Below are 63,425 nucleotides of genomic sequence, written 5' to 3'. Positions count from 1 at the left end.
AAAATAAGACTGCCCGTATCAAGGCAATGCACTGAGTGTTCGCACTGCACTTCAATTGGTCTCGAACAGTTTCTGATTCGTGAAACTTGTGGTCTATGAAAACTTTTGGATCTCAAAGTGTTGAAATTTAAGTCGTGTATGCAATTATTAAGATCAATTAGTGTGCCTCAATTCATTTCGGAACGACTATGAGTGCAGATAATGTACCAAGCGTAAATATTTTGCTTATTGAATTTATCAAAATACTTTTTGACTAGCAATTTTATCAGCATTTTAGTCTAGTGCAAGCATACTCGCTTGGCATTTCATTTTTTGCCGAAACGCTGTGAAATTTTGTAAAATCGGTCAAAAAAACCGCCCAGGTACAAAAATTCTACACTTTCATCGAAAGTCAGAACAAAAATCTGGCAATAACACGCAATTAGGCACTTCGAAGCTATAAAAAAAATCGAGCAAAGAGCTGTGCTTTGTAGCAGATCTGCATTTCACATGAAATGCTTCTCGGTAGTTTGATCTTCTAGCTGATTTCAAACATATAGCAAACTAGAATGCTAACGTCATACGCGGCATTGGCGTTTAGCAAACCCTAACTTCGCGTCATTCAGCAGCTTTTGATCTCGGCACGACCGTTGCTGCGCACAAGAACATGATTATTTTCCCTCGCGTACAAAGCCTTGTTAAAGAAAAAATGACTGCTTATTTTTGAGGTCGAAGTTTGGAATGTTTTAACTGCACTTGAAGTAAAAAAAAATTTTTAAATAGAAAACTGATAAAAAATTTTTGTTTCTCCAATTTATACCCCACACTCAATGTGAGGTAGAAAAGAGCCGGTTTACTGTGTGCTATACTATTATTAAGACCAAACCACATGCTTCAAAAAATTTGGAACAATTTAATACGCCGTTTAGAAATGCTATAAGAACGCAATATGTTGCGCGTTAATTATCCCAAGTTGGTCAAGTTAGCAAAATTGAAAGCCCTATAGTTTTACCCGGACTGTTCCAACTGTCCCGTAAATCATATCGAATATTTTTTGGGAAAAGCAATTTTTGAAAATTTATACATTATGGACAGAATCAAAGAGCACAAAATTAATACGACCAATTAGTTAGCCTCAAATCAATTTGGAACAATTTTGATGTGCGGGATAATTCGACACGCATAAGTAATTCGCGTTACGCTCTCAGCATTATGAATAAACTCGTCAAAGCGCTCATAAACCAGTGCAGAACATGGCCAATTTGGCAATTTTCAAACCCCCCAGAACTTAACAAAAAATTATCGGAGGTAAAATATCTTATTGATTTTTTGAACTAAGGAAACGATATTTTCAAAGGGTATAAAATTATTTGTTGATAGCTATTTTTTTTGATCGGTAAAAACTGACAGAATAAAAAAGTCGGAAAAAAAGGATCACAGCTTAGTTTTTTCTTTTAAGCTTCAGAAAACAATAACTTTCAAAGGGTGTCTACTTTTTTCTTTGGTAAAAACGCCGATCTCAAAAGTAAAAAAAAACGCTTAAATAAAAAAAACCCGAAACATATGTTTTTTGTTTTGTTCGAAAGATAAAACAAAATGGAACCAAATCAAAACAAGTATTTAATATATTCAACTATATTCTTGATAACTATCAACGTAAAACACTTAGAATTAACCAATCATGATTCATGACTAAAGCTTACAAAAAATTGTACGGCTCAAACGTTCTATAGTTGCAGCCAGAGAAGAATAAATTTAACTTAGCAAACAGTATCTATTGAGACTAGGAAATATAAGAGTAAGATTAGGATCGATATTAGACTAAGAAGTTACACGAATCTATCCGGCCGAAAATAAGATAGCGTGAGGAACAGATGGTATACCTTATACAAAATTACTCTATGAGAAATCCACCCAAACTTAAACTCAAAAAAAGTTTTGCTGTTTTTTTTTTCAATTATCCAAATTGGGTAACTCAGCCCTAAGTTAGGCGTTTTCTTCAAAATATTTTCACCAGATATACGTCAGTCACGTCATATTACTTTGGTCTGCTGAAAAGTTAATCGGCTAAATTGTCTTTTCCTATAAATGGCCAACTTTTCGTCTAAAAAAGCGTCGCACCGGAAAAAACTTTACTAACAAATTCTTCATGTACAGCCAAATCAAAGGACGTCAACAAATGCGTTCTGGTAAGAAAATTAACCATTAAGTTTAAAATTGCAATTAGTTGGATTCGAAGAAAATTTGTTTTGATTTTTCAAGAAAATGATAGTAGACTTATATTCGGGGAGTTTTTCTTGATTTTGTAAGCAGCCATTTTTGATGGAGTTTCTAATACATTCTGAAAGATATTGATACCCAAATCAAAAAATTTCGCAAAGTTATAGGGATTTGATCTTAGGACTACTTTGATGACTATAATTCAAATCGAGACAAGTAGCGTCCTAGTAAAGCCTAAGAAGCAATAAGATCACTTAGTTTTATTTTGTTTCTACACAGCCTGGTATGTGAGTAAACACAGGAAATAAGTATTCAAAAAAAAAAACCAAGTTGTCTATTTTTTTTCGAAAAGCTTTTGATTGAGTTTAGAATACAGTAGACCATTCAAGGTTTCATCCTTTTATGAGCTGTCTTGTTGATATCGTTGTCTTGTTGAGATCTTTGATATCGTTTGTTGATTATTTTATTATGTTGCAATAACATATCTCAACTAATTTATAGGAAACAACAGAAATGATGAATGGAAAGGGTAAGAAAGTGGGCTGCATAGCAGAGCAAAATAGTGGCAACAGTCCATACAGCAGCAGTGCCATGACAGAGCCAGTCAGTAACTGGGAACTGAGTCGGAACCATTTCCAAACCCACTTTCAAAACCAACAGCATAAACAACAACAACAACAACAACAATCCCTCTCGCGACCCCCACCCCTGGACCAGATGGCACTGCGCAACAAACTAGCATTAGTTGAAGCCACTCAAAACAAAAGCGGTAAACTTCTCTGATTGGATCAGGCCCTTGTTGCGGTTACTCGACTATCGTTTGAGCGACTCGAACAAAAATGGCTAAACGTAAATCGAACACCTCGACGACCAATTAGTTAAAGTAGTTAACTTGTCTTATATAAAAAATTTTCCAGTTTTTTCCAGTTTTTTCTTCATTTGTCAAGAGTTTTTTCTTCATTTGTGAAGAGTTTTCCAGTTTTTTTCTTCATTTGTCAAATATATTTTTTTGGGCCAAATGTCATAGATGCTTAGGTAATGTAGTTTTTAACAGATTTTTCACTATTTTTTTCTGAACAATTATACGATTTTTTGATTTTCAAAATCTGACAAAGACAACAAGATAGCTGGAATAAAAAGTTAAATTTCGGCAAAAATTAATCAAAAAAGGAGAAATCAAAACGAAAAAACATAGCCGATTACTGTGCAAGTAAAGCAGCAGAGAATGTTTCAGCAATAGTCGTAGAAAAACTCAAATTAGTGTCGTTTTTTCTGCATGGTGTGATAAAAAATCTGAACGAAAAAATAGAAATTAGGCATATTTGACTTTTATAGTAATATAGCAAAACAATTTTTGTAGAAAACTGACTAGAAAGTCGAAAAAAAAGTTTGGAAAACCGTGCAAAAGATTTTTGAATTTTGAAGTTTTTGATTCCCAAATTAGCGCTAAAAAACTCCAAACACTAAATTTATTTGAATAAAGTTAATTTTCACAGCTTACATTAAGCATAAATAAGCTTTTGTAAGCCTGCTCAGCCTAAAGGTTTTCTCGATAGTTTTTGGTGGCACCAATTTTTTCCTGGAAAACAAAAATAAAAAAATAAAAAAATTAAAACACACCCGAATATAAAGTGCCTCTACGTTTTTCAAATGGTCAGAACATTTAGTTCATTGAAAGCACCACATCTGCATTTCCGTTCATTATTTTATCTATACCCAGTGTAAAAACACTTACAATTATCATAAGTTTTCAGTCCCTTGATGAATAAGTTCTTGAATGTAAGCTTGAGGGAGGCATCAATGTACTTTAATCTAACGTATTTTTTTGATTTATATAGTTTTAATTTATGTTTTTTGTTCAGTTATGTTTCATTCTTTTAAAAGTCGATGAGCATAATTCACACTCCTATATCGCGTTTTTCGTTTTTTTTTTCAGAAAAAATCCTAAGGTTTTTTTAAGCTCAAATTTACTTTTTCGCGGTTTGGCCTTTGATTTTTCTTAAGCTCACTTCATTTTTTTTTAAAAGGAAAAAAAGCTCCACTATAAAAGTGCGAAAATGTAAAGGTCACAAAAAACGTGGTTGACTTCTAATTTTCAAAATGGAATTTAGGTTTCAGACTTTCCAGTAAAAGAAAACACTTACCTTTTGAACTAGTTTCCTCAAATTGGTTCAATTTTGTCAAAAAATTGCCAGTCATAAATTGTTCTAGTTATTCAAAGAGCTTTGAGGTCATTCATTTTTCTTTGAAATTGAAAAACTGGGATTTTGTCGAAAAAGAAGTCGGCATTTATTTTAAACTTAATTGCGTTCTTTGACTATTTTCCATTGGTCTGTTTGCTATGTTTATGAGTGTGAGTGGGGAGGACGGTCTGAAAACTAGATAGTACAAGCAATACAAACCAAATCAAAGTAAATCAGCATCAAGAATGATGACTCTGAACTCTAAGCCAGAGTTTCAATCCGTTTTTTTTCCAGGAGTGAAAAAAAAAATTTTAGACCTAAAAAATGAATTTTTGTTTATAAACGTTTCGAACTCTTTCGGAAAAAATTTTTCCATGAAAAAATTTCTATCAGGGAAAAATCACGCTCACGTTTAATTGTTACTGTTTTATTCTGAACTTTTAATCAAGTTGACTTCGAATGTATCAGCCAAAAGGAAGACAAGTAGCGGTATCCATGAAAACAAAAGTGCAAATGGTGCAAAAAATAGAACAAATATGTAAATTCTAGTGTCAATCAAAAAAACTAACAGTTGTTTTAAAAAACTTGAAAAAGATCGCGCGAAAATTTAGTTTTTCGATTTTGATTTCATTTAAGTTTTAATTTATTCGAAATTTTTTTAAGAGTCGGGTAATTTTTTTCTAAAAGTTGTTTATGCCTATTTTTTTCTTAATTTTGATTTAAGTTTAGGTTCATATTCCGTTCAAGTACTAATGGAATTGCAAGCTGCGCAAGAAGTTTGAACGATTTTTAGTTTTGAAAGCTAATTTCAATTTTCATAGTTTTCAGTAAAAAAGTTTGTCTTTTCGTCCATTTTCCTAAAAGTGGGTTCAAAACCTTTCAATGTTTTGATTATGTTTTAAGAATAATTGTTAAAATTAGTGGTCTTTTTTGCGTTTGCTCGAATTCCTTTAAGCTTATCAGTTGAATCCATGTGACATCTAATAGTCGTACTTGATTATGCGCGGAAAAAATCTTTAAAAAACTATTCTCAAAATAACGGTTCTTTCTACTTCATGGTCGGAACACAAAAAAGAGCCTGCACATTGAAGAAACTGATCACAATCTGAAAAAAAATTCCAGAAACAAAATTCATGATAAAAACTCAACAAAGATTAGGTGTACAACAATTTCGAGTTTGTGCTCTTCTTTGTCAATAATCAATCCAAAAGGCCAAGATTTTTTGTATTAGGTATTAGAAGTTTCGATAGTATGAGGAAGTATTCGATTTTTTACTAAAAAATTAAATTTTTCATTTTGTCAAATTGCTGCGTTTTTAAGTTTTTGTCTAACTGTTTTTGTCTAACTGTTTTTCGTTTTTGTAGTTCCAACCACGAAACGGAAAGGACTTTTTATATTTGTGTTTGATTTTTTTTCTTGTTTTTACACAATATCAGTTACTATAAACCAACATCAAATGCGGATGCGTGAACTATCTTTCTAAAAAATTTTCAGTCGCAATTTGTGTGAAAAAATATTTTTAAAAATCCAAAAAGTTGCCTGTTACACAATTTTAGTACGAATTTAGGACTACGGTGTCTAAAGAAACTGGCAGAACAATTCTGCTCGAGCTGGTTTTTTTCCTCAAAGCAGTTTTCAAGTAGCAATTTAAGAAAAAAAGTTTTATCGCAGTCTGAACGAAACGAATGCCTGAGCTCACAAATAAGAAATTGTTTCACCTGTGATCACTTTTCGGTAAAGTTATGTGGGCAATTATGTATGCATTATTATAACTCACAAGCAGCGAATAAACCCCGCGAAGAAAATTTTCAACCCGAGTTGACGAATAGTATTGATCCAATTAATGTCCTATTTGATGAGAAATTATCCTTTTGTAATGAACTTTGCGTGTTGTTGAAGGTATTTTTTTCTTTTTGCAGAATTTTTTAAATTTCAACTAAAAATTATTTCAGATTCCTAAAAATTCTTTAATAAAACCATTGAGTATTTCTAGATTCTGCCCTCACGCGCATAAAAAAGACTTAAATTTCACAAAATTAACTGGGGTCGAAACTATATGTACTGCTTGGGCATCAACCAATTATTCTTGTTTTCGTTCAATTTAGCATTTTTCAATTTTACGCGCGGTCCTATTTATGACGAATGAAAGGTTATACTCCTAACATTGGCGTTGTCGGAAACGCAGTGTTGAAACGCACCAATTAGGAGTGTTGTCTAAAATTCAAAACTAGTTTCAGTTATTTTTTCAGCTGTGGAGGCAAAAACGTTGAAAAAGAAGCTTCCTCCGAGAGGTAGGCGGTCTGGTATGGATCAGAGCAGCGGAACTGACGACGAGCTATTTTCCCTTTCGGTCAATGTAGTCAAAAGTGGGATTTCGGCTATTTGCGACACTATCCACAAAACTTCAAACCATAATGGCGATATGCGTGAACAAAACGAGCACTATGAGGTGATCACGCGTGAACAGAGGGCGAATTCAGAACAACTTGAAAATGAGGAGAAGGAGAGTGTGACCAAGTTAGAAGGAGGGCAGGGGGGTCCAAATATGCGAGAGGGTACGAGGAGTATTCAATGTCAGACTTCAGAAGCACTGGAGGGGAAAGTGGTGGCTGAGATAAAACAAGTACAAGTGCAACAAGAGATAGACGGTATGTCGTCGGATTACATTCAATTTTGGTCATCGAATCTTTTTTTGGTCAACAAATCTAAACCAAGTGAGTCAAATTGCTCATTTTGGCGTCAGAAACCACTTTTTTCAAATTAAATTTTCATATAAAAATCTAATCAAATCGAGAGATTCATTGAAATTTTGAAAAAAAAGGTATTTTCTTTTAACTCACTTGGTTTAGATTTGGCATTTCAAAACACGTTGAGTATCGTACTTAAGCTAGGGGAAAGAAAAGCTAGATTCTGTTGGCGAATCTGGGTGTCTGATATCTGGGAGACTTATTTAACCGCCGAGGAATTTTTTTCTCAAATTTACCTTCATCAACTTTGATGAGTATTGCTAAGCCTTTTTTTCAATCTGTTGCAGGGCTTTTGGCGTTAAAAAATGTATTTTGCCAAGGGGGATTGAATTTTGCGGAAGAAATTCTTTCATAATGACCACAAAAAGTAAATTCTAACCGGTCGAGCTGTTGTTAATTTGAAAAATTGATCTGCTGTTTATGTTGATATTGATCACAAAAAACTAGTAATGATTTTATTAACTCATTACAAACTTTTTTCTTAAATAGAGTATTTGACATATAGAAAGTTTAAGGTCGAATAGCAGTCGTAATTGCAATTTTAAAAATTAATTTAAAAATTTGAAGATTTTTTTCAGGCGTTGGAGACAAAAAAGTGACTGCAGCAGATGTTATGAAGAAAGAGCCAACGAGATCTCAACTGAAGAGAAAGTAAGTGATAATGCATTCAAAAACCAAAGGATCAATTGAGCAATCTCCCCAAATGCCCAGCCCCCCAAACCCCGTAATGACCGATTGAGATATCTCGTCACATGCAAAAAGGCGTTAAAACGCTACAAAAGATCTTAATACCAAAGTGGTTCTAAAATGCAAAAAGGCGTTAAAACGCTACAAAAGATCTTAATACCAAAAATGAAAACTTTTTTTCATTAATGACAGGTAAAAGTTGGCTTTGTAAGCATCTGTACAAAAATTCGGCTCTACACTAATTTCAAGTGATAATAAACAAACAAGCATTAAGTACCTCTTGAGCTAACTCTACCCACGCGAGAATGGGATGCGGGATTGCTCAAATGATCCAAAGTAAAACACACCCCAATACAAAAAGTCGATTGCTGTCATGGTATATCAAAATAATCCGCCCACAGTCATTTTTGATACACAGAGGCGAAGTTGTACTTCGCATAATAAAGCAAAAATATTACTGATAACGCTACTGGGAAAAATTGAATAAGTAAAACTTTGAGCCTAAATAATTTCTTGAGTGACGCACGCCAATTATGAGTCTACATAATTAATTGCTAAGTGATGCAAGCTAATTATGACGCATTGGCAGTACCAGTCGATTTGAAAAAAAATCTAACATGCCTCAATTTATAAAGCGGACGCATTTTAACTAGTTCACGAAAAAATTCATTAAAAACATCCGACCCTGCCCGAATAGGTTCCACTTTTTTTAGTTGCGGGTCTCCTTCCCTACCTCTACGCTACAGATTCATGATACCTTGAAGCTAAAGTGTTATTTGTAATATAATAGTCTGTGTTAATATCTTTAACATTGGTTGTACTTAATAGCTGGTTATTGATCTTACACACATACTGCGATAAAATTTCAAAATGAACACTAATGTTTGGAACTTAGGTTGGAAAGAAAAAAGAGTTCATACTCTCAAACAAGCTTTGCTTTGGTAATCTTTCTCTGAACGTTTCTGTGTTTTTTTTTAGAAAAACAACATTAGAAAAAAATATCAGCAAAATTAAACAATCAAGCACTTCCAAACATACGCTTGATGAAAAAAAGTTTTTCGATTCCAAATTGATTGCGCGGATTATTCAGGATTAACCCGGATGTGTTGAACATTCTCTCAAGTCCTTCTTTTAACCTCCCGATGAGCTTCAGTGTTGCGCTGATCACTTCTGGATTCCGTTGTTCTATCCGGTTGATTGCTCTTTTCATTTCATCGAATCCAAAAAAAGCCGTACACCTTAAATACGTAGCAAATCAAGAATCCGAAATAAAATATATATTCAACTTTTTGACACTTTCGAAAATTAAGGCGAGAATTTTCGGGTCCATTCTCGTTAAGCCGAAAACGAAACTGCAGACATAATTATTCTACCTATTGAACTTTTTTCAAGTTTTACGATTATAACTCCTGAAACAGATAAAGCTTCATAAATTTTTGTCCTGAAAAATTCGCAACATAAGTTGAATAGCAATTTAATCAAAACATCGTCTTACAAGAGACTGAATAAAAATAAAAAATCATATTCTTGGAGTAAAATTAGGTAAGTACGTCTTTAGTCCCTATTGCAACTTTGCTCGCTTGCTTTCCTTTTAAGACCAAACTGAGTGTTTAGTGAATTGTGAGCGGATTCCGCAACACGGACGCTCTTTTTTGTTCTTTAATTCTCTTTGATCGTACTGACAAATTTTTTCATTTTTAAAGACTTGTCTCGGAAAATCTTCCGACCAATGATCTACAAAATTGAAAACTCAAAACGCTCGGAAAATCTGATATCCATTTTTTGTGACGGAACCTAAAAATTTTCTAAAAACGCCTTCTATAGGCACCAATCTATACTAAATGCGAAGGGGGAGCGCGCGCCGAAAAAAAAACGATTTTTTGGTGAGTATTTTTCAAAAATGCCCTAAAAAGCCGTTTTTGGCCTGTTTTTTTAAAACTTAATGAACGTAGTGAAGACTCTTATTTAGGTCTTGCTGTTTTTTTTTGTCAAGCAAAAGTCTCTATTAAATTCAATTGATATTCACCTGCTGAAAATGACGTAAATAGCACTCTGCAAATACGAACGTGGAAATGGCGCAAAAAACGTGAACGATTTCTAGCTTCGAAAGTGGAAATTTATTTTTAAATTTCCAGCGGAAAAAACTCTACATGTTGATCCAGTTTTCTCAAGTTGGGTTAATGTTATTAAATAAGCGCCAATCACAAATCGTTCTAGAAATTCAAGCTTAAAGTGCATCTATTTTTTTTTTCGAAATTCGAAAGTTTTCCAACTAAGTCAGTGTTTTTTTAATGTTTACTGGCGTTCATTACTCTTTTCCAATCTTCGATTGACTATGTTAATTTTCCTACGGCGAACAAATTTTGGCCAAAACAGGGTCTTTTAAAGGCTTTGGAAGAGCTCGGAAAATCAATTTGGTCGACCTAAAAAAAGGTCGACAAAATTTTCGAATTTTTTTTTGAAAATCCGCCCAATCGAGAAAATGCTAGATCCGCCCCTGGATCTACTTAACAATCCACCTTCCCCGCCTTTCAACAGAGGGGGAGTAAATTGTTAAGTAGATTAATTTGCCGAACTTTCGACCAATCAGAATGCAGCAAAATTTGAATTTTAAAAAAACAAACTCTTGTACTATTCACTGCTTTTATTTATAGTGGTGGCAATTCTTTAGTAGGTACCAAAGCGAGGGCGATTGTTAAGTAGATCCAAAAAGACTATGAGCAAATTTTAAATTTATGTCTTATTAGGAAAACGACATCGGCTAGTTGCAACTGCTTCTCGATGAGACAACATGACGCATCGGACATAAGTGTGGCGGAGGAGGGAGATAATGGGAAGAAATTAGTGCTCATTGACCAAGTCATGTGCTGCAAGTAGACTGTGCATCGAGCAGAAAACACTATTCATCAGGCAACCAAGACCTAGCAAAGTTTGATCCATAAGCAAATGTTTTGATCGAAAGAAAGCCAAAAGGCAAACAGGAGTGTTTACCAAAGTACCTCATAGAAGTTCAGAATGGTCAAAAAGCTGCCACGGCGACAGCAAAACACCGTACTAAATTAAATTGAATAGTGATTTTCTGTTTTCGCATCTAAAGAACAATAGCTGCGTTCAGAACGTCAATGTTCTCTAAATACATAATTTCGCTAACTTCTAAATTGATAATTTTTCCTTTCCTAGTCGAATCATTCAGCCAACATTTACAAAAAATTAAAACGAAATCCTAAAACTGGTATCTTTAAATATTCCATTGCTTTCAGTTTATTTAAATAAGTAAGCTGACCATACTTTAGCGTTCTTATCCTTCAAGAAGGTTTATGTTGAATTTACGCACTAACCAGGTGAAACAATTACTAACCAGGAGAAAGTAATTTTTTAGTGACCTAACTGAACACCAATTACTGTTTGTGAGTTTCATTTGTTCAACATTTTTTTTTTCAAAAATTCTATCAATAAATTCAAACAAAATAGCTTGAGACGCCTTAAGAACAGACATTACATTCAGGAATTTGCTTTGCGAAATGAAATCTTTCTCATTTAGTGACACATTATTTATATTCATTAGCGTGCTTGCGGTTTAAAAATTTCCAGTTGCAGCAAACAAAAAAATACTAAAATTACGCGCGCAATAAGTATCGTAAGTTGGCTAAATAAACTTCATAAAAAATAATCACCTTTTTATATTAGCAGTTATTGATTTCTTTCAGGCAAATGAAAGTTCGAAACTAAACAAGTTCATTCAACTGATTTACAGAAGAAAATCATGGTAACTTTAGTATATTTTTTTGATAACTTCACTCTTAAATGATAGTTAGTTTCAGTTTTCTTACGCATTTTGAATTCATTAGACTGCAAATAGACGTTTCACCAAAAAAATTCTCCACAAATGCAAAACGGAGCTTCGCAGAATCGAAATTTAAAATCCGCTAACTAAAAAAAAGAACTAACTAAAAAGCCGCTAACGAAAAAAAAAATAAAAATAATTTGAAAAATAAAATATTGAGAACTCAAAATGAAAAAGTAGTTTTGAAACAAAACCATGCCAAGACAAAAGAATGTGAAATTAGCTTCGGAAGAAAACTAAAATAGCGGCAAAAGAGCCAAAAATATCGTCTCAGAAACCTGTTACGCCGAAAAATAATTCAAAAATACTTAATAAAAAAGTATTAAGTTTCCCTCACCCTCAAAACATACAGAATAAGAAAGTCAAACGAATTTTCGAAAAGTCAAGTTGGTAAAATTACATTCATCTTAAAAAGCAAATTCCGAACAAGACAGTTATCTAAAAAACTAACATGAACAAAGTAAGTCAGTTGCAGTAAATTTGCTTAAGAGAGGCTTTCAGGAAATGAGCCCAGTGAGTACTCTGAACAACTTTAATTACGGGAAAAAAGTAGCTAGTTGCAATACTCTTGCTTATCGAAAGGATAATAAGAAATGTTTTGGAGGCTGCTGGATTCAAAGAACCTCAAAGCATTGCTATTACCCAAAACTAGGTCGCAAGCTGTACTAGAATTTCTCCCAAATTTTGTTAGAATTAGAATTGGTTACTGGAAAAAGTCTAGTTATTGAATTTAAAAATCTGCTCTCGCAGGTGTCAAGTTAATCAAAATATAACTTAGAACGTGTATATAAAAAAAATGCGTGTGAACAAATAAAACTAACCAATAAAAATTCAAAACACCGTACGACTTAAAGCAATAGAACTTCGTCCATACTTAAAATTCAAATAGCCCTCAGAAGACACTTTCTCTTGCTCGTGAACTTAAACAAAACAATTGAGAATAAACTTGATAATTAACCCATTATATATGTATTTATAATGACATTTTAATCGAATAACAACTCCCATAGCATCATATTTACCACTGAAATTCATCGTAAGAATAGTATAACAATTACAAATTCCACAAACCCGTCTTCTGCTTCTACTAGTGACAAGTGGAGATCAAAAGGTCAGTAGGGTTCACGTTACGTGAGATCAGTCACACTAGATTTGATTGCAATTCCTTCAATATAATTCCTTACAGGAAAATAAGAAAAAAAGTTGTCAAAATTATGTTACATCCAAAAACCTCAAAAAGGAAATTATTCGAAGCATCGTTCAAATGAGACATCAAATTGCGCCAATGGAACGACCGACAAAACATACCCAATAAAAGCAAAGACTTATACTATGTTTTTACACATTAATTTTTATGTAATAGCCAGGAATGGAAATACGACACGGCACTGCAAAATGTTTTGGGTGATATGAAGATAAAACAGGCCCGAAAATGGAGGGGAGAATTTTAATCGGGACTTTAAAGGGGATTACTTTCCAATCCAATTAATTCAAAACTTCATCAACAACAAGTTTAATCATTATTTGCATCGAAATACTCATTATAAACAATAAATGATCATATCCAAATTGTGAAGTCGAAAATTTATTTATATTTTACACAGAAAAAAAACTTTTGATAAATGCGTTGCTCTGCCGTCACAATTCAATTTCACAATTTTACCATACTAAATATTCCGCATTGAATTTTGCTGTGGTAACAGGATATCAATTACAAGGTTTTTTCGTGCGCAGTTTCATTTTGTGATGTACTTTTTTCCGTTTAAACATTCCCATCCCTTTCCAACGATTGATGATTGATCGAACTTTTTACTGTAGTCTTTCTTCTCGCGAGTCGTCACTAAATTATGTCGTACTTTTCCACGACTAAAGATGACTCGGTGGAATATCTGAGAGAAACATTGTCGTCGTCTTGGCTTTGGGTCACACGATCAATCTGAACAGAAATAATTTCTATTACAAATCACAGAAAGATTCAGAAATAAGCCTCGAATTAGTAAAAATTCGGCTACATGTGGTATTCGATCCTGCGACTTAGATATTATGAGTCTCACAAACTAACAACTCAGCCATGGACACTTAACAATACTAGCCACAAAAATCTAGTGATAAATAACAACACTAACCACAAAAAAGTAGAGCACAGAATGCTATGAAGCTTCCAATGCTACAGATTGTGATTATAGCATCAAAGAAATAAGTCAATACTTTTGTTTGCGATTTGGTTAGAAAAAAAGAAGGTTCATACAAATACACTAACGCTCGCTTACTCGTTAGTGAAATGAAACTCACATACTATCCACTCAGCCACGGACGCTTAATTAATCACAAATAATTAAAGCAGAGAGTGGATGCTATAAAATTCCCAATGCTGCAGATCGTGATTATAGCAAGTGCCACCAATTAAGTGGACACTTTTAAGTAACACTTTTACTTGCGAGTCAGGTTAGAAAAAAAGAAGGTTCGTACTGATACACTATCGCAAAAAAGAAAAAAATGTATAGGTTTGCTTATTCAATTGTCGCCTACCGGATTTGAGCTCATTACCTCCAAAATAGAACCTAATGTCTTTAAAACTGCGTAGTATCAACTTCTATCTTCCAATCACAATCCAATGAATCACTCATAAATGCTGAACTACTAATAGGTTCCGAAGAAGTTATTGCGTAGTAAGGTTCTACCCATCCAATTTTGGCTACTTCAAGAAAATCTTCAAGTTAAATGTGGTATCACATTAAATCGCTTTCAATAGTCATTCTGATTACAAAAAAATGAACTTTCGAATTTCAAAGAAAAAATATACCCTGCTGGATATTCGAATTTCAAAACAATTTTTGATTGACACTTTTTTGATAAAATTAACTCAATTAGAAAAAAAATGGTTCAATAGGTCGAAAAAAATTTCTGCTAGGAAATCTGAAAATGAAAACCTATTTTTTGATACAAGAAGTCGATTACGTTTTCCTGACCTTTAAAGTATTGCTATTGAATAATTGAGTTTGCGTTCTTTTTAGACGAAGGCGGAGCTCTGTTTCGCAAACAAAGCCAAAAAAAGCGCAAAGTAACTTTAAAAATACAACAAATTGAACTGAGGAAAGAAAAAATAAACAAAACAAAATTTTATCTCGTGCCGGAACGAAATTCCCTGACATGAGTCTCAAGTCCTCTTATCTGCGCCATATTAGTTTGAAATAAATTACCACAAACCAGCAATAAAGCAGCTACAGATGCTATTCATTTTTCCATGCTATGCATTGAAGCAAGAAAGCCAGCAAAAGAGCACTTTATTTGCAAATTAGAATGGAAAAACAGATTTCGCAATATGACACTATGCTCGCATTTGTAAACACGGCAAAGATACGGGAGCTTCAAAATACATTAAAACTCAATTTTGCATATAAAAATTTGGAATATAATTAACTAAAGGCAACCAAAATTAACTCTGCATGTAATAAATTAGAATGTATAACCAAAATGCATATAAATTATGCATTTCAAAACCCTCGCGAAGTATGTCGAGCTGAAAAATTTCTCAAATTGAACTTGGACTATTAAACTGTGGTATAAATCGAAAAACCTTTTTCCATTCAAATAACGAATTTAGAAAAAAAACATCAACTGTGTTGACGTATTACTAATCAAATGTCAAAGCACATGTAAATATATTGCTAATGCAGCACACTAATTCAACAGTGCCACCAAATGTAGCACCTTTAGGTGCGACTTAGGTTGGAAAACTATCACACTACGCTACGCTCGAGTAAGAAGGAAATTAATTGAATTCAGAAAAAAATGAAAAGTCAAACCGCTAAAAACTTGAGCCTGAACAAATTTTACACAGAGGCGAAGCTGCACTTTACAAACACTTTACACAGAGGCTATGGCTGAGATTCGATTCTGCGACGTTGAGATTAAAGAGCCACACACGCTAACCACTCGGCCGTTGAAGCTTAACAGTAGATAGAAAATTAAACACTAGCACCAAAAAAAGCCGAGGACAGATGCTATGCAATTACCAGTGAAATTTCCAAATATGTGAACACTTTAAATGAGCACTTTTATTTGCGAGTTAGCTCAGAAAAAAAGAAAGATCTTAATAAAACACTACGCTGACGCTAGTATAAAGACTTGTTGCTGAAAAAAGAAACAGGAAAAAATTATCACGATTTATATACTACGGACTGCGGTCGGTGTTTAGACAACCGCGTCTTCATACTCGTCAGTAAGCAGACAAATACTATATTAACCAATCAGAATCGAGATGGGAAAGCAAACTTATGAAATAAATAATTAATAATTGATTCCTTGTCTCGATTTTGAGTGGTTAAAATGGTATTTGTCTGCTTACTGACGAGCATGAATACGCGGTTGTCCAAATACTGCCACATAACCATATACTACGATCATTGACACTTAAAACAGTCGCCTCGATATACAACTCAAAACTCCGATTATATAAAAATCACTTGTAAGGTTTGCAGTGAATGAGATGAGCATGACGAACATACCTGGACGTCTGAGATAAGTTTTGGGGAGTAGAATGAGACATGGATGGGGAAGAAAGTGTCTGGGTTGGCGGATCCACACGTGAACACCAGGGTGCCGGTGGAGTTGTGCTGGTCCACCACTTCCAGGCGCCAGAACAGAGCACCTCTTCTGGACTCAAACTGGTAGTTACCGTCTATCTCCGACACCACCGGCGCACCCGCATTCGAACTACAAGCAACAAAACACGCAATGATCAGCATCTACTCATTTTCAGCACATTTATAATACACCACCTAAATTAGATACTACCGCTCTTTTCAAGACTTGGATCACAGCGATTGAACCTAATGAGAAACGTATTCAACATTTCAGTCAATTAATTTGTACCAAATTTACGAGATACAGGACAGACACATATTTTCATGATATATAGTGCAGATAGACAAAATCGATTAGCACAACGCCAACATAACTCACCAAAATACGGAGCTTAATTCAGTAAGCCGATGAGTCTTCATTAGTCAGATTGCAGATCAAATTCGGTAACGATAAAAAAAAATGGAAATAAAACACAAAAACTGAGAAGAGCTTAAGCTAGTGACAGATGAACGAAGAAGGATTTATTTATCAAAAATCAAGTTGAAACAATCTATAATCAATTTATTTTCAAGTGGGTAGAATTTAAAGTAAGCAATATGTTCAGTACAGGAAATCGGAAGGAATGGACGAACCACGCATTGCTCCCATACAAAAAGGCTACCCGCAAGTCAAATAATTTTAAATTAAAATAATCATAAAAAAAATAAAATCAATTAAAATAATTTTGAGCGGTTACTTAATTTTTTTTTGGGAAAATTAGCACAAGTCATCAGCACGCGGCCACACTGCCATCAATAAAATTACACAATGTTTCAAATACCCATGGATAAAGACAGGAAAATTAACACAAAAAAGATAAACTTTTTAATTTTTTAAATGTTTTTGATCTAAATTTGAAAAGAAATAGATGGATCAACCTCTACGGTTAGAGGAGCAAACTTACATTAAAAATCAGCTATCAAGAAAATATGGGCTTAGAAAGAAATGTTTGTTTGGTATTTTTTGAATAACTTGACGATAATTAATCAAGTTGCGATATCTTGAAAACAAGATTTGGAGTTTCAATTTTTTCAGGCGACTATCGTAACTTGAAACTGATTATCTGATAACAAAAATTAAATATCTCATGAAATAAGTGTTGTACCAGTCCATTATTACCAAGTAACGAATTGTTTTTTGAAAACTTATGGACAGAAACCATTTCTTCATATACGGTCAATTTCTCGAAATTGTCAGGCAACAGATTATTTTCGCTCATCGTTCTCAGTACTTTCACTCCTCTGTTTGTAAAAAAAAAAATGAAAACTTAATTTATGTTTACAGAATGGGGGAACGAAAATTGTACATTTTGAACTTCTTGTTTAATACGCAACTTTTAATTGAGCACAAAGAATTCAGAAAAACTGGAAAATGTCTTTTATTTGCCGGTCGGAAACTTAACTCAAACAAATTGCACAACGAAAAAAAAAGAAAAAACTAAACTTGTGCCACCTTAGGCGAGGAAATCACATTTTATTGGCTTTTTGTTCGACTGATATTATTTGAGCAAGATCGAAGATGGTACATAGTATCTCAGATTTGAAACTATACCACAATGCCACCCTATGATAGATTTTGATTGACCTTGATAACAATTCTCAAGAACATTGACACAAAGATTAGAAGCACTTCTATTTCTTCAAAACTCATTGGTAATTTTATCTGAGTTGAAAAACAATGAACACGAACAAAACACGGAATATTTGGATTTTACATCTAATTGAAAATCCGTCTTGAAATATGATAAATCACATGATATAATTATATCGTCTGCACAAAGAAAAACAATTAAATTGGAAACTGCATGATGCACATCAATTAAACGAAACAAAAAGAAACGAGCCTACAACAGATCCTTGAAGTACACCTGCAGTGATTGGTAGCCCATAAGATGAACAATTAATCACATTTACACAAGGACCTTTCATTGACAAACAGCATTCAAACCATCTGTAACAATTGATACGTTTTCCGTAGCATTCGACCTTAAAACTCTAAATCAACAAAGAAGTTACATTTAATAATTTTATTGACTGATCGTCTTATTCCCGGCATTAACTCGGCTAATGCATCAACCGTGACAAAGTCTCCCGGAAATCACACTTTCGATGAAACCATAGTTCAAACTTTTGCAGATAGTTCTTAATGCGAGAGTGCATAATTTTTTCAATTATTTTGCTGCAGCTACTCAAGAGTGAAATTGGGCGAAAATTGCTCTTTCATCCTGTTTTCAGCAATGAGAAGTGAAACAACTTTTGCAAATTTGGGTTCTGGAAAAAAATCAGAAAAACAAAAATTAGTCAAGTATGTTAAATAAGGTTCTATCACAAAACAACTAGTTGAGCGAAAAACTTATTTCATCAACCTCATAAATTTCTTGAGGTTTCAGGCTATTTTAAACTTTAATTACCTCGACAAATAAGCAGTTGATTAAATAAATAGCTTGACTTGATTATGCCATTTGAACCACGGGACTAACAAATTTTACGTGGTTTTAAATCGAAGCCAATTTGGTGCCAACCGACGAGAAATACTCATTGAAAATGTTGACTATTCAGGGACAGTCAGAAAAATGTCTCTCGTCTTTATAGAGTGAAAAAATATTCGTGTTTTTAGAGTTGAGAAGATAGCCAATCGAAGATGGGAAAAGAGTAATGAACGCAAGTAAACATAAAAAAACACTGACTTTCTTGAAAAATCTCAACTCTCGAGTTCTAAAGAAAAAAATTAGATGCCCTTTAAGCTCTTTGGATTTCTAGAACAATTTATGATTGGCGCTTTTTGATACTATGAACCCAACTAGAGAAAACTGGATCCATAAGTTTTTATTCCATTGGAAATCTAAAAATCAAATTCCTCTTTCGAAACTAGAAATCGTTCACGTTTTTTCGTGCCATTTCCACGTTTGTATTTGGAGAGCGCTATTTAAGTCACTTTCAGCAGATTAATTTCAATTGAACTCAAAAAGTGCATATATACCTAAGTGCATTAAAAAATGAATCAATATGTATGAATGCACATCTGTAGTTATTAGTGATTTTAAAGCCTTTTCCTGAAAAAAAAACAACAAAAAAATCTGTAAGACCTATATAAGTGTCTTCACTACGTTCGTTACTCTTAATAAAAAACCTTTTTGATCTTCAAACGACTCAAAAGAGGCTTCTAAGCCAACATACCATACACCAAAAACATAGCCAATCGAAGATTGGAAAAGAGTAACGAACGCAATGTACATTTAAAAAAAAAAACACTCAAAAAACTCAACTTTCGAATTTTAAAGAAACTATATGCAATTTAAGCTCTTGAAATTCTAGAAAAATTTATGACTGTCGCTTTTTGATAACATGAACCCCATTTGAGAAAACGGGATCAATAGGTAAAGTTTTTATCCCGCTCGGAAATCTTTAAAATAAATTCCACTTTCGAAACTAGTAACCGTTCACGTTTTTTTTGCGCCATTTACACGTTCGTATTTGGAGAGTGCTATTTACGTCACCTTCAGCATATGAATTTCAATTGAACTCAAAAAGTGCATTATAATTAAGTGCATCAATATTTTCAGACTTTTCCCTGAAAAAAATCAGCAAGACCTATATAAGAGTCTTCACTACGTTCATTACTCTTAAAAATATGAAGAAAAAAATTCAGCAAACCGAATGGTAATATTACTAGCCTAAAAAGAGCGGAGGGGGCGTCAAAATTGTTTCCCTAGAAACGACCCAAAAATAGGTCACTAAGCCGATAAAAATAGGCCTAATTATTTTGAGCTGAACAAAAAGTTCTAGCGGAAGAAAAATACGAAGTCAAGGTAAATAAAATTACAAATTGTAGAAGTACATCAAACACTAAACGTAACATAAAAAGAAAATGCGCGCAGCAAAAATAAATAATTCCACGATGTGACAACTAGGCCGACAACAGATAAGCAGACAAATAATTGGCCGACAATTATATTTTTGAGAACATTTCCCGTTTAAAAAAAATAGTTCCTGGTCAGATTGGAACCCAGGACCTTTGCCGTCCTAGGCGTATACGTTACCTCCAAACTAAGTGCGCCGAGAACGCCAATAATTTAATTTATTTTGAAACAAGGTACCACTAGAGATGAGTCCAGAAGACCTGCGAACACCCCTGTGAACAAAGTTAATTACGAGGGAAAAAGTCCAGTACCCGATTGCAATACGCATGCTTATCGCAAGGGCAATAACGATTGCTAATCGCAAGTCTAAAGACTTTTTTATTAAACAATTCAACGCGATCTATTTAAGTGATAAATCACTTGTTCATTAACAATTTTAGAGGTAAATTAGATACTTCTGTTTTATTAGAAAAAAATGACCTGCTTTGCAAGAAAACTGGTGCTTGTGAAAATAGGCGGGCGAACAGGAGAGATAATAATGTGGCTACTAACGGGATGGGTATTTCGATCTGGACTCCTCTGAGCTCGAGGCTCCTGTTCTGCAACTCATACTCCACGTTCACCTCACACCCGTCCCCACCCTCATTGGGCCAACAGTTGACTAAAAACAGAACAAGATATTCCACCACATGCCAATGCATACTCGCCGCCACGAGGTTTAAAGTTCAGTCTATAAATAACCTCAATAAATTGAAACCATGATTTTGAACTAACAAGATCTGTGATTTATGCACAAATCATTTCGCAATCTACAAGTTAATTTTGGGGAAACTGTCGAGAAGTGACTTAAGCATTCATCTCTTCATCCAAACTTATATAATTCGAACCCTATTATCACCGGTAATCACATCTTCAGAGAGGCTCACAACTCAGAAAATTAACGAAATTAAATTGCAATTAAGATTTAACCAGGACCACAGAACCAATTCTAGGCGACAGTCTCGACAAAATTTTGTTTCTTTGGCTCTTTAGGTATTTCGTTTCCTCAACTGCTCATTAGGTACTATAGAGCCCCAACATAGTTTTTACAACCGATAACTTACTATCGAAACGCGTTGTAGTTAAGTTTGCACTAATTGGCCAACAAAGTATTCCCTTGCTGACAAACTTATAGCATAACTCATAATATGCCTTGCATCACAACTTTTATTAATTGTTCCGACTTTCGATACGAAAGTAACGGAATATTTGTGCTCGGGGTGGTTTTTTTTTCTTCAGACAAATTTCAACTTTTTAAGTAGCCATTTTTGACGGAATTATTTTATATCATTCAAAAATTATTGTTATTCTGAGCTTTAATTTGGAAAGATATTTCACCTGTGGTCATTTTTCGTTAAGTTAAGGGGGATTAAAGATTGCCATTTGGAGCAATTATCGCGCGCTATATTTCGCTCTATTAACGTGTAAGCGGAGATTTAATCTGTCTTAGAAATCGTTCGAAATTGTTTGAAGGAAGCTTATTTGCCATAATTGATTTGTTACTAGCAGCGAAATCTATCCTTTTGTTCTTTTAATGGCGTGTGGGGGGATGATTTTCACAAAAACCTCATATGAAAAAAAAATCGATTTTATTTTTTTTACATTTAATTTTTTCAGGTTATTACTGCTCCATAGACCTTAAAAGGCAGTCGGAACATTCAAGGCTTCGCCCTGATACGAGCAGTCTTGTTTAAACTTACTAGTGAATGGGACAAATGAGTCATCCTGGGACTGCAGTCGCCACTTGAGCACCCCCGTGTCCGTGTTCACCGGGAATGTCTTCTCCGCATTCCGCAGAGCAATCACGTGGTCATTCACGAAACGCTGTCTGTCAATGTTCGGATGCGGCTGAAACACACTTCAATTTGAACTCCCATTTAACCAGACCGGAGTTTAAAAACCTCATTATGAAATTTCCAAGACAAAAAAAAATTCTGCAGTAGCGATAAGCAATGAAGTTCAATTCAATAAAAATCGTTTTATCGACTTTTGCGTTCTTCTAGATCTTCATTTGCGCTGCAAAAACTTGAGTAGATATAAATTTAACACACAGAGGCGAAGCACAGCTTATACTTATACAAGAAACTCGCACGGTCGAAAAAACTAGATCTATCAAATGAATAAAGCTAGTTTTGAAAAACAAGCGAATAAAAAACATCGGAATAAAATTACCAAGCGGTAACAACGCCGAAAATACTTGAGCAGAAACTGGTGATATGTTACAATAGGTGGTAATTTTGAGTATAGTGCATGTATTAAATTTCACAACTAAAATGCATAATATAGTCTTTTCATTTTCAATCATTGTCATATCATTTTCAATAGTTTTTGTAAATAAATTACTCTGCCAAATGAAATTTTAATCAAAAAAATCAAATTTCACACTTCTTTTGCCGAAAAAATTGGCTTTCGAAAAAATTATAATTAACGTGCGAAGTATAACAAAAAGCGATCCAGCTATTCAAATTGAACCTACCACCTATTGTAATATATCACCCAGAAACTCAAGTCAAAAAGTTTTGAAAGACTAGACTTAAAAACTAGTGAAACTTTTTCAGTCTCTCTTCAAAACGCACACACGCAAACATAAAACGTTTTTCGCTTATCAACGACGCATTTTGAGGCCACAAAAACAAATCAATTTTTAACAAATCGGATTGATCAAATCACGACCAACAGAAGCTTAGAATGAACCGAGCGGATAGTTAAATCGCTAATATGCTCAAAATATGTCTGTTGCAGTATTTCCTACACGGCGGACCAGGAAATGAGTCCTGTAAACAAAACTAACGAAAAAAAGGCTATGTGATTGCAACACAATTGCTTTCGCGAGTGTAAAAATGAAACTTTGAAATTACACAACAAAACAGCATCCGATTTTGGGGATTTGACGCTCTCTCGGGGATTTGACTCCCTGACAACCGAAAGGATCCCCAAATTGGTTCTTTTTCACATTTTACGACATCCATTTTTTGGTTGACCAATCCTAAAACTTTACTGAAGCCAAACTTTCTCCGAGTTATTTTGTGGCGCAGAACTTTTTTCACACAAATAGCGTCTGTAGTGCTCGTTAATCAGTTGGGTCAACTTGAAAAAAGGTCCTCCAAATTTGTCCTCCCTTTCGAAAAAATTTATTGATGCACTCCCACCTCCGCTGTTTCCATTGTGATAGCAATTGTGCTGACTTAACGGACCTCTTTAAGTATATCCCCCTCGGATACCTAGTAACAAACATCCCCCCACCCCTACAATGAAATAAATCAACGGTTAAGCATATCAAAATTTTATACCTATTAACGAATCCCCCCTTTTTGCAAAAGGGGGATATAGTTAAAGAGATCCGACCTATGCACTGCCATGACCAGTCAGGAACGAAATTTCCCTAACTCTCTCTCTCTCTCTCGATCTCTCAAACATAAACAATCTCTCTAATTCAATCAGAAGCTCGAAGCAGAGATCGATGTAGCTACAACAACAACAACCTAAGCACTGTGCCATATGCACCTCAGCGTGTGTGTACTGACCTGTGGCTGTGTGCCTCTGATGTGGTTCTTGAGATAGATGGCCACTCTGTTGAATCTCTCCTCGAACACTTTGTTGTACATCATTCCGTGCAGGTCGAACGACTCCACGCCCCCGTCTCTGTTCAGCACCACCGACAACTTCTCCTCAACCCGCAAATGCACACTACACACGCACACACCCAACACAAACAATTAAGAATACGAAGACAAATTAGAAAACAAAGCCAAGTAAAACCGAACAAAGTTAATTGAACATTTTCCAACTTCCCATTTTCAAATATATATAAATCAAAGAGTCTTCTACGTTCATAACTCTTAAAAACCATAAAGAAAAAAAATGATCCTTGAATTAGTAAAAATGCGTCTACGTCTCGGATTCGATCTGCGACCAAGAGATTATGAGTCTCACACACTAACCACTCAGCCACGGACGCTTAATAAATCACATACACTAGCTCCAAATAAAGCAAAGCATAGAATAGATGCTATGAAATTCCGAAGGCTTAAGATCGTGATTATAGCAGAAGTGTCACCAAATAAGTGAACAGTTTTATTTGCGAGTTAGATTAGAAAAAAAAGAATTTTCGTACTATTACACTAACGCTCGCAAGCTGGCTAGTGTAATGAACGCGGTGGGAACAAGCTGTGCTCAACTAGTTGAATTTAAAAAAAACTTTTGAATCTCGAAGAAAAATAGATGGCCTTAAAGCTCTTTGAACTTGTAGAACAATTTCTGATGGACACTTCTTTGTTAAAAATTATCCAATTTGAGAAAACTGGATCAATAGGTAAATTTTTTATTTCACTGGGATATCTGATAATTAATTTCCTTTTTCGAAATTAGAAGTCGATCAGTTGTTCGTGACTTTTACATTTTTGCTGTTCGATAGTGGAGTTTGCCTTCCTTTTAACAAAAAAAATGTACTGAACTTTAAAAGAAATCACAAGTCAAACAGCGAAAAATCAAAATTGAGCGTGAACAAATTTTAAGACTTTTTCCTGAAAAACCCAAAAAAAAAAATCAGCAGGGCCTAAATAAGAGTACTCACTACGTTCATTACTCTTAATTACAAATTGACGCATTAAATACAAATACTTAAGGATAGTTGCAACAAACTACGTGGCTTCTACGAACTGTGTTATCTCAAAGTAACATTTAGAAGACACACGTGGCAACTGATTCTGGCTCGTTTGTGAAAGTATCATCAAGATAGGACGACAAAATGCCAAGAAACAGGGACATTGCAAAAATTTCTGTCAAGGACTTAAAGAGTTTGCTTACAAGCAACTAAATAGTAAATTAGGCCTACTTTTCAATTTGAACTCGAGAAGGTGGGACAACTGGAGTTTCCAATGGCCTGTTTCTGTCCGATAGTCCAGCGGAACGGATGTCTAAAAATACCAGCAAGTAAACAACTAACTTTGCATTAATTAAATTGTCGTCTCAAAATATACACATGGCCAAAAGAGGAAATTTAGCTGAAAAGTCTGAGCAGATCCGCAAACCGATAACGATGTTGCCAACGATTTGTAATTATGAAAAAAATTGAGGATCAATGCTCAATTTGAAGTACTTTCGAGCTATCGCTCATCGTCAGCATCTTAAACCACACAGAACATTAAAACTTGTAAGCAAGCACCAGAGTCAATCAAACAAAATAACAAATAAACCAAAAATACAAAAACAAGATAAATTTTTCTGAGGCGGAACATATCCACACTGTGCAGAAAGTTGATGCTTCATAGCTTGATGGTCAGGGGACGCCTGCGATTCACCTCCTTCGTTTTTATCGATGACTTCAGTTTTCCACTATAAAGAGAGCTTACAACGTTTTTAACTGCACGATGTCTGTACTCCGGTTTAGAATAGATGTCTCAAAGGCAAGCAATCCACTGCAAACTCGGAAATGTATCGCTACTGGTGCCGATAGCATCAAGTGCTCGGACAGTCGTGATTTGGATTTAATTAAATTGACTTTAGGCTAGAGCAGAGCTTGAAAAAAGATCAAAATAATGCCAAACCTTCTCCCTCGTTTTTGAGCTGGTCCACAAAACTGTCCACATTTCCCCTCTTTGAACCCAATTGCATGCCCTTCTTGCCCGCTGTGATTCGGTTACTAGAGTTAGTATTGGCGTTCATATTGTACTTGGGCTGCTCTACCGGGGCCGTGACTGTGACCACCGAACTGATACTTTCGTACGGTCTCCCTCCGCCAATGCCTCGACGACCTCCTCGTTCATCCAGTTTCCTCTTATTGTCCATCTCTTTGATCTTCTTCTTCATCTCCGCCTTCGCTTCCCTTTCTTGGCTCTAAATTACACACTTAACTCATATTCTTTGCTTCAGATGTCAGTTCGAGAAATAAATAGTACAGAGCAACACCTCATCTTGCGTAAAACTACATTAAAAACCTTTCTGAAAAAAAATTTGAAGTACGTAATTTATGTTTTTTTATTATAAATTTCAATTTTTCTAATATGTATCTTTGATTCGTTGAATTGCTTTGACTGCAATGATGTTCAAGAGTAGGCTCCAAGTCGGCATCATACATGCCTTTCGCCTATCCTCTCCAGGATATTTTTTCTTTTCATAAATTTAACGTAAATCGATTTTGTTGAATTAATGAAAGTTTTTGTGAATTGTATTTATTAATGCACGATGTAATTATATGCTGGAGAAATAAATTCTTTCTTTGAATTAGCTGGAAAATAAAAAAACCAACCTGTCGAACAGCCAGTTGCACTTTTTCCTCGTGAGAGTCCATCTCGATAAAGCCTCTGATCATTTGTGGGTTGACACTTTCTCGATATCCCAGAGCTACGATTTCGTCGAATGCGAAAATCAAATTAAATGCATTCTCTGCAATTCCCATTTCGTCAACAGAGTGACTGTATTCTGGAATCTGCAATGTAAAACTTCTCAAAAGTTAAACAAAACTAAAATCGCAAAAAATTAGTGCTTAAAACACTATAGAGAATAAATTAAACTACTAACAACTACCTATATTAGTATACCCATATGAAAATCTTAAAAACGGTCAAAACTTCAAAAACCCGAATAAAAAAGTTTCTGCAAAAAGCAGGTCACTGCCATTAAACTAGAAGAGAATCCAAAAGCGGGTTTCTGGATCGAACACATAACCAGAGAATTGGCACGCTAGTTTTCGAGTAAAATTCCAAAAAACGTCAAACTTTCAAATTGCAGTGACCATTTATGCAGGTAGGCTCTCAACAACTTGCTGTTAAAAAATATTGTCTGTAGCCGCTTACGAAGAAGGTATTCACGCAACCTGTTGTTTCAATAGAACTAAGATTTGAGAGATTAGTTCAAGAGAAAATTCAAAAAGTTTCCAAAAATTGTCAAAAGGTTTTGAATTTGCCTAGTGGCTTGTGAGATGCTGCTATTACAGGGAAGCTTCCCACTAACCGTTATCTCCAATGAACTCACAATCTCAAATTTGGGAGTTAAAGTTTTCGAGACACGTCAAAAAGATTCAAAAAATGGTCAAAGTTTCAAAAAAAAATGAACATTCCGAGGGCCATATAATTATGTGCGCAGCCGCTTATGCAGGGGAGCTTTTCCAATAAATTCTGTTCATTAACACTAAAATCTCAGATTTGGAGGATAGTTTTTGAGACGTGGCCGGAACAAAAAACATGGTATGGGCGGGATTCGAACCCCGGACCTCAGGGAGCAAAGGCGTTACCTCTAGTCCAAATGCGAAGAACCTGATGTTGCGAAGACTCAATTATACTAGCGTGTAACGCACCTCCGGTGCTTCGAATTTTTGACAAATAAAAAACTCATGTATTGGAAATAAGATCTGCATCCTTTGAAGTTACTCTGACAGCACCTAATTACAGGGTTTGTTAAGTTTTTTTATTCAAGTTTTTCAAATTCAAATTGAAAAAAAAACCATAAACTTTTGTGAAGTTTTTTTATATTTAAATTCTAAATTTTCAATAATTCAAATGACATAACAAACCTCACATATCGGAAACTATGACCATTGAGCAGTCGCTTTCGGACAAGATTTGCAACTACAGAGTTGGGAATTTCAAATTTTGAGAAACTTCAAATTTAAGTTTTCTAAAAAAAACTTTAAAAAATAAATAAAAAAACGTCATATATCACAAACTATATCAATTTAAACAGTCGCATTTGAAGGCAAGATTCGCAAAACCTGAGAGTAATCTAAAAGCTTTAAATTTAAGCTTTCCGAACATTTTAAATTGTAAGCTTTCCGAACATTTTTGGAAAAAACAAGCAAATATAAATAGGCGAAATTCGCAACCCCTGGGTTATCTTGACTGCAGCTACACAGTCTCACTATAGAGATGGGAACTTTAAATTGTTTTGAAGTTTTTTTAGATCTAAGTTCTTTGAACAATTTTTAAAAAGACATAACAAACGTCACATATCGGAAACTAAGAGTATCTGAGCAATCACAATTGGACGCAAGACTTGCCATTTGGAACTTTCAAGAGTACATTGACAGTAAATAACTACAAGGTTGGGAATTTCAAATCTTATGAATATTTAAAAGTTTTCTGAAAAATTTAAGAAATCATAAAACAAGTCTTATCTCGAAAACTACAAGGTTTTGAGTAGTCATCTTTGGAGGCAACATTCGCAATCTTTGAACGTATTCTGACAGCAGCCAACTACAGGGTTGGGAATTTCAAATTTTGTGAAGTATTTTCTAGTTTGAGTTTTCTGAAAACAATTGAAAAATCACAAACGTTGCCGTATCTTGTAAGCTAAAGGGATTTGGGTATTCACAATTGGAGGCCAAATTAGCAACCCCTGGAAAACCCCTGTAAGCTCACATTATTGAGTTGCTAATTTTAAATTTAGTGAAATAAGCACTGAATTCAGACTGGAAATAGACTTAACCATTGCAATATACGATATAGCTTAAGTGAGAAAAAAAGTCTTTCGTTAAACATGCAAAAACAACGCATTGAAAAACCTTGAACATGGCGAGATATTGAAGCCCGGATTTAAATATATAATAGATAGAAGATAGATAACAGATAGCAAATTGAAAAATTGTAAGACAAGTTGTTTACTGGAAAAAAAATCTAGTTTCCGAGTACAAGAAACTTGCTTTCGCAAATGTAAAAAATTTCATAAAGCAGGCCCTGACCAGATTAAATTTGAAAAAATTAGCCCTTACAGGCAAAGTCGTTACCTCTAGGCCAAGTGTGACGGAGAAAATTGAATTTATTACAAATCAAGCTATCAGATGATTTTGCTAAGTAAGTTGTTAACCTGAAAAAAGTACATTTTTCGATTTGGTAACGCTTGCAATAATAAGTAACCAAACCCTTTTACGTATGAATATTTTGTGCTACGATCACATTAACTGGATACTTTAGTTTCAATAAGGAAAAATTAAAGCAATTTATAAATCATGCAATCTGCACAGGCAGGCTTACCACTTTAGCAAAAAGTCGCAATGTTTCCAGATCTTCTAATATGTTGCTGTTTTTTGTTGTGATTAGCACTATGTATAATTTTTCAATTGCTTGATAAACATATCGGACGCTCTCGGTCTCAACGAATGTGTGCTGTTTCCCACTTGTAATCAGTTTCGGAAAGGCGGAGAGAAGACCTTCGATTCTTGATCTATTCATGTCAACAAACTGCCGGGACACGAGGACTGCAAAAAACATACAACGAACAATAAAATCCAAATTTTGCCAAACAACTATTACTAGTTGATAAAATGGTTAAAATACAATTTGAAAACTGCATGAAAAATGAGACTGCGTACCTTTACCCCCTTTCGTACAAACTGCTGCTGCTAACAGTACCTGAAAAATTAATTACATTTGCACCATGATTAATTGGGAAAGCAATATAGCAGAGCAAACGACTCTGACTTACCATGGTTTATAAATCACGCTTCTCAGCAGATTCTGAGGAACATATATCTGAAAGGAAACAGTTTGTCACTTTACCAATATAACAGTGATATGCATGAAAATTGACATATCTGAGAAATTTTGTAGCATGACAAACACCTTTCAAATACGATTGCAACGCAATTCATTTTCCGCATTGAAAAATGAACATTTTAATCAAGATTTAATATGAAGCGTATACCAATAAAACCAAACTAAAAAATCTTAAAATTGCACAGTTAATGATCATACAACGTTAAGAACAGTTAATGATCATACAGCGTATTCGAGGCAGTCAAATGCATTTAAAATTCATCCATGTTACCATTCCATAAGCTGCCTGTAGCTGTAACATTCGCCCGCAATGAAAGACGACGTTTTCTGATTGTTGTAATGTAACATTCGTCTACTGCAGTCACACATGAGGCTTAAGAAAAATAGGCCCTATAACCACTGGCTCAAGGGTCAGGGACACTATCTCTTGTGTTTTCCCACCTCAAGAACGGTCGGAGCCAGTTCGGTTCGCTTGTGACATGAGACTACGACCCGTTACAGCTTAAAGGCTACTACTAAAATATCCCCCCACTCTAGAATTAGAAACGTCCCCATACTTAGGTCTCTAGATACCCAAAATACATGAACGCCGTTAAAAACCGGGTTGGAACAATCCGTTAGGTTACTTTTTATTAGACAGTGTGACTTTGATCCATTTCAGATGGATCAACCTAAAACTCGCCTTACCTCAACATAACAATCATAAAACACACTCTAGAATTTAAATTCGTACTCACATATCAGCGCTCTCAAGAGTTGGGAAAATAATCCAGTCAGTAACTAACTCAAGAAATAAATAACTAAGAGAAGTTTAATGTTTTATAGTTTGGACAGCAAGGATAAGTTCATGCTCTAGAATTGTGCCATTCCGCCGGATGACACAGTATAACCTTCCCGCGACGGAAAAAAAAGTGACTAAAGGCCTTACGAACAGAAAAGTGTTGCGACGGAGGGTCAGAATGTTCTGGAATTTTTATTTTTAAAATTTCGATTTGAAGGAGAACATTTCTGAGAAATAGAAAAAAGACGGCCATTTTGAATAAAATAGAGAAAAATCAGAACGACGCCATATTTTGTGACGAACGGTTGTATCCGAGACGAGAAAATTACGGAGCCTCTTATCGTGGCAATAACACACGATAAGGACCTTAGTGACGGATATTTGTGGAGACGGAGGCTTCAGTGGGGGGAAGAGAAATACCACGGAACCCTCCCGGGACACGAAATATAGGAGATAAGAGTGTTGTCTCAAGAAAATCACGGGAGCGGAGGCTTGGTCCCCCAGAGACTGTTATATGTGAAGGGACTGTGTAAACTAGCCATAACAGTTGCTGTAATGTCCTAGATCTGAATTAAACACCGTTATTATTTAATATTTCAGAGCATGAGTAGATAGAGAAAGGAAAAGGTCAATCCATCTCCAATGGATTTAATATAAAACTGTCACACAAAAACATATAGAAATAGGTGGTTCGAGCCGTGTTTTTAATGACAATCACGTAGTCTGAGGATCCGAGACTCAGCTATGTGGTTGTGTTCGCATGCAAACGAAAGCTGATCAAAAGTCGTTTGACTGATGGCCTAAAAATAGTAACTTTTTACTTTGCCCTAGACAGACCAGAAAATCAACTGGCAAGGTCGAGACGGTGAAAAACGAGTGGAATTAAGGTAACTGACGCCTGCCAGTCGTCAATAGGTACTTTTTCTACGCTCCGTCGCTGTGTGATATTTGGGCGAATGTTACATAGACGTTTTTATGGCGCTCCTGGGTGGGCCTGTTAAAGGCATGAAACCATCATGATCAGCAAGCGTTTCAGCGACGTACCCTCCGCTCCGGGCGTATGCCCGAGTTAGAGGCCTTAATGACCGTTTTCGTACTAGGGGGAAGGTGCGTACCCCTCCGTCTAGTACGATTTAGCTTTTTAACTTAGTTAACACCGAAAATTCCGGGGGTCGGAGGGTTAGGTGGGAAATCTAGAGCCCGCTTGTCCTGAGGTCCCAGGACCAAAAACAATTAAAGAGAAAGCGTAAAACCAAACAAAAAATAGTGTATAACCAAGAAAAAGCCAAAAATAATTATTTAAAAACAAAAAAAGTACAAAAAACAGTAAAAAATCCAAAAAAGACCAAAAACAGTAAAAAAACATAAAGTGACAGTTTATATGTTATTTCCGGACGAGATGTGATCTGACCTTCCTATTTGTTGTTGTTTCAGATTGATTTATATCGTTTCTGATAGAGAGATTGTGTGTTTTGGTGAAGGGTTGGGTACCCTCCCTCGAGTGTAATTTGAGTGTTTAAGCACGTTAATGGTGATTTTGCCGGTGACCGGAGGGTAGAGTGGCAGGCTGATCAACGTGTTCCACACTCAACAGGGACATCAAGGACAACATCCGCAACGACTGTTGGGTATCGTTGAAGCAATTTTAGTATCGTTCGGGTACTATTTCCTTAAAACTTAAGTGGTGGGGGGCACGATTGGCGCGGTCCGATTGTACCCTCCATCGATTACAAATTTCCGAGTTAAGGGTCTTAATTCGAATATTTTGGTGCAAAGGAGGGTATAGTACTATTTATTAACGACTATTTATAGATTATTGTCCTTACTATATATTACTTATCTCCTATTTAGACCCAAGAAACACCCATTTTTTGTCGAAAATTACCAATTTTCGACCAAACTGTAGACCCCCAAATTTTCGGATATCCGAGCTTTTCCGATAGGCAAAAAGCTTTTATATAGAGAGTAGCCACGTAGTTCGATCCCCTTTATTAAAGAAACCGCGTGAGCAAAGATTCAGTAGAAGTTAGGAAAACGAGAATTTTTCGACCAAAATTTTGATAATTTTCTGTATTTTGTCAATCTGTTTTGGGGATCGATTTTTTGAGTTTTTAGAGTTAGAGCAATAAAATTTTTTGCGTTAGGAGCGTGCTAGCATAACGTGCTCGGTTACTAGAGAAATTTTTGGATAACCCTCCGAGTAGCTCCGTGGATAGAGCTAACGACTTAAGGTTTGGAAAAGGAAGGAATCGGAGGGTCCAAATTTGATAGTTTTTGGCCAAATTTTTGTTTCTAAACCAATTTTGGTCCGGTTTTTTGCATTATTCCAGTGCCGTACAGGGCTACTACGCTCATTTCAAGTATTTTTAGGCACTTTCGACCGGAATTGCGAAAAAAGTCTTTCAGATCCTACACAGGTGGTGAAAAAGGCCATTTTGACGAACGCGTTTTTGGCGATTTCTCAAAGACTAGTTATCCGATCGGGATAATTTTGGTACCATAAGTCGACGTTTTTGACCACTTTTCCGAATCGCAACCGTTTTTGGGTTGATTATTTCGGAAAAGAAAAATTTTTTAGAATTTGTTGGTTCGGAGGGTCCAAGTAACGGGCAACCCTCCGAGCGGCAGAAAATTTTATCAAAACATCTTTTTATTCAACTGGGAAGGTTGACCGTGTCAGCCAACCTAGTCTTAAGTCAGGTAGACCGCTTTCAGAGGCTTTACTGCGGTGATTTAACCCTTTTTCTTGATTTTAGGGGGAACCCTCCGAAGTGACCCTCCGGAGTCAGCTAAACCCTTTAGCAACCCTCCTTAGTGGAAAATTTCCACGAGATCACCCTAAGAAGTTGAAACAGCTCCCCCTAGAACCCTTAGCTTATTTTGACGCTTTTTGAAGCTAGTAGGAGAACCTTCCAAGTGAGATCAGAAAATTTGAAAATTTTGGAGGTACCCTCCGAAGTGACCCTCCGGAGCGTATTAAGCATCTTATTGACCCTCCTTAGTAAATTTAAGGGGACCCTCCGAAGTAACTTGGGTGATTAAGATACCCTCCTAAGTAACTTGAGTGATTGAGGTACCCTCCGAGGTAACCCTCCGGAGTGTCTTAAACCTTCTAGCGACCCTCCTTGTAAGAGACTTGAGTAAACCTTCTGTGGCAATTTGGGAAACGGAAAATATCCATTTAATTAGGATCATATTAGGATATTAGGCGTGCTTATCAGGATCATAAGAATCCATTCTGACCCGGAAATTCGTGATCAACTTTGGATTCTATATTGGGTGTATTAGAAGTACCCGAACAAAATTTTTTTTTGATTGTGATTTTGGTTGAGTGGTTGCCTTGAGCTACTTAATAGGAAAGTTCGGGCAATCCGGGAACAAATAAAGGAAGACCTCGGTGGGTGTATTAAGCAAATACACACCCACTTGAGAAGAAGAATTGTTCCCTACTCTCGTGCACTTGGAGCAGTCCGAGTGTGGGAGAGCTTTTTCATAGATTTGACGAATTTTCGACCAAGAGGTTGCCTTGAGCTACTTAGTAGGACAGCTCGGGCAATCGCAGGACACCTAAAAGAAGACCTCGGTGGGTGTATTAGGCAAATACACACCCACTTGAGAAGACTGTGTCCTGGGCTTCGTTCTTTCGGATCGTTCCGATTGGGGGAAGTCTTTTTCTTTAAGACTAAGTTTTATTTATCTATTTCTGAATCATCACTGCTTTTTATCGAAGATTGTTTAATTTTAACAAAGCAGTGACTTGATAAATTGTGTGGCGATAAATTGATACTGACAAAAGGTCGCTGTCACCTGTAGGATATTCTTATCTGATTATCGATTGTGTTTTGTGTGTCGATTATATCTTGTGGAAACTTAGTGATACTGTTATACTATACAACCGGGTTGAGTTAGCATTATATCAATACTGGGTAGACCCTGTGTGTAACTTTAGCTGAGTCACTAATTTAGTCGTGAGAGATCTAAGAGACATTTTGATACTGACGGAATCGAGTAGGCAGCGTTAAGTGATTTAACTAGATCTTGTTCGTGGTACGTTTGCATTGCCATCAAATTACGAATACTTTCATTTTGTACAAAACTATGCAGCGCAGGGACTCGTTAGGATCGACTACTAAAATTCCCAGGCTAAGCAAGGGAAGCACGCGGAAATTTAGAACTAGGCGTAGCCAAACCTCGTTTAGCAGCGCTTCCGACGCGTTTGCTGAAGACGAATCGACTAAAGGTCAACCTGATCTTTCAGTGATCGAAATGAGACTAAGGAGCGAGAAAAACCTTGATGGCAATCAAGGGCGGAGCGCCGAGGCCGAGCCTGCGAGCGAAACGCCGGTGGATCCCTTTGACGAAGGGGAGCGAACGCTCATTCGACCCGACTTTGAGCCAGACGGGGTCCTCGAACGAGAGGAAGTCGAGAGGACAGAGGAGACCTCGGAGCGTTCCGAGGTCGAACCTCGGGAGGAGGTGTTGTACAGGGGAATGTCCAAGTCAGAGACTAAGAGCTATAAATGGAGAAGGGAACCTTCACATCTGACAAGTGCACACTCATCCTTGGCCAAACAGAGTAACAACGCGATGATGTCGAGTATGAGTCCGGGTGAAGAGCAGACGTTCTCGAAGGCCAAGAAGAGTTGGAAGTCCTTGTACGACGAACGCATGGCGTCACTACCAACTGTAGGTTTGACTTCCAGTGATGGCTACCCGGAGATAACCCATCCGGATGTGAACTTCACACCGTGCCCAAGGAACGACATGAGCAGGGAGGCGTCTTCTGCCTCGCCGACCAGGCCTATGTCAGATGGGATAACGATGGGAGCATCATCAACGTTCGACAGACTGATGACGTCAATGCACAAGCAAAAGGGCGGTGCGTCATCAAGTACTAGGCTACCGCCGCAGCTGACCTCGTCTTCTCTGGGGCTAACCCCGCCATTGGGGGCAGCTGGTGACATAAGTGATATGTTCGCTGGTGTGATGAATGGCCTGGATGAATTGAGGCGAGACATGACTAAGAGGATAGATCAAGTTGACGAGAGAGCTCACCATGGTCGAGAGAATTTGAAAGATGAGCTAACGCACGTGAAGTCGCAGGCGAGGTTTGATCAGGCTCGATTGATTCGTGACACCGATCAATGCCTGGCCGAGAGCCTGGCACAGGCAAACAAAGAGTCAGAGGAAAGAGAGGCTAGGATGACAAGAGAGATCGAGCGATTGTTGAATGATCATGATAATACCTACGCCCAAACGATGACTGGCCTGGAAAGGAGGTTGGACGCCAAATCTGACTTGATGATGCGCAAGCTTGACGCGATCCTGAATGGGAATAGTTGGCAGGAGCATTCCAACTCAAGGGAGCGCTCACGCCATGCGAATGTTGGAGATGGTACGGGCAACAGTGCCAGAGCCCAGCAAGGCTCGAGAACGAACTACGAACATAGAAACAAGGAGCGGCCAAGGGCAGCCCCGCAGAGGCCTGGCTGGACAAATCCAGTCCCACCGGAGGCAGATGCCACCCCGGAGACAAGATTGCCAACCGTGCCACAAGTCAGTTCAGTACCAGATCTGACTACAGTCTCACAAGACACAACGATGTATGCCTCGATGTTTGAGCCTCTGAACAGATCTCTTGAAACATTCATCACCAAGCTCTCGAAGTCAACCGAGAGAGGAGAGAGGTCAAGAAGAACACTGAAAAAGCCAAAGTCATATAAAGACGAGTCGGACGGCTGCATTGATACTTGGATAGAGGTGATGAAGTTACACTTTGAGGAAGAGAATCTCTCCAAGAAACAAGAGTGCAGCGCGCTGACGAGCAACTTGGAGGGTACTGCACTAAATTGTGTAATGGCGAAAAGAGCCAATGAGAGGGATAGCGCTCGCAAGATATTCGACATCCTGCTGAATCGTTTCGGCTCTGGAGTACAAGGGCACCAGGCCATGGTGAAGTTCGAGAAGAGGCGTCAGAGAGATGAAGAATCAATAGATAAATTCTTGGACGACCTTGAATTGCTCAGGAGGAGGAGCAACCCGGATGAGAGAATATCCGAACGAAACTTGGCGATCGCTTCGAAGTTCATGGATGGTGTAAGGAGTGAGGAGTTGAAGACGATGTTGGCCACTCACTTCACCCTGTCGCTTGACCAGGTACCCACGCCCGACGACTTGCGTATGAAGTCACGCGAGTATTTACTGATAAAACCGAGGGCGCAAAACCGTTACAGCAATTATGGCAACTATAGCGGGACAAACACTGGTGCGAATTCCAGTTGGTACAAACCTCGCGATGACATGGACAAGAGGAGGTCGTGTGCGAATTGTGGTTCGATGGACCATCACGTTTCTGCGTGTTCTGCATACAAACAGAACATGAAGGCCATAGGCTACTTTCTCGAGGACGCTGACGCGACCGACGAGGATCATGAAGAGTACGTGAGAGGGCTCATCATGAAATATGGTCCGAGGTGTTTCTTCTGTAATTTGGAGGGACACTTCAAGTCGGATTGTACTCAATTTTGGGACGCAGTAGCGGACGCGAAACATCCCCGCCACGAAGAGGCGCTTTCGGGTGTCAAGGCCAGTCGAGCACGTCTGATGAACGAGGCTGAATCTCGGAGAAAGGAAACGACACCGAGCACCTTTGCGACCAAAAAGGTTAAGACATGGCCTGACGAGGTGGTAGCCTCGAACCTCGAAGCAGAGTCGTCTAGTCCACTCAAGGTGGATTACGGCCTGGCGGCAAGGACAGCGCTGCAGAATGTCAAACAGGACCTTGCCACGAAAGAAGTGGAGCAATGGGTAAGGTCGGAGCTGGAGAGCACAGATCTTCGGGAAAGTCTTAATGTCCTGAGTAAGACGACAAGAGCAGAAGATGAAAAAGAGCCCAAGAAACAGGGACTAAAACTGAACGTTATATCTGGCAAGACTTTCGGCATGACGAAGGCAGGGACCAAAATAATGTCTATCATCTCAGTCGCAGGGCACCAGGTGGTCAAGAACCTGAGCGAGCCATCCGAGATTACACTGGTCCACCTGGACATCTATGCCGACTACCTGAAGGAGAAGGATCCCAAACTGGACTCCAGGGCAGTGCGAGCGCTGCTCACAACGGGAGGTCCGAGGCTGATGAAAGTGGACGGACATTATATCGATGTCCATGGCCCTTACCCGATTCTGATGAACGTGGATGGCATCAATATCTACACGAAAGCTCACATAACTGATGCGAACGATCAGGTTGGCCGGATATACATTGGTCAAGAGGAACTGAAGGTCAGACGAATCGGACACAACGCGATGCTCGAGCAAGATGCTGTGCATATTGGTTGCGAGGCAGATCTGGCCGCACACGTTCTGGACGTGCAAGGCAGACAGCTTTCAGTAAAGGGACTGCTAGACACGGGAGCAGTAGTCAGTGTCATGCCAGTCAAAACTTGGACCGACATGGGTTTTGAGAGGTCGGATCTCATACCGACAAACATCAGGTTGGCAGCTGCCAATCAGGGAGCGATCTATGTCACCGGGCGAACCCCGATCATCTCACTGCAGCTCGGAGGGAGACATCTTTGGATGAGCTTCCTAGTAGTAGAGAATTTGGACGAATCCGACCAGTTCATCCTAGGAAGGGATTTCGTTCGCAACTTTGACGTCACGATAGATCTCAATGACGGATTGATTAGGATCAGGGATCCTGAAAGAAAGTATGAGAAAAGACCCCTTAATAAGATCTTAATTAATCAGGCCAAGGTGCCGATTTTTCTGGATCGAAAAGTTAGATTAAAACCGAACCAAGCCGTAATAGCAACGTTTAGGATGAGGAACTTGAATGAACTCAGCAATGACAGACAGGTGTGTCTGGTACCAAATCCAAACAGTAAAAGCTCGGCTATTTTAGGAAGAAGCTTCTCGCTCACTCAGAGCGGACTGTGTATGAGTGTGTTATTGAACACAGAGGCAACAACAGTGACAATACAGAGGGGAAAGAAACTTGGCTACGCTTTGCCTCTGAACACAGACTTTCTGAGTGTGGAGAACTTGAAGAAGTTTGATGTAACTAAGTGTCCATTACATGCGAACCAAGAATGTATAATGAAAAGAGTAATTGAATTGAAATCTTCTAGGAAATTGTTTTCAATGAAGTCGGAAACAGATGATGGGCTGTCTAGTTGTTCCAACTTTCCTGAGAGACCGACGGAAGCAGAGTTAGCAGCGAATAGGCCTGTCCTACCTGAGATAGAGCATCTGAAGGGTAAAATATCCGACAAGGAACTAGATTCGCTCAGGGCGGTGCTAAATCGGAACGCAGACGTTTTTTCGAAACATAAGGCCGACATAGGTTGTTGCAATTTTGTAGAGCACGAGATTGAGATAGAAGAGGGCTCGGTACCTCATAGGGAAGGGGCGAGAAGAATGACCCCAAACAAGTCAGAAGCGTGTAGGAAGGAAATCGAGATGTTAATGGAGTACGACATGATCGAGCCGTCGAAGTCCCCATGGGCTTGTGGCGTGGTCATGGCAAAAAAGAAAGGGGGACAACTCAGATTTTGTTGCGATTTCCGTTATCTGAACGCAGTGACTATAAAGGACGCATATCCGATTCCCCGCATCGATGAGAGCCTATCCAAGCTGGGAGACGCCAAGTTCTTCACAACGTTGGATTTGGGCTCAGCATTCTGGCAAGTGCCGCTCAGAAAGCAAGATCGAGAGAAAACAGGTTTCGCTTGTGAGCTGGGACTGTTCCAGTGGAAGAGGATGCCATTCGGATTGTGCAACGCGACAGCCACATTCCAGCGACTGATGGCTCAGGCACTCACGAGCGTTACTAAGAAGTATGGGAATCTCATCATGTGTTATGTCGATGATGTAGTGATCGCGACACCAACCTTGGAAGACCACATCGAAAGGTTGGAAGAGGTGTTTTCTTGCATGAAGCAGGCGGGTCTGAAATGCAAACCCTCTAAGTGCGAAATCCTCAAAGATTCCATAAAGTATCTGGGCCGCCTGGTTGACAAACATGGAGTGAGACCAGATCCCGAAGCGGTTGAAGCGGTGCTGACCTGGAAGGCACCTAAAACAGATACACAGTTGATGAGTTTTCTGGGATTCGCCAATTATTATCGCGAGTTCATCAAGGGGTATGCTGACAAAATATACCCCATGCAGAAGTTGATGAGAAATAAGGGCAAAAAGTTCACCTGGACTGATGAGGCACAAGTCTCATTTGAAAACATCAAACGCGAACTTTGCGAGGCACCGGTCCTCGGCATGCCAACGGAGAAGGGGATGTTCGTGCTGGACACGGATGCATCAGTGGTTGCGATATCAGGCATACTTCACCAAGAGCAGGAGTGGAACGGGAGAACGGTTCTTCGTCCGATAGCTTATGGAAGTAAAGTCCTGAGTGACACTGAGATGAAGTACGGCGCACCAAAAGCGGAGATGTTTGCTGTGATCACGTTTGTGGAAAAGTACAGGGCCTACTTGGGGAGTGCTCCCTTCAAGTTGCGTGTGGACAATCGTGCCCTTGCCTGGCTGAAAACCTATTCGATGGACCAGAGCTACATTGGTCGTTGGATCGTGCGCTTGGATGGATACCACATGATCATAGAGCACCGTACCCGTGACAAGCACCAGAACGCAGATAGCCTCAGCAAAAAGACAGAATTTTATGAGCGCCTCGAAGAGAAGCAAGTTAACCAATCAGAGATCAAAGACGGGTTTTCCTTTCTGGACAAAGAAACCTATGATGAGCTGCCACTTACTAGGTGGTTAGACAAATCAGGACATCCTATACCTGGACACCCTGACCTTCCAGTGGAGACGGCTGCGGAGATAAAGCTTTTAGCCAGAGGCGAACCCGTTCCGTTGGATCTGCTAGTCCGATCCAACTTGGTACAGCAAGAACTGACCAGGCTGGGTATAAACAGCATCGCTTTATTGAATAAGACGGTGAACGTGGCGCCGGACGTCATGGGAAAACTCCGTGACTTGTTGGATAGGGAAGTGGATAGGCATGATCGTGAATGGAGGGAAACCATGCAGAGGTTGACTGTCACCGAGAGAACGGAGAAGAGGCCAGTGTCCATTCGCAGCCGAGGCGTTGAACGGGATTGCAGGTCGATCGTCAACCAGCTGGTGACCTCGATGCCGAAAGAAGTATTGTTGAGAACTTCGTTCACTGAATATGGAACATCGAATCAAAACCAAGCTACTGAGGAAGTCAGGATCAGATCGAAATCTAGCTTCACGAGGAGAGTGCACTTCACGGATGCAAAAGAGGAATACGAGCCAAGCCCAGATTGTTCGTCCATGGACGAGACAATGTCCGGGGAGTCTGACACCTTCGAGCCAGTCAAGGACGTCTCCTCTGATGAGTCAGACATCTTTGAGCCCGTGCAGGACGACTTGTCCGGGGAGAGGTTGACTAGACCACCTAGGGGCAGAATTTTGTCTGGGGAGTCGGGTTCAAAGCGACCGATGGACAGAGTTTTGTCCGGGGAGTCAAGAAACATCTCAGACAACTTGGAATATGATGTTGAGGAATCAGTCGTTTCAAGTGGTGACTCGAAACCCCAGTCCTGGGACAACACGTCTGAAACAACTTCCAATTCCGATGTGTCAGAGATTGCGATCCACTCCTTATTGGTAGACTGGAAGCAGCGTGGGCTGGACCGGGAAATACATCAGGATCCAGACAGGGACAGATACACCTCAGATGAAGAGCGCACTGTGGTAGACAATGCCGCAGACGAGCTCGAACTGATAGCAGTTTCAAAACGCCCAACCAGATTGCTGCCACATGGTACGGTCGTCCGTACCAATCTGGAACCATCTGTGCAAGAAGCGACGCCTTTGAAAAAGATATGGTGTGTCAAGTTGATGGACGATGCTCATGCTCCGGAGATAATGAGTGGGCAAATGAACGTGGTGAAGACGTATTTGAAAGCCAGGTACAGGCTGTCGGATCTCCTGAGGGCTCAACGAAATGATAGAATGACGAGCAGTCTGAAAAGATGGATCGAGAATGGAGCACCTGACAAGGGAGACTTGGAAGAAGACAGCTACAAAATCCTGAAGCAGTTTTACCTGAAGAGAAAAGACTTGTTGTACCTGAATAAGGACGGAATCGTAGCCTGTAAGCGCAAGGAGGAGGACAAGGTCCTTTATAAATACAACTCAATAGTGTTACCACAGTTGTACCAGACTGAGTTGCTCTTTCGCTCACATGATCAGATGGGACATCAAGGCGTGGACAAAGTGTATAACAGGATACAAAAACGATTCGAATGGCCGGGGTTGAAGAAGGCTTGTGAGAAATGGATAGCCGCATGCCTGTCTTGTCAACAGGCAAAGGATCCCAGGAAACTAAGGTTCCCCCTACAGTCAATAGAATCGTCAGGTTTCAACGAAGTGGTGCAAATTGATCACCAGAAAATCTGCATGACAGCAACGGGCTATAATCAGGTGCTGGTAATGATCGACCATTTTACGAAGTATGCGGAGGCGGCACCCTGCATGACAGCATCGGCAGAAGAAACGTGCGATCATTTGATAAACGTGTGGATAGCAAGGCATGGCTGCCCCATCACGTTCCAATCTGACAATGGCAAAGCATTCGTAGGTGATCTCACGAAAGAGTTAATGAAAAGGTCGCAGGTAGCGCAGGCCCACTCGACCACTTATCACCCGCAAACGAATGGCCTAGTCGAGAGGCAGAATCGCACACTGGTATCCATGTTGAGAGTCTACTGCTCACGCTACATGGATGACTGGGACAAGCACTTACCGCAAGTGATGGGTGCTTACAACAGCACGGAGCATTCCACCACGGGAATAAGTCCGCATATGATGCTCACGGGTCATGAAAAAGCACTCCCGTTAACGTTCTTCTACCCTGAATATGAAGGGAAGAGGACAGCACCGCAAACGTACGTGCGGGACGTTATTAGAAGACAACAGGACCTCAATGACTTATGCAGGAGGAATACGCAACAGGCGCAAATTAGACAAAAAAGGAGGTTTGATAAAAGAACAGCCGATGCAAAAGCCTACTCAGTTGGCGATTACGTCTGGGTGTTCCAGGAAGTGGTTCCACCAAAAGGAACCAAGAAACTATTAAAGAAATGGCGTGGTCCATTTCAGATAACAGAGGTGCATCAAGGAGGTCGTTTTTATCGGCTGAGCACCGGAAGAGCGGCTCATTACGAGAATATCAAACCACACAACGCCTCGTCCGAGGATTGGTGCATCCCAGCGGACATGCAAGAGGGAGACTATTTAATAGTGGATCCTGCTTGTGAAGTGAATGAAAGGGGTACTCGCGACAAGAACGACGGGAATGAGATGGTGGACAATTGTGATCTACCACTGGATCTCGAGTTGACTGAGCGAGTAGAGGTGGACGATGAAACTCTACCATATGCCGAAGAAGACTGGGATTGCCCAGAACAAACCGAAATTGACAAAGGAATACAGCCTGACTTTCCGCTCACTATGGAGACACGCCAAAGTAAGAGGGGAAAAAACCAGAAGAAATACAATCCGTATGGCGAGGACTTCGTTGTAGACCGGATAGTAGTGAGTGATGTCATAGACTCGCTGGTGGGGCTGGACGAAGTAGCAATCCTAAAAGAAATCGACCTTGTGAACGATATGGATCAAGATTGGATCGACGATCGATCAGAACCGGAAGTGGAGTTCGAACCAGAAGCGGAACAGACTCATGAGCAAGAACTAACAAACTTGCGCGTGCTCGAATGGCTCCACGATCTGCCGACAGATCCAAAAGAGACGATCCTGACGATTCAGGACGTCGACAGAGATGGCGTCAGATACATCAGTCATGACAATACCGAGTCCAACTGGGTCGCCCCAGATGGTCCTCTACGTGTTCCACAATCCAACCTCGGTCTCCTAGACTTTGGGCGATCGACGGGGACGTCGATGGATATTTTTGTCCGGGGAGTGGGGGTAGGACTCACCCACACCGAAAATCTCATGATAAAAAAATTAAAATCGGCAAGGGAAACCGGAGAACTAGAGACAGAGGGCGAGAATGCTAAGGAACCACCTTTTGGACGAATCTTTGAATCGTATTTTGATCTCCCGAACCATTATTCGAACAATATCGTGATAACGGACAGCGATTTCATACTCACGGAACGCACATGCGCCATAGCGATAACTGCGGACGTAAGCTTCAAAACAGCACTAGCGGCCGACTTTAAAAGGGAGTACAAGAATATCGAGTTTTTGTGGAAACAGAGGCCGGGTGTAGGAGGAGTGATAGCGTTGCCCCCTGTTGCATCACAGATACCAGGGAAATATTTGTGTTTTTTGGTTACGAAAGCTACTGATAGGCAACACGTGAATCCGGAGAGCTTGGTGTTGGCCTTGACTCGACTTAGGGATTTCCTGGTTGAGAGAGTTGTGACCTCTCTCTCGTTGCCAGTGTACGATCCTAATAGGGGAAAGCTACATCCGAGAGAGTTGTACGCTCTTGTGCATGTGATATTTTCAGAGACTGACATAGAGGTTTACTTACATAAAAAATACTATCTGAGCATATGCTAAGAATTGCGCTCGGCGATAAGTGGTTTTTATTAAGTTGCTCGATAAGAATTAGAGTCAAGTTTTAGATTAGGTTAGGTCTTAGGTACAGTATTAGGGATTAGGTTTTTATGTGATGTTTATGTTATGTTATTGTGATGTTATGTTTTATGTTAGTGTCATAAAAGACCTGGGGCACCCCAGGTCATCAAGGTGACAGCGTACATTCATGCTACTCTGACAAAAGTAAAGGTGGACGATCCACCTTGGTGCTAAAATTTTAAATCAGAATTGAAAAAGAGAATTTCAATGGAGAGTTTTAGAGAATTGATTGATGTTGCATCTTAAAATGATGGTTCTAAGTCGCGACCTGTCTTTTAGATCTTGATTGATCGGAAATTGTTTACTGACACTGAATCAGAAGAGATTACACGAAGAATCAACACGAAAAGAAATGGGAGATACTAACGAACTCATGGAATTCCTCTCAGCGAGTCTAGGAGCGACTCTAGACGAGATCTATCAGCGGCTGATCGATTGTGACTTCACACGAGAAGACCCGGGGTTGGCGATGTTTGTGGTCGCACTCCTCAATGCACTGGGAAGAGAGGGTCGAGGGAATCGCCCTACGGAAGTAGTGTTGATGTTGGCCTTCGGTGAGTCCGGGACCGCCGAGAGAGGCCGAAACCGATTGATGAGATGGAGGCGCGGAGAAATGTCCGGCCACGACCTGGCTCGTGAGCCGGGACTAGGCGAGCAAAGGGACCACCGGCTAGGTGAGATGCCCTTACCTGTCCAACCTGCGCAGCCATTAATCGGAGCGAAGAGACAGCGTGATGGGCCAGGCCCGTCACACTCGGTCGACTCTCCAACAGCTGCTCCTCCCCTGAAGAGAGTGAGAGTGAGCGAGATAGAGATCCAGACGTCGGAAACGATTGAAACACTGGAGAAGAAGGAGAGGGACCAGAGTGAGCTGTGTGCCAAACTTCAGGAGTACAGGACCATAGCTCGGGAGAGAGACGAATGGAAAAAGAAATTCGAAGATCTGCAGGTGGCCTACAAGGAGGATGAGATAAAGCACCTGAAGGAGCTGTATATGGCGAAGGTGAGCCAAGTGTCACCGGAAATCCTGGCGAGCATGAGGTCCTCGGAGGGATCTAACGACACACGCCCCAGGACAACCGCGCAGGAGCTGTGCGCATCGAGAGGACCTGAGGTTCTGGATTTGCATGCATCAAAGGGGCACGAGGCTCCTCAGCAGACACGACCGTCTGCTTCGAGTCAGAGGTTCACGATACCAGACCCTTCTGACACCTATCTAGCTCCTCAATTTCAGGAATCATTTAACCAAGTGGCCAGAGCCGCGATGGATGAGATCAACAGAGGCACTGAACGGACACTGGCTAGGATCGTTCCTTCCCAGCGTCGTGATCATTCATCAGATGGCTCTGAGCGGGCAACCCGCACGATAGCGTGCTCTGCGCCTGGTGGAGTCTTCAAGAAGTCTCGCGTGGTAGATATCAGGAAGAACCTGATGACACGTCATCAGTTCACGCAAGTGCCAGCCGAGCATCCTCGAGCCTGCTTGAACGACATGAGCTGGAACCCCGCCACGAGCGACCAAGTGATTCCCCCAGGGAGTCGCCATTTGATCATTGGAGACAGTCTGGTGAGAGATCTGAATGAGATCTCCGTCTATGGCCAGACTACCACTCTGTCCTTTGGAGGAGCCTCAGTGGCTCAAGTGATCAAAATGATGGAGTTCCAGGGCGAGGATCGTCTGGATACATTGATAATAATGCTGGGGACTAATGACGTCTCGAGAGCCCCCGTAACCCCAGAAAACAAGTGGGAACCTCTGTTGGTGTGTCTGTTGAATGAATTGAAGGAAAAGTATAGACCCAGGCTCGTGATCCTGTGTACGATACCGCCAAATCCTTTGGTGGGTACTACAGCTGCGGATTTTATGAATGGCAACGTAACGCGGTGGAATGAAATGACCCGCAATCTGGTGAGGAACAATCCTGGCGAGTTGCGACTCCTGGATCTTGAAAACATGCTACGTATGACTGATCACATCGAGCTCACCAGAGATGGAGTGCACTTCAATAGCCAACGAGGGAGACATTGGATCAACGATGTGTTTCAAACGCAGTTGAGAGAAGTGGAGCAAGAATTAAGGGCGACCGGTTCTTTGGCTCGGACCAATTCGACCGGAGGGAGTAGAGTAAGGGCAACCGTGCCCGAATCCCTCGCCAACCGCCTAGGGCCCTTGGCAACGGAGACGGTTGGAGCCGTAACCGTCGCTCCGAGCTCAAATGTGAGAGACAGGCTGGGGACTGCCCCTCCTCCCAGGCCGCAATCGATTGGAAGCCGACTCGGCAGATCGGTGGAACAGAGTAATAGAAACAACTCCCAGACCGCGTCTAGGAGGAATGATTCGCCTGCCACGACGAATCCTGCTTCGACGGCAGGATCGTCGACAAGCACCGTGCCAGCGGAGGGAATTGAATCCGGCAGCAGGTTGCTTTGGAATAGTTCAGATCCTAGCCATTGGGGTCAGTATAAGACGGACATGTCGGCGAAGTTGAACATGAATACCCTGACGTGTCGGGAAGATGTGATGAGAATGACTGGCGGTGAAAGTCCCACAGTGTCGCGACTTTATCGGATACCGGGCGTGGATTGGCTGCTAGCAGAGCAGGAGAAATTCAGCTCCTCGACCTCACTCCGACATGCGGACTTGGATGGATTGCCTCATGACAACACCTTTGGACCTCTAAACACCCGGTCGCTCACCGACGTTCGAGATAGGGCACGGGAAAGGACACCACCAGTGCGCAAAGGCAAGTTTCAGACGGAGAACAAACCCAGCAACAAGCATCACAAGATGTTTAGACAATTCTCTAAGCCACCCGGTCAGACGCCGGGCGAATATTCTAGGGATTATCCCCGAACCACAACAGTGTTTGGAGACGACAAGAGATATGGGAATCTGAAGGCCCCAGTAGGTGATGGCCTTTTTGCAGCGTATGATCCCTTGGACATGAAGGCTGCCAAGTATCTGGTTGTGGCCGGCTCCGATTATCTCTATACACCCCGTTCTCTATTCTGGCCTGATGTGATTTTCTTAACGGCGCCTAAGCTGGACTGGGGACAGGCGATAGGCATGATGATAAGTGTACGGAGAGTGGTCAGCATGGAGCCGCAGGTGATAGTGGTTGCAGGCGCGAATGATCATCTACAAAGCAGAGGCCTATTGTCACGTCTGACGGATGGATCGATCCCGAGTAACGAAGTTATAGGGGAAGCGATCATGACACTGCTCTCGGCGATGGCCGAGGTAGAGGCAGCAGCAAGACAACGGTTCACCATGAATGTGGTGAAGGTGATCTTTGTATTGTCACCAGGCTACGCTGCGTTGCCTGAACCCCTTCAATTTGTGTACACGATGGTCACGACGATAGCGGAGGGGATATATAACGTGATAATTCCTGCCCCAAACAGAGTGGTGGACCCGGACAATTATTATCCGCACCGATCTGAGCTCCCCGCTGTTTGGTCTGACATCTCGAATGCCATACAGGGACTCAGAGATTGTAGCACAACTCGGTTGGTGCTAGACGAAGTTCTGGGGTTGGAGCTGTCCAACTTCGCAAGATTATTGAAGCTAAGACCAGGGGTAGGTGACGATCATCTGTTAGTACAACAGGTGGCTGATGATCTCTGGTTCAGGCAGATGGATCATAAAGAGAACGAGCAGGGAAGGATGATCAGGAAGAACATGACGTCAGCAGAAGAGGACCTCATGGCAATGGCTTTGCGTACGAAGCCACACAACAACATATGGTTGTATCTGTCACCGAGGCTGTGCACCTTGGGTGAAGACGCGTTTGAGCATGCGCCGGCAATAATTAAAGAGATACACGCGTATTTGAAGAGTCTACTTGATGCCCGGGAGTTGGCTGGAGGCAAGATGTTGAAGCTGATGCAAGACGTGAATACGATGTCGCTGGACAAGTTCCAAGCGGACGTGCTGGCCACGAAAGCACAGTACGAACGATCGGATGCTATCTTGGGCGGAATGGGAGTGGGATGGACGCCATCTTTCCTATCGACGTGCTACCCGAGGGCATCTAGGAACCTGATCGCAAGTTTTGTCAAAGACATCAGGAAGTTGTCGATTGGCCTGGTGTTAGCCTTATACGTGACATTTGGTCATGAAAACTTTGTGAAAGGACCGGCAAACCTCTTTACCCAAGCGTTGGCCGATTTGAGGTTGGATGGACTCTTGACCCTGATTGCCATGACCTATGGTCGGCTGGGAGACCTGCTTGTGCTATTGCGTTACCCTGAACAACTGCAGGGACCCAGTCGTGAGTTCAATGCACAGTTGGAAACCGCCTCGCTCAGGAAGATGAAAGACTGGAGGACTCTCCTACTTCAATACCTCCTGCAACAGAACAGAAGCGTAACAGGAGAGGACAAAGTGGCGACGAACGCAAGCGAGTGCAAACAGTATTGTGGCATGCCCTTATTAACAGACTTAGCTGTTATGATGCGGATTGATCCGTTGGCTCTGGTCCACGGACTAAGGGAATTCGTCACAGTGGTTTATGGACCGGTGATGTCCTTTGCGTTCCCGGATGTACAAGTTAAAGCGTACAGGAATTCAGTGTTGTACGTCAACCTGGTCTCAGTAGTGGATTGTTCAGTGCTGAATTGGGTAGAGCAGAGTGAACTGAGAAAGCTGGCTAGCGATGATAGGCTGTTCGGAAGAATAGCAGAGCCAGGTTGGGTGTTGATGGATTTCAACAACCACTTCAAATGCCGAATGGGTCGTGAGGATCTGTCCCACATCCAGTTCAACCCAAAACTCTGGAATCTGAGACCAGTGGTGAAAGATACAGGAGAGGCTGTGGGAGTACCTCAATTGCCGGGAGCCTATGCCCATGCAAAAGAGAATCAACAGACATGGCTTCCTGGGTCCAGGCCGCTGCCGGACCAATGCCATCGATATCCACCGATAAGGAGGATGTTGTTGGGAGTCACATCTCCCATCATTGCCCCTCGTATCGGAGCGGCTCGTGACGCGGAGAAGAGAATGCAGAAGTGGAGTGGAGGGATGGAGCCGCGCTTCATCAGCTGGAACGTCGCTGCCGCGCACACGTTCGACTTCTCATTTCCTGATGCCTGGAGCAGGAAGAAGATCAAAGCACTACCCTCCAGGAGACCAGAGGTCTCGGCTGAAACGTGGAATGAAGTGTATTCTTCCGCGGACGACTTATCAAGACTGAAGTGGTCAGGAGAAGCGAAGGTGGTGATGCTGGAGGTGGCAAGTGAGAGCAGAGGTGGCTCATATGTAACGATAGAGGACCTGGCCCCACATGGTGAGGAGTTAGTAGAGTTCCTGGTCGATGATGAGTTGTTTTATCATGCAGGAGACATGGCCGTACCGGCTCGGCCGGATTCGGGCGCAGACGCACGACAAGGACCCTCGGGACCTAGGCCGAAACCTGATGCGGACGACGATGAATTGATGGATCAGGACGATAACGATGAAGGGACCGGAAGCAAGACGGAGAAGTCGGGAGAGACCGATCTAGGAGCGTTGGAAAGGGACTTGCTAGAGTACCGGTTCAGTGAAGATGACGATGGGGAAGTCGATGGGAGTCTATTGTTGATGGCACCATCGTCCTTCATGTCTCCTACAAAGGAGGCGTCAGCCGATCTATCTCCGATAGACCCAATAAGCCAGGCTAGAGAGTGCCGAAGCAGGGATCCACAGAAACTGCTTTATGAATCGCCAAGGAGGAGGAAAATCGAAGAGTCTATGAAGATATCGTTCCTCAGCACATTACCAGAAGAAGAATGGGAAAGATATCAAATGGAGTTGGAAGGTAAGACAGGAGCAATCTGGAGTCGAGTAAACTTCATGGAGAAATCTTGGGACGTGATAAGGCGATATGGGACGCAGTCCATAATGAAGGTGGGATTGAACCAACCCATTATGCGTGAGGTCCTGGAGAAAATAGTGAGCTCCATGGAGTCGGATGTTCTGACCGAGTCAGTAACAGAAGACAGTGCCGATGATCAGCATGTTGCAAAGAAATTACCTGTCAGACGAGCCAGGAAAGGGCTGAAGCGACTAAAAGGGAAGACAGGAAGTCGAGCCATGAACCCGAAAGTGGTGAAGTCAAGAGCCAACGCAGTGGTGACCTCTTTAGCGAGCGCAGGTCGCTCAGGCGAGAGCGGGCAGGGAGATACTACAACGCTGACAGGGGGAGAAAAAGAGAATCTGATACCCCCTATGCTCTTGGCAGGTCTGACCGTGACCGCCACAAGGTCGAAGAAGACGGCGCGAACCCTGGCAGACACCAAGTTAGAAATGGAAGTAATCAGTCAATGTGGATCTGGAGGACTTGAAGATTACAGGCCCTCGCGAATCAACATGGCCAAGTTGAAACTGGAAGGACAACTCGACGTGGTCGAGTACAGTCGAATAACTGTGCCGGAATCGGTCCACATGGGAGATCCGGCAGGGGGTTATGTGGAAATGTTGAAAGCGAGGAACTCCGCGAGAGGGCACCTGATGGCTTGGAACGAGAAGCGAGCCATGCAAGAATACTTGAAGGGGCTTACGGAGAACTCCAACTTCAATCGAAAAGAATATGGGACAGTAATGTCATCAGAAGCGAACGAAATTGGATTAGAAAAGTTGCTAGAGATTTCTTGGAGGGCGGCCCTCCAGAAATACTTTGATGAGACGATGAATGCACCTGCGACTGTAGCAGCATACCTGGCTCATCCTTGCGTGAGAACTGATCTGCAAGTACGACTGGCTTGGTGCTTGATGGGCATCAAAAGGGCGGAGTATGAAGCCAGTAATGACTCGAAATCACGAGAACAGGAGCTAGAGTTAATGGAAGCTCTACGAGCATTGATTTCGAAAGACGATTCAGCGATAGCATGGGCTAAGCGTAAGGATGCCCTTTGCTTTGTCAGGTTCGTGGTGGATCGCATCCCCACTCCTGTGTTGGGAGAATGTATAAAGATCATTCGGGAAAAGGGAGTTGATTGCGAAAGGAACTTCCTTAGGGCACTCCTAGAGCTATATCAGGACATGCCATTGACCGTGCCAAACAAGGAGTCGAATGATATGGAAAGCTATCGCAAGTTGGAAGAAGTGAGAAGATACTCCAACAAAGAATTGAAAGTGAGTCGAGACTTGATTGAAGCGGTCAGAGGACAAAAAGAGTTTGCAACCCTAGGGAGACTGAAGTCGTTCCAATACGTGTCTGGCATACCAGGGATGGCGTATAATCCCTTCGTGAACGAAGAAGCCAGGGAAGCATACTTCGACTACGAGCAAGTCACAGTGCTCAACTTCTGGGTTGAACGAATTAAGGAGATCGGAATGCTGATGGTGGAACAACCCAAGCTGGGAATTATTTTGGAGGAACGAGTAGTCGAACCCTCGATTCCCGAGCTAAAAGGGCAAGTGAGTTTTGATTGTGGTTCTTGGGACGGTCCCTTGAAAACCAGTCTAGTGGTGATGTGGGAACTCATGAAGCCTTCCTGGTGTCCCCATCCTAACGCAGGCTTAATCTGGGACATGACCGCGGATGTCATATTGGAAAGGGATGATGATGCGAGTTTACATGATCTGGCCATGATACATCACCTGCTAAGCATGAGATTGATGAAGAAGAAGAGCAACCCGTCCACGGAGCTGTCCGAGGAAGGTACGTCGAGTGATTGGTTGGAGCAAGGCACATGCTTGGCTCAACACAGTGGGATGGAAGGACATGTTTGTAACGTGGGACACTGCCTGATTACGCTGAGCGAGCAGCATCGACAACTGGCACGATTGTATGGAAGATTAAGCATGTCAGATAAGAGTGCCATGGAATTGGTCGCAGACTGCCATGGGGTGACGGACGTAAACCTGATCACAGCCTTGGGATTTTGTAGCATGACGAGTTCGATAGAATCGCTCGAGCGCCTGGAGCGTGCCCATGAGCTAGTGGCGTCCCTCAGCGTGGAGATATTCCCTGGAGCATTACAGACAGAGCAAAAGATTGGAGGCTGGCGAGAAGCCCTAGAGAATGAAATGAATCTGAGGGATAGTGAAGCCTATCACAGACCTACTGGTTCAAAATATATGGTGGGTTCAAGCTCCGCGCCATACTGCAATAGCAAGTATCCTACGCACATGGTGGTGATGGATGCGAGGACGCAACAGGTGTTGGTTGACCAGCTTTTCTCTGTGCCAAAATGCGTGAGGTTGGCCAGAATGTCAGAGAGGTCATATGACTTGTTGGCAAAGATCTTTCGGGCAGTCCCGAAGAGATCCGAAGGCGAGTTGCAAGACGTTGTGGGTGAAGAGTTCATGATACTGAACGAAGGCAACGTGAGTGAGTTCCAGAAGCAGAAAGCGAGTGGAGCGTTACCCACTGAATTCCCCACCATAGAAGAGAAAGACGATCTACATAGAATCCTGATGGAAGTGGAACCGTTGCTGGGAGCCTCAGGGTATCGAACCCGAAGGAACATAGTGAGAACCCACGGGGAATATCCTTGCCACTGCTTAGCGCAGACGTTGTGGTACCCCAAACGTGGGAACCTGATCCTAATTTGGGACGTGGAGGAGTTGTACTCCACGGGGTTGCCCGATCAGAATCAACCAGTGTCAATCGTGGTGGTTAGCGCCATGCTAGCAGTGAGATGGTTGGAGGCTTATGCGGACACAAATGAGCAGGAGATGGCCGTGCCGACTCCTGAACAGCTGAGCAACGTGAAAATGAGTAGTGAATTGGATCTTTTCAGAACCACTTGCAAGGTTCTGAGAATACCTAAAGCCATTGAAAGAATATGGTCAAGGCAAAGATTGATGCCTTGGTTCCGTGCAGTGATGACATCTTGGATGTATGAACGCGCGAAGCGTCACATGTCAAGGAACACGGAAGCCTATCAATCTTTCCAGCTAGACATAGGACCAGGAGCCTATAAGAGAGCTTTCCTGACGCATAGAAACGCGGTCACCACGGCGGTGAAGCGAGTAGCTGGAGCGCCTTGTGTTACTGAAGATGAAAAGAAAGAGGTCTTAAGAGCTGACCTAGAACGAAACGTGAGCCTGTGTCTTCACAACAGCTTTTGCAGGAACCGGGAGCAGAAGGTGAATGTGGACTTGCTACCTTGTTGCAAACCGAGGCTGTTGGAGCAGGAGGGTTGGGGCACGGCCCGCAACTCTCTGGACATGTTAGAGAAAGTTCTGGAAGACAGTGACGCTGAACATCAGGATGGAGAAATGATGGAATGAAGATGACGGAGGAAGAGAAGAGAAGGAGAAAAAACTTGATTGTCTTTGTGTGTAAAAACTTGAACAAATCAACCAAGTTTTGATTATTGAACTTGTGAAACTTTTTGTTTTGATTTAGCTTGGTCAGACCAAACTTTGAAAATTGTTGCAATTGTTAAAATTGTTGAAATTGTTGATTTTAGTTACTACTATCTATGTATGTATATAAGGAGCATAGGTGAGTATATTTACCTATTTATTCCCGACTGAAGTTTTTAACCTGTGTAAGACACAAATTCACTGTGTGGCGACATGGTAAGTTTGAGTAAACTCGCTCGAGAAGGGTGGGTAACTCAATAACTTTCCTAGCCACAGAGTTTCTTAGTTTTAATATTGAAAGGACCGCATAAATGACTAATTATACTTGGTGAGTGAAGTTAAGTTAATTTTAACGGGTGCGTGGCCGTGCCACGTCCCACTTTTTAATCAGAAGCGGAAAGAAGTTTTATGGCGAGATGACGTAAGTAGTCAGAAAGGAAATTTTATCTAGGACACTCCTCATGGTGCAACTTTTGTGAAAATGTTGAAAGGCAGTGAGATGTAGTACGATGCCATTTGTGAACACGTAGTGAGTTGAGGTGGAGTAGATAAATTTCATTTTCTTATGCGATTTGTAAGATTGGTTACAGAAAACTGGATACCTACTTGACGATAACCCGGTGTTGTGCGATCAATAGGGACATTGATGGAGACTTGTCCGGGGAGTATGTGCCATTCCGCCGGATGACACAGTATAACCTTCCCGCGACGGAAAAAAAAGTGACTAAAGGCCTTACGAACAGAAAAGTGTTGCGACGGAGGGTCAGAATGTTCTGGAATTTTTATTTTTAAAATTTCGATTTGAAGGAGAACATTTCTGAGAAATAGAAAAAAGACGGCCATTTTGAATAAAATAGAGAAAAATCAGAACGACGCCATATTTTGTGACGAACGGTTGTATCCGAGACGAGAAAATTACGGAGCCTCTTATCGTGGCAATAACACACGATAAGGACCTTAGTGACGGATATTTGTGGAGACGGAGGCTTCAGTGGGGGGAAGAGAAATACCACGGAACCCTCCCGGGACACGAAATATAGGAGATAAGAGTGTTGTCTCAAGAAAATCACGGGAGCGGAGGCTTGGTCCCCCAGAGACTGTTATATGTGAAGGGACTGTGTAAACTAGCCATAACAGTTGCTGTAATGTCCTAGATCTGAATTAAACACCGTTATTATTTAATATTTCAGAGCATGAGTAGATAGAGAAAGGAAAAGGTCAATCCATCTCCAATGGATTTAATATAAAACTGTCACACAAAAACATATAGAAATAGGTGGTTCGAGCCGTGTTTTTAATGACAATCACGTAGTCTGAGGATCCGAGACTCAGCTATGTGGTTGTGTTCGCATGCAAACGAAAGCTGATCAAAAGTCGTTTGACTGATGGCCTAAAAATAGTAACTTTTTACTTTGCCCTAGACAGACCAGAAAATCAACTGGCAAGGTCGAGACGGTGAAAAACGAGTGGAATTAAGGTAACTGACGCCTGCCAGTCGTCAATAGGTACTTTTTCTACGCTCCGTCGCTGTGTGATATTTGGGCGAATGTTACAAATTTGAGTTCTCTTGGACCGTTGGGACACTCCAGTTGTCCGCCTTTCCGCTGAAGGTTCACTCTGGTCCAACTTTAGTAATCGCTCTCTCGGGGATACTCTGTCTTCTATTTCAAGTAGGACAGCTCTACTCTCGTTCACTATGATGGAAATTGCGAATAGCAATTTCCCACTTGTTTTTAATTGACAACTTCCCCGCAATTGTTCTAAAATTGCTCTGATTTCTTTTTCTGATTTTCAGTTATCGCGAGAAAATCGTGCATGACATGTTCCTTTCGAAATAGTGAAAAATTAAATTTCACTTCAAAATCAAGTATTTTCTGCTCTTCTCAAGGTCAAACTTCCAAATATGACCGACTGGCACATACTCCCCGGACTCGAGATCGATGTCCTCATCGCGCGCTGTCTTCTGCCAGTGAGTCCCAGAAAAACCGAGTGTTGCTCAAGATACAGTGCCAGTGGTCATTTACAGAAGTTTGCAGCAGATTCAAGATTATCTACACCCCAAAATTCACGACCATTTAAAATTTTCACACTATTGCTAAACAGCAATCAAAATCTGCATTTACCTGCACCTTTGAATTTTCGCTTTTCAAGCCAATCATTTAAAAATCTCTTTTGTCCTATTCAATCAGGAAATTGTCATGCAGCATTTTGATCTATATAATAGATATAGTATATTAGTAACAATATTTACTTTGTTAAAATTTCTTTTTCGTGAATCCAAGTTTCACTCGGATTCACACTCAAGCCCCCCTTCCCTCTCAAGACTCAAGATCCATCCGATTTGCCCATTCATCTCGTGCTCTTCGCCTTGGAGGTACTGCCTCCTGAAGTGCTAGATGCGGCAAACTGTCTCAACAGTTCCTCTTCATCATCGGAACTAATCACAATCTCCTCCCAAGCCTTCAGCTGTTCATAGGATCGCATCCATTCTCTCTGCTCCTGCAATCTCTTTGCTTGGTTGGGTAGTGCCTTCACCCTAGCTTCTCGGTTCAAGCAAAAGGAGTTGTGCAGGCTCAAGCTCACGTTCTTCGCCAGGTCTTCCTCTAGTATCGACTCCCTCGCTTTGGTGTTGTCTCTAGACATCTTACCCACTCTCTTCCATCCCGTCGTGATCGCATTACGATGGGTTAGCAGGGGTCTCTTGAAAGCTTCCGGCCCAATCTCGGCCTGGAACTGTCGATACTCCTTTTGATGTTTTCTCATGTGATCTTTCGTTGCCCTGTACAACCAAGACGTCAGTGTCGCCCGAAACCATGGAAAGTACCTCAAGCGACTCCATACGTGCCTGACTTCCGTTGGTATGGCGAATACTTTGCACGCAGTCTCAAACAACTCAAGTCTCCTGCTGTAGTCTATCGCGTATATTGACTCAGCCGTTGGCGTCGTCGCCTCCCGATATTTCGTTATATTCTCTTCTATCCATCTCAGAGCTAACATCGTACTCACTACTAAGAGCGTCACCTTCTGCCGGTGATCCGGTAGTCCGATCGACCGAATCTCTTCCACATCCCACACCAGGCAAAGGTTCTTGTGATCTGGATACCACACCGTTTGTGCCAAACAGTGGCATGGGCATTCCCCATGAGAGATCTCAATGCTCCTGAGATTACGCTCCCCTGAGGCTTCCAAGAGAGGCTCAAGCTCCATCATTTTCTCGTGCATCGTGTCGTTGTCTTCCAGGTTCGGAGTACTTCCCACAGGTTTCCCGATCACGTTTTGTCTCTCGTGATCGCTTGTGTTTTCTCTTTCCAACTTCAGAAGATCTTCTCCCCAGATTTCGCTTAAGTCATCTCTCAATTCTTTTGGTACTGTCCCTTTGATTTTTCTCAACAACTTGTGCGAGTGATGCGACATCCGAGCCAACCTCACGCACTTGGGCACTGAGAAGGCCTTGTCCACCAGTATTCTCTGGCTGGACACTTCCACCATCGCCATGTGTAGCGGGTAGTGACTTCCGCACAAGTTGGCCATCATTGACCCTATCAGCGATTTCGCGTTCAATGGCAAGCCATAAGCTTCGCTCAGGGGAAATCCCATTTCCGCCTCAAGACCAACTTTCCAGCTCCGGATGTGTTTTTGAGTCACCTGCAACACCCCGGGCCATGATTCCACGCTCAACGCCGTCACTAAATGATGCTCAGACTCCAGTCTCTCCAGTGCCTGCAGACCACACATTCTCGAGAAGAATCCGAGAGCTGTCGCTATATTCACCGTGGTTCTCGCGTAACATTCCGCTATTATTTGCACTTCACTTTTCTCCCTTTCTGTGATGTCTTCGAACCAAGTGACCAGGTCTTCTTTTTGAAACGACAGTATCCTGACGCATGACCGTCCATCGCAGATGTGCTCTCCGTTCCCACACGTCGAATCCAGACAGCTACCCGGCTCCAATTTCTTTGCTGACCCGGGGTCGCTCGTCCTTTCGCTTGGCTCTTGCATCTGGGGCGTGATTAGCTTATGCAGCACACTTAACTTCGCCAGATCTTCATCTTCCGTTGGTGCTAACCTCACTCGCTCGGTGGTTTCCTCGATTAGACTCGCATGGGGATGTGGACACCAGGAGGGTCTTAGTAGCTTCCATATCACTCCCAAGTTCGTGGTTAACAAGCCATTTCCACCGCCCATGTTTACTTCAACTCTCTTGTTTGAGCGCGGCATGCTTATCACCTCTGGTGTTTTCTCAAGAATCAGGCCCAGGCTCGGCCCCTCTTTCTCCACCGCGTCTATCTCCATTATTCTTTCTGTCCAAAACTTCAGCAGCTCCGCTACCTCATGGTTTCTGTGGGCTCCTCCAGCTTCCGAGTCTAAGAAGGGATTGTAGGCTATTCCCAGCACTCCAGACACGTATTGGTATTCCCCCTTCTCACTGAGTCTCGAGTACTGTTCTGACGAGGCCAGGTTACGGTGAACATCATGTTCTTCCTCGAACTTCTTATTAGAGAACCTCCGTACCTCGTCCAGCTTTCGGTGGCTCTCTAAGGATAGTCTGGAACCATCTTCTTTCTCTATTCCTGTACTTTGATATACATTCAAGATGATCGTTGAGACCCTTCTCTCCATGGTTTTACTTCCACTTGCTCTCTGGTGGCATGCCAGGATGGTGCTATCAGACATCATTGACATTGTCCATCTCAAGAAACATGTGGCATCTTTTCTCCTAGCCAGGCTCAAGCCTGAATTGTCCCTGGCCACGTGTTGCATCAGTGCCTGATACACCTCTAGCTTCTTGCTTCCCAGCTTCAGCCTGTCATACGAGGTCAATGTCTCCAACTCTATTCCCACCAGACTCCAGGTGAACATTAATTGTCCCGCAGTTCTAACGAAGGGATTCGCCATTAGTGGCGGTGCTGATGAGGATGTTCTCATCGCCTCTTCAAAATGATCCTTCAACAAACTCTGCCAGGACCTCTTCAGATGACTTGCCATCTCTATCTTATTAACCTCGGCTTTCTGCTGGGTGGCCCAATTGCGTCGCCTGCGAGCTATTCCACTATCCAACTTCTTCAAGCAGTCCTCCATTTCCTTCAATGTTTCGAGGGCCACCCACCACGTCCGGGAAGTGTTCCTCGTCTTGTTCCTCTCCAATGGATCACTCGTCACTTGTTTGCTCATGTCCTGATGTGCCTTCGAGATCCATTCTTTGCCGATCTCCACTTCCCCTACCTGTCCGTTCGTTGAACCTCTCTTCACGTTTACCTTCTGAGGCTTGAAGTCTTCTTCTGACGTAGAACTGGTGGAAACCTCTATTTCCTTTTCTACTTCAAGTGGTTTCCTGAGTTCCGAGTTGTTCTTGTATGCCGCCGTCTTGCATCGGGCCAAAACGATGGGCGCCGTCTCTCTCAAGTTTCCTTCCGAAACAGCATCCACTGAAGGACTACCCCATCCTTCCACTTCTCTCTTCCTCTTGCGAGTCTTCACGTCTCTGCTCGAGGGTGTGGTGGCTATCATCATTGATTCTACCTCTCCATCCACTCCTTCCAACTCTTGCCTCCCCCCTGCTCGAGCCTTAAGGATATTAGTACTTTTAATCATATTACTAGTCCCAACCTTATCCCTTTTTATATCATCAACCATTTTATCCACAGTTTTTCGTTTCAGAGTAGAGCTGTCCTCACATTTCTCTTTTCTAGTCTTCGATCGTGCGTTCCTCAGCTCCACTAGCTTGTTCAGCAGCTCTTTTCTTGCTTTCTCATCCAGGCCCGTTCCTATCAGGAGCGGTTCCCCGAATCTCACTACTGCGTCCCACAGTTCCTTCTTGAACTTGTCCAGCGTCGTCTCGCTGCCCACTTCTCGATTGAATTCCTCCAGGAACTCCTGCCAAGCGTCATCCTCGAGAGATCCCAAGAATATGTCCCTATTCCCTTCGAACGTGTTCTTCTCCCTTTCCTCCGAGCTCAAGAGTAACATCCCCATATTGAAGGTTTCACCTGCCAATGGCAACTCTAGGTTCTTCCGTGGAGACGGAATCAGGGGTGGTGTGGCAGTATCTGCCCAATTCTCCTCGCTCAAATCTTTCAACAGCTCTTGAGTGGTGAGCTCCTCCCCTGATGGCCCTGGTTCAGGCGTATTCCCCACTTCCATGTCTTCACCAGCTTCACTGAGAGTTTCATCCATACTCTCTTCTTCTGACTCATGTCTCCTTCTCTCGAGAATTTTCTTAAATCGGTCCTCGACGGGTCCGCTCCTCTTGTCTCCAGGTGTGTCCACGGACAGTGGTGATGGTGTCGCGGGATCCAGCTTTTTGTATTCCGTCAGTGCTACGTGCAGTTGACCTGCTGCATCTAGTTCTGTTCCTTCCTGTCTTATTTCCACCTGTTCCAAGCCATAGGGCGCCTTATATTTTCTCGTGGCAAATTTCATGTCGTCCACCAGTGCGACGTGTCCCTCCATCACGATCATCCTGCCATCATCCCATATGGGTAGCATATTCTCAAGTCCTTCCTTCTCAAGAGTCCTCAAGACTTTCCGCACCTCATATCCAGGGGGCTGCGAACCTCTACTCTTTTTTGCTTGCGTCGTCCACGAATTTACCTTCATCTCGCTGGTATGGAAGTAGACCGCCGCCGTGTAGCCAATGAACAGGGGGTCCCAGCCATCAGTGAAATCCTTCTGCATTTCCTCCGCTCTCATCCTCGCCATTATGGAGGGAACTACCAAGGGACTATTCATTCCTAAGGTCATCCTCCTGACTATTGGGAACTCAGGCATGGTTGCCGGGAGGATTTCTTTCTCCATTATGGTCTCTAGCTCCCTCTTCACCAGTGCGAAGCACTCCTTCCAGGCAGGAATTCTCAAGATTTCTCGTCCGTCCGCCGTCAATGGGTTCAAGTTCCAGAATTTGGGATACATTTCAATAGGGCCCTCTCGCTTGCCTCCCATTCTGCATTGCATTTGTCCCCTGAAATTGCACACCATCATCTCAGCATCTTTCACTTTTCCGAAGAGTACCGTGTTGCTCATACGCGCCCTGAGCACTTCCTGCTGACACCAATTCAGCGCTGCACCATCCAGTACGCTGATGAGACTCAAGTGCGTCACCGAGTGACGATACGTTATCACCAGGGGATCTGGAAACGCGTACGTCACTGCTGGACCATAGATGCAGGTCACCACCTCCTCCAGACCTCGGATTATCCCCATTGGGTCCGACCTCATTGCCAGACACAGGTCCGTCAACAGAGGCATCCCTCTGTTCGCCTTCTCCCATTCTTCTCTCGAGGTTGGGTTCTCATCTTCACCCGTCATGTATCGATTCTGCATCATGAGGTATTGCACCAGTAGTGTCTTCAACCCTGCGGCGCACTTGTAGGAGCTGGTTTCAATGCTCGTGTGGACTCTCCCCATAGACAGAGGTTCTCCATATTCCATTAACCGATGAAACGACACCAATTCCCCATGGGTCAAGAGCACTAGTGCCAGGTACCCATCAACTCGAAGTGTCTCCACTCCCCGACTAAACATATATGCTGGACCCATATTGAACAAGTATCTGGGGTAGACCAAATACAGGGCCAAGAGCAGGCTGATGGGCATGCCCAGTATCTCCTGCACGAAGGCTCCGAAGATAGTCGCCGTGGTGCCGAACACTCCTGCCAAGAATTCTCTCTCCCAGCAAGGACTCAAGAACTTGAGAATCTCGTAATCTCTCCTAGTCTTCAATTCGCCGTTGGCGTGCTCTCTCCAAAATCCTCCAATCGTCACTTCATTGGCGGCCGAGACAAATCTAACCACCGTCATGTCTCTCCTTTCAGCTAGCTCCAGTTGCTTCTCTAGAAAACTCCAGATTTGTTTCACGAGGAGTGGTGCTTCCTCCCTCGTTTTATTCGTGGCGTTCTCCAGCCTTGGTGTCAGGAATGGCCACCAGCCATTCTCTTGGGTCAAGCGATATTTCATCGATTCTAACTGTTTCTCCGTCTCGACCACATTTCTTCTCTCGTTGCCGGGACCTCTAGTCCTGCTGGTGGAATTTGCGACTTTCACATCCATACTCCGGAACCACAGGCTGGCCGTCAACTGGTTTATCGCCGGGTGGTCGTCCCCGATGACTGGGCTGAACTTGAGTTGTCTAGCAAAGTTCGATATCTCTAGCAAGAGTACCTCATCCAATACAATCAAGACATCGGCTAGTCCGTAAAAGCCCCTCAGCGCATGAGATATGTCAGCCCATGCCGCTGGTAATTCTGATCTGTAAAGTCTCAAGTTTACTGGCTCCAGCTCTCGATTGGGGGCTGCCATCAGAATCCGCCATTCACTCCCTTCCGCTATCAAGATTAAGACCGCATACACGAATTGTAGGGCGGGTGGCATGCTGGCGTATCCTGGGGATGTGGTAAACACCACCTTTGTCTTGGACCCAAATCTCGAGGCTACGTTCTCTTGTACCTCATTCATCGCCGCAAATAACGCCTGAATAGCCTCCCATATCTTCTTTGATGTCGGAATCTCCTTGCCCTTCAGTTGCTCAAGAAGTCCCATCGCGTGCAGGTGGTCATTCATTCCTGCAAACAATAGCAGCTCAGGTTCACAGGGCATCTCCGACTTTATTGCCACCACTAGGGTCAACATCTGGTTCAATTCGGCTCCTGGCAAAGAGTATACCAGAGTCTCCGGCCAGAACAACTTGGGAGACGTTCCTTCGAAGTCTGATCCCGCCACAATGATCACTCTTGCAGCAGCTGGATCTGCTCTATCATAAACTGCCAGAGTCTTGGCCAATTGGGTGCCGCCACAGGGCTTCCCGTACCTGGGATCCTCTGCCAACCTTGGACCTTCGTAAGCAGCGTCAGGCAACTCCATTCCCCCCGGGTTGAGTAGCTTGTCTACTACCTTCAATTGCGCCGGGGTTGCCAACCTGATCCTGGCGATGCCAGTTCGGTGCTTGGGAGGTTCTGCTATAAGTCCAGGACTCCCTAGCTGCTTAAGAGGCCTGTAGTTAATGGGTCCCATGATCGTTTTTGTGGGAATTCCAGTCAGGTCTGTAGTCTCCATTAACTTCGTTCTCGAGAAATGCGCCTCGTGTGCTTTCAACCAGTCTACGCAATGATGTCTATTCAAGTCCTCATGCGACACTCGTTCGATCCCCAGGGTTTCCGCCAACTCTCGTCTGCATTCCAAAGTCTCTAGATCCAGTTCCTTCACCTTCTCAGGATATCTCAAGCGGGTAGTCTCCCTAGACTTCTTTTCTCTCCTGCCATCTGCCACCACCACGGAGGACATCGCCGAGGTCGGAGGTGTTGATGACTCTACCTCCTCTGACTCCATTGGTGTGGCACTCTGCAATCGGGTCTGACTGCTCCTCGAGCTATCTCTAGTATCAACTCTCGCTCCCAATCGACCAGCCAAGGCCCTCGAGGCAAGGAATGGTGGGTTGGGAGGTGGCCCTAAAGTGAATTGGGCTGTCTCCAGCAGGTCCGTTTCTAGCGTGTTTATGTGTTCCTGGAAGACGTCGTTCAGCCACTCAGCTCCCCTCGGCCTATCGAAATGGATTCCATCTTTCGAGGTGTCTTCAGGGAATCCCTTGTTCTCCATGCGTTCTGCAACGTCTAACAGCCTGAGAGGAAGCACACTGTTTCGGTGTATTTCTCGGATCGCCTTGTTCAGGCTCCGCACCCTCTGGTTCATCTCTAGGGAGTGTTGATCAAACATCATGTTATAGGGGACCGTGCATATCGTCAGCAGGATGGGATCCATTTGGATCCTCAGCTCCTCAAGAAGGCAACTCATCTTGTCGCATAGCCTCGTCACTTTCCTTGCTTCTCCTCTCGACACGTCGTTGGTCCCAACCATCAAGGTGACTGTGTAAACTTTGGTCATTCCTAGCATGTCCAGAGTTGCCAACATCTGTGGCGTAGCAGCTCCAGCGAAACTCAAGACTCCCGTCTGCCAATGTGACCGGATCTGGGTCAACACCCGCACCAGGCTGTCTCCTATAATCAGGTGAACCGCACCCTCTGGC

General features: G+C 41.8%; 2 protein-coding genes across 2 annotated transcripts; one reads left to right on the top strand and one right to left on the bottom strand.

Moving 5' to 3' along the window:
• Positions 1 to 2,700: 2,700 nt before the first annotated feature.
• Positions 2,701 to 10,993, top strand: LOC134854140 (uncharacterized; the record flags this gene model as incomplete). The annotated part of the gene is given in 4 exon segments (XM_063870263.1): positions 2,701 to 2,968; positions 6,632 to 7,030; positions 7,708 to 7,780; positions 10,564 to 10,993. Coding segments are annotated over 4 exon segments (870 nt in total), but the record flags the coding sequence as incomplete, so codon positions are not given.
• Positions 10,994 to 12,594: 1,601 nt separating this feature from the next.
• LOC134854139 (coatomer subunit delta-like) lies at positions 12,595 to 29,651 on the bottom strand. Its single transcript, XM_063870262.1, has 11 exons — positions 29,602 to 29,651; positions 29,489 to 29,528; positions 29,151 to 29,374; positions 26,432 to 26,611; positions 25,731 to 26,019; positions 25,019 to 25,100; positions 23,709 to 23,871; positions 21,885 to 22,032; positions 20,698 to 20,806; positions 16,169 to 16,376; positions 12,595 to 13,596 (listed from the first exon to the last, which is right to left on the bottom strand). The coding sequence occupies exons 1-11, from the start codon at positions 29,602 to 29,604 to the stop codon at positions 13,501 to 13,503; spliced, it is 1,542 nt and encodes a 513-aa protein (XP_063726332.1). The 5' UTR covers positions 29,605 to 29,651; the 3' UTR covers positions 12,595 to 13,500.
• Between the last annotated feature and the right edge of the window lie 33,774 nt (positions 29,652 to 63,425).

The sequence above is a fragment of the Symsagittifera roscoffensis genome, chromosome 9 (assembly GCF_963678635.1).
Source record: "Symsagittifera roscoffensis chromosome 9, txSymRosc1.1, whole genome shotgun sequence".
In the NCBI taxonomy this organism is placed as follows: domain Eukaryota; kingdom Metazoa; phylum Xenacoelomorpha; order Acoela; family Convolutidae; genus Symsagittifera; species Symsagittifera roscoffensis.
The sequence above is the reverse complement of the archived record's forward strand: the minus strand, read 5'-3'. Positions and strand labels throughout refer to the sequence as shown.

What these genes read in the sequence shown, in the direction of transcription:
- LOC134854139 (XM_063870262.1), bottom strand. An exon ending in TGCAACTGGCTGTTCGACAG is followed by an intron (nt 26,020 to 26,431) that starts GTTGGTTTTTTT and finishes TGTGTAATTTAG; the next exon opens with AGCCAAGAAAGGGAAGCGAA. An exon ending in TCTCGAGTTCAAATTGAAAA is followed by an intron (nt 23,872 to 25,018) that starts GTAGGCCTAATT and finishes GTGCGTGTGTAG; the next exon opens with TGTGCATTTGCGGGTTGAGG.